Below are 72,089 nucleotides of genomic sequence, written 5' to 3' on the forward strand. Positions count from 1 at the left end.
GATCAGTGTCACTTCAAGTCATGATAATCTTACAGCCTCAGAAATTAATAAGACACTTTACACTTTTATAAGAATAACTACGACATAACTTTTACGAGCTCTGTTGAGCACAAACAATACCTTTCATTATTTAATGTCATAAAAACTATATTATGCTACGTCCATAGAGCAAAAATTAAATTCTCACAGCAAGCCACAGGCTTTAAGTCTTACATCCTGTGCAACGGCAATTGCTACTGCGCTCCGCCCGCCACTGCCTACAATCGTTTCTGCTGCTCAGTCAGTATCTTTGGTTCAGTAGTGTCAAACATGCAATCTCTGGCACAAAAGACAATCGTTTCAGATAATTTTTCGTTAACTGTTTTACAAAATCGGGCTGCTCGTACAAGTGGACCGCTCACAAACTCTTACTGAAGATTCATTCAAAAACAACTGGAGTTGTTTGAGGATTCAACGTTCTTTCCTTCTCTGTTTCACTAAATTGTCTGATTTTAAGTATAGCTATGTTTGTCCTTTTGGCTAATTAGTAGTTTCTCTCGTAACCCTCTCACAAGCGCAGACCGAGCCAAATTTCACATGAGTGTTCCAAATGGCTCGATACTGTACCGAATGCTGTGGCGTATCGGGAAATATCGAGTCAGCTCTATTTATAATGGTGCATACAAGCAGATTCACAGATGACTGTCTTCTTTTTCGCTTATGGGTGTAAGAAAACGAACGAACGGGTGTGACTCAAATGAGAGAATAACGATGTCACGACGGCGTATAAACTTAGGAATTTAGAAGCAAAGTAGTTTCCAATTGGGCCTGTGACAGGTGCACCAAGCCATCGATCACCCAGTAAATGTAACAACGATAATGAAGTCACTAAAGGCTTACAAGCACCACTGAGTCGCTCAACAACACTGACAAGGAAGCGGCCAGTGGACGTGAACATTACCTGAACCTCTATGCGTCGTAGGGTAAAGACAAAAGATTATAGGTAATTTCGTCCCGGCAGCACTTTTTAGACTAACATCGGCGTCCAATGAGTAGTTCAGGCAGGCAGATGCTAAAGAGGTCCCAAACTCACAAGATTCTCACAACAATAAAGTAAATAATAATATAACCACTTTTCACCAAAACATTCAGGGGTTGAAGAATTAAGTAGATGAGCTCCTTGTGTGTTTAGATGACAATGAGTCTGATAATGTAATAGATATGAACGTATCTGTGCATCACATTGTGTCTGATAAGGAAAAGGTAAATATCAGTTGTTATAAACTTGCTGCACATATGAGTAGAGAGAATAAGGTGAGAGGAGGTGTTGCCATATATGTCAAAATTTATCACTGAGTAAAAAGCTTAGATACAAAAAAGTTTTGTTTAGAGCAACATATCCACTTCTGGAAATTGAAATAAGAACACCGTGAATTCATTGTCCCAGGAAGGGGAAACTTTATTGACACATTCCTGGGGTCAGATACATCACATGATCACACTGACAGAACCACAGGCACATAGACACAGGCAACAGAGCATGCACAATGTCGGCACTAGTACAGTGTATATCCACCTTTCGCAGCAATGCAGGCTGCTATTCTCCCATGGAGACGATTGTAGAGATGCTGGATATAGTCCTGTGGAACGGCTTGCCATGCCATTTCCACCTGGCGCCTCAGTTGGACCAGCGTTCGTGCTGGACGTGCAGACCGCGTGAGACAACGCTTCATCCAGTCCCAAGCATGCTCAATGGGGGACAGATCCGGAGATCTTGCTGGCCAGGGTAGTTGACTTACACCTTCTAGAGCACGTTGGGTGGCACGGAATACATGCGGACGTGCATTGTCCTGTTGGAACAGCAAGTTCCCTGGCCGGTCTAGGAATGGTAGAACGATGGGTTCGATGACGGTTTGGATGTACCGTGCACTATTCAGTGTCCCCTCGACGATCACCAGAGGTGTACGGCCAGTGTAGGAGATCGCTCCCCATACCATGATGCCGGGTGTTGGCCCTGTGTACCTTGGTCGTATGCAGTCCTGATTGTGGCGCTCACCTGCACGGCGCCAAACACGCATACGACCATCATTGGCACGTAGGCAGAAGCGACTCTCATCGCTGAAGACGACACGTCTCTATTCGTCCCTCCATTCACGCCTGTCGCGTCACCACTGGAGGCGGGCTGCACGATGTTGGGGCGTGAGCGGAAGACGGCCTAACGGTGTGTGGGACCGTAGCCCAGCTTCATGGAGACGGTTGCGAATGGTCCTCGCCGATACCCCAGGAGCAACAGTGTCCCTAATTTGCTGGGAAGTGGCGGTGCGGTCCCCTACGGCACTGCGTAGGATCCTACGGTCTTGGCGTGCATCAGTGCTTCGCTGCGGTCCGGTCTCAGGTCGACGTGCACGTGCACCTTCCGCCGACCACTGGCGACAACATCGATGTACTGTGGAGACCTCACGCCCCACGTGTTGAGCATTTCGGCGGTACGTCCACCCGGCCTCCCGCATGCCCACTATATGCCCTCGCTCAAAGTCCGTCAACTGCACATACGGTTCACGTCCACGCTGTCGCGGCATGCTACAGTGTTAAAGACTGCGATGGAGCTCCGTATGCCACGGCAAACTGGCTGACACTGACGGCGGCGGTGCACAAATGCTGCGCAGCTAGCATCATTCGACGGCCAACACCGCGGTTCCTGGAGTGTCCGCTGTGCCGTGCATGCGATCACTTCTTGTACAGCCCTCTCGCAGTGTCTGGAGCAAGTATGGTGGGTCTGACACACCGGTGTCAATGTGTTCCTTTTTCCATTTCCAGGAGTGTATCTCTGCCTGTCAATTTAAACTGAAGGAGGGCTCTTTTATAATTGTAAGAATATATAGGTCCCCTGCAGGAAACTTTCATTTATTCTTGGATAACTTGAATGCCTTGTTGTGCTAGCTGTCAGTTAGGGGAAAGCAAATTATTATTTGTGGGGACTTCAATGCTGATTCACTGAATGTGTGTAATAGGACGAATGACCTGGAAGTCTTTCTTGGTTCTTTCAGTTTCTCATCTGTCATTGATTTTTCTACTCGGGTAGTAAAAGACAGCAGCACATTGATAGATAACACTTTTGTAGACCAAGATTAGTTTAAAAACATAAATTCTTGTCTTGTTGAGAATGGCCTTTTTGATCATGATGCTCAGCTAGGTACAGTATATGACATAGCTCGTTTCAGTATTTCAAAACTACCCTCCGAAGTTGTGCATTCAATTAATAACTCAACAATTAAAAATTTCAGGGAAAATCTTCAGCAGTTACACTGGGATGAGGTGTACAAGGAACCCGATGCTAATTTGAAATATAACTTCTTTCATGATAGACATGTAAGAGAATTTTAGAACTGTTTTCTCAAGAAAGTGGTTAAATCTGTTTATTATAAACCATGCAAAAAACCTTGGCTTCCTTAAGGAATAAAAATATCTTGTAACCACAAAAGGGAACTGTATCTAACAAAAAGAAAGAGTAATGTCCCATAAACAGCCAAATATTAAAAAAATTTCTGTGCTATATTAAGGAAGGTTATTAAAAAGTCCAGACGCACGTGCATCAAGTCTGAGATAAATAGTTCTGATGAGAAAATCAAAACAATTTCGAATATTATTACAAGGGAGACAGGGCAACCAAGAGTACAGGATGAAGTCATTACCATCAAAGCGAATGGAAACTTGACAAACAAAATGCCAGAAATCAAAAACATTTTGAATAATCATTTTTCAATGTTGTAGAGAAAATAGGATCTAAATGTTCATTAGCAGAAGCAAGGCAGTTAATGGAATTCTCCTTACCCACACAATTTGATACAACAGAAATTCCACCCACCTCTCCTTCTGAAATTAGGAAGATAATAAACTCTCTCAAGAATAAAAGCTCACATGGAATTGCTGGCATTTCCAGCAGGATCATAAAAGCTTGTTCTCAAGAGATAAGAGGGATTCTTAGCCACATGTTTAATGGCTCTCTGAAGCACGGTATTTTCCCAGATAGACTGAAGTATGCCATTGTTAAACCACTGCATAAAAAGGTGATACGTCTGATATCAACAACTACCGCCCCCAATCTCTCTTCTGACTGCCTTATCCCAAATTCTTGAAAAAGTAATGTATTGTACTGGGTCTTCACACCTTTGTAAAAATAAAGTTTTAACAAAATGTCAGTTTGGTTTCCAGACAGGTTTTTCAACGGAAAATGCTATATATACATTCACTAATGAAATATTAAATGCTCTGAGTAACAGGAAGTCATCCATTGGGATTTTATGTGATCTCTCAAAGTCTTTTGATTGTGTAAATCATGGAATACTTCTAGATAAGCTCAAGTACTGTGGATCATTTTGATCCTGTCTTCTTCTCCCTCTAGCCTTGAAATCCTTCCATTTTTAACACTTTCCTCTTGAAACTCTCTCTTTCTGTTGCATCTTTTTCACTTATGTTGTTTCTTTCCAAATCTTTCCTAACTTCTTGTATCGCGGGTATTGTTGACTTCTTGTCCCAAAGATATTTAAAAATCTGTGTGGTTAACCACTCAAATGGTTTAAATCATACCTAACTGGAAGAGTGCAGAAAGATGAAATAAGTGGTTCACATAATATGCAAGAAACTGGTGACTTCTCAAACTGGGGAACAATCAAGAATGGTGCGATGCAAAGTTCGGTCTTGCGTCCTCTGCTGTTCTTAATATGTATTAATCACTTGCCATTCTATAGTCACGGAGGTCCATAGCTGGTACTTTATGCCGATGATACAACTATAAATATCACACCCAACAGACAAGAATTAACTGATGAAATTGTAAATGATGTTTCTCAGAAAATCATTAAGTGGTTCTCTGCAAATGGGCTTTCATTAAACTTTGACAAAACAGAGTACATACCGTTCCACACAGTAAATGGTATGACACCATTGAGAAATATAGACTTCATCAGGAATCGGTAGCTAAGGTAGAATATTCAAAATTTCTAGGTGTATGCTTATTTAAAGGGCTAGGGATCTTCACTGTAGCCTCACAATATATATATTCACTTATGAAATTTGTTATTAACAATCCGCACAAATTCAAAACTAATGGCAGTGTATATGGCTACACACTAGGAGAAAGGATGATTTTCACTACGCAAGGTTAAATCTAATTTTGCATCAGAAAGGGGTAATTATAGTGCCACAAAAATCTTTGGTCACTTACCTAATAGCATCGAAAGTGTGACAGATAGACATGTAGCATTGAAAAGGAAATTAAAAGAATTTCTGAATGGCAACTCCTTCTACTCATTCAATGAATTTTTGAATATAGTATGTGGGTAACTTACCCACCCCCCACCCAAAAAAATTATAAATATTAAGTGTCATGTAATATTTTGTGTAAAGTAATATCTTGTATAGTCACCTTTTATTAACCTGACACGTTTCACATCGCTACGAACTGTCGTATTCATGATCTATGAACAAGTACTAATCTAATATAATCTCCGATCGGTGTGTGACTACTGCATCGTATGTACAGATGTTATCTCACTGGCTGTTTGCTGAATTCGACTGAATCACGCTGCCGAACGACGTTCTCGAGCATCAGGACGGTTCCTCTATACATTACAGGACAACTGCTCGGGACTCGATGAAAAACCTGATTCCATTCTGGGATACACTTTGAGCCTGTCTACGTAGCCGCCGCGAATCCAGATCTTAGCGTGCAATAACTGGCTGCGATTCGTCTCAAAGGGAAAGATTTCCGCAACTCGTGTGGCTTCCGCTGAAGAGCTGAAGGAAGAGATCACCTCCCTCACAAGAACTTTAACGACTTCCTTTTCTCAAAACAAGCTTCACCTAACATTTCAAATAAAAATGAAGTGAATCAGTCTTTGAAACTAAATTTACTTTACTCTTCATAACGTAAGCAAATGAATTTAATGAAATACTCCATCAATGTGACACCTCAAATTTGAGTGGCTGCACGTTCTTAAGTAAATGTACCACACAGACATGACATTAAATGCTTCACTTAATATTTACAGAATTTACGATAGGACTTCAGCAAAGTACATGAAAAGTACTTGCAATAAACAAGAGCCTGAGAACAGACTTGCTATATTAATCCGAAAAACACTTTTGACATACATAATTTTGAGATTACTTTAGCTTTCCTTTACAAAGTTAGTTACGGAATAAAATTTCAGTTGCCTTGTCTGAAACAGTGCAGTTGAGAATTTGATGCAGAATTATTGGCACAGTTTCTCCTCGTCACTCAATAATTAGAAAGACCAAACATGTAATTACGTCTATCTTAGGAAACTGTTTTTGATGTGCCAGGATGTAGACCTGAAACACCATGTTTGTGCACTGAAATACCTTGAGTACGCAGCTACTTTGTAACAGAAACGTCTTCTCAAGTAACTATTAGGGCATTTCATCGTAAATTGCACTATAGTCAGCACAAAACTTTTAAAGCTTACATTCAACCACCTGGTCTCCCTCTACTACTCTCATTCAGACTCTCTGGCATCGTCCTCCTTCCATAGCAAACGTGTTGCAGCATCGAAATTTGACAAGCCCACCTATCAACCAGACATGGCGGTTATCGCTGAAACAACTGACTTCCTGTTACATATCTTTCTTCTCGCTCTAATTTAAACATTACTGCTTAAAACCCCTCTGAAGTTTTTAATTTTCGGTTTTTATTCCTGTTATTTTCTGTAATAGACATAGAAATCCAACAAAGAACCAGAAGTTTTGACTGTCAGTTTCAAGTTAAAATAAGAAAACTTAATTTGTCGACAATTCGCTGCTTTTCTCGAAAAGTGATAAGTGGTTGAATACAAAAAGAAATTAAGTATTCTCTTTTTTGTTTGGCAGAAGAGCCGACACCGTGTTACTAGAGGAGGCCGAAAGGCACGCGATTTAGCTCACGCAGGCTGGCGTGAGGTCTGGAACAGGACAAGGAAATTAGAATTTATAAACAATGGACGTAGCTGGTGGAATACTCAACTTTAATCCATTAATCATGAACGTCGCTCTTGACGGTACATAGTTCACAATATCAATAGTAACTGATAATGGAGCCTTGCTAGGTCGTAGCAACTGACGTAGCTGAAGGCTATGCTAAACTATCTTCTCGGCAATTGAGAACGTAAGTAGGCAGTGAACCATCGCTAGCAAAGTCGGCTGTAAAACTGGGGCGAGTGCTAGGAAGTCTCTCTAGACCTGCCGTGTGGCGGCGCTCTGTCTACAATCACTGATAGTGGCGACACGCGGGTCCGACGTATACTACCGGACCGCGGCCGATTTAAAGGCTACCACCTAACAGGTTTGATGTCTGGCGGTGACACCACATTCTCCAACTGATTCAAGTTTTTTTGAAACTATCTTAAAAGTCATGTTGTAATCAGGAATCATACCACTATCTGGGCATTATGAATAGTCAGTGCTGAAGGATAAAAACTGTAATTGTTTTTAGTTTTCAAGGGCTACAATCTGATAAAGGTATGTATAGACAAGACAACAGATCAGGTACTCGTTACATTGAATTCCTGAAACAACTGCGGTTAAATCAATGTGTCACATAACAGTTACATAAAAATGTACAAATTGTGTTGACATGCAGATCGAATAAACGTGCCGATTTTTAATGAATATAAACCACTAACACTCACACTAGTAATTGCAAGCAAGTAATTTCCCAGACGTGAGCTGTGAGATGCAGTTGTGAGGAGAGGAGAATTTTACCATGACAATACCTGTCCCACGTTTGGCTGAAACTTGCACAACTGGACATCCGGCAGACACAATGAGACGCCAGAGCCACTGCTCAGGCTATCATCAAAAGCAGCCTTTGTCACTTCACAAAGCCTTTTGACAGGAACACGGCTGGAGATAGCTGATAAATGTCCAGAGAAACCCAACTCAAAACAATGGTCACGCACTGTAGCTACCTCTGTTAAAATCTGTATGCAAGGAAAACCTTTATCTCAGTATTACATAGCAGAAGTCAAACTCTTCCTTTCGAAAGAAATGACACCTGTGATAGGCGACAGAAACTCTAGTAGGTGGAGTTATATCTAGTACAAACGCACCGATTGGCCAGAAAGAGAAAGCATGACCACCAGCTTTGGTATAGGCAAATTTCAGACTGAGAAATGCGCTCTTCTTTTGCAGCAAATCGTCCGTGTTTGAGCAAGGCGACTCGCGCCACACTGAGACAATTGCGAAGGTCATTATGTGAACAATTTCTCACAGACTCGTCTTATTTCTTAAGGAGTTAAAATGCAAAGTCTCTTAGTATGGAGAATTCCGCTAAGCACTGACACTGACGGTTAACGCTGCGAGCGATCTGAGGGCAACTACATACGTGCTGTTGCAGCCAGATAGCATGTACCATGTCAATTAGCTAGGTAACAACTAGAAGTCTCAGCTTCACCGCAGACGTAGGAAACGTATCAGACATGTTTAACATTCGAGAGGGGTTTGGAATGGATTCTCAGATTCCCAGCTCGCTCTGACAGCAGCCAGATAGCATGTACCATGTCAATTAACTTAGCTAGGTACCAACTAGGAGTCTCAGCTTCACCGAAGACGTAGCAAATGTACCAGACAGGTATTTAACAGTCGAGAGAGATTTGGAATAGATTCTTAGGTTCCCAGCTCGCGCTGACAGCAGCCACTGCCGCCCCCGCCGAAAGGTAAACATACGCCCTCTCTCATCTCTAACAAGTGATATACAACTGACACTCAAAACTGCGGTCATCGCTGTCTCCGCTATTTTTTTCGTAAACTCAACTATGATCTGTAGAGAAACATATTCATAACTGTCTGGCTTAACTGAAGCAGAAATGCGAGACATCCAACTGAACGACAAGGATTGATCAGCCACTGTAGAGTGCTTTATACTGTGAAATTACTTAATTGTTTTAATTGTGTCCTTTCCGATTGCTCTTTACCGACCCCCATCCATTATTTGGTTATTTTAATTGCGCAGTGTGAACACCCAATATTAATATTTTACCATCCTGTACATATTACAATTATGATTGACATGTCATAAAGAAATACTTAAGAGTAACAAAATGACCTTTAATTACGAAAATCTAAGATTTCCAATTTTTTCTAACATATAATTACGCCTAAACCCGTACACTACTTTCTGTTAGCGATATAATTTCGTTTACAGGGAGTGCAGTGGAACCGACATTGATATCATTGTCTGATTGCATCACTGTCCATACTAACGCATTCTTCAGAACTCTGCATGGTAAGCTAGTGTCTTCCTGCTTTGCAGACCATAAGTTCAAAACACTTTCCTAAAACGAGTGCCCTTTCACAACTGTGGCAGGAAGATAGATCAGAACGAGCCACAAATCTGTTAGAACTTCCTACTTTCATTGTATAGTATGAATAAATAGCTTTTAATTCATTCATGTGGTTATAATTTCCTTTCTCTTTTATCATTTAGTAGGAAAGGAATACAAATATTTTATATTCTAAAACAAATGAAGCAGTGTACTGCGCTGTATTTCACTGTAACGTCATTTCATAAAAATGTTTCCTGACTAGCATTGTTGGCATTCTGCAATACAATGGATATACGGCGTCAATAGTGAGAAACTGCCGTTTAGACCAGTTAGGGCGAGTCTTGCACAATGCACACGTACCTTAAACCACAACACACTGGAAAAGGGACTTTATTGTGTCAGCAGTGTTGTACCAAGTCTTAAGCCACATGTTTGTTATTCGTTTCTGTCGGCATTGGTATTAAGCAAGCACTGATCACTTTTCTCATTTTTTATAATACAGCACTATTTAAAACGAGTGCAAATTTTATGAATAAAACTTTAGGTTAGTAAAACATGAGAAACCATTGTTGTAACCACGACCAAACAAATACCGATAAATAGCGGTCATTAAGAAGTAATTACATTTTAAATGGTGAGTTTTTCCCATCCCTACTGTGAACCCTTACATCATGATTCACTCATGATTATCTCTGACTTTAAAGAAATGTTTTATTTAAATACTTAAGTAAATAACACATAATTAATTGTTTGACTGCTAATTAAAATGTATTTTTGTTGTGCCATTCTGCAACATTTTTCTCCCCTTCTTCATAATCAAATCGTCATTAATAAAAATATAATAGATAGTTGCAACACACTACATATACGTAAATATCACATGATTTAATTACAAATTACGCAATTACTATATATATATGCCAACTAGATATACATCCTAATCTCTCATGCCTCCCCCTGTCCATCACCGAGCGAGGTGGCGCAGTGGCTAGCACACTGGTCTCCCATTATGGAGGAAAACGGTTCAATCCCGCGTCCGGTCATCCTCATTCAAGATTTCCGAGATTTCCCTAAAGCGCTCCAGGCAAATGCTGGGATGGTTCCCTTGCAAGGGCACGGCCGACTTCCTTCCCCATCCTTCCCTAATCCGATGAGACCGATGACCTCGCTGTTTGGTCTCTTCCCCCAAACAATCCAATCCAATCCCATCTTCTGTCCATCTACCCCACGACTCTCTTTCACGATCTTCTTCTCCTGCTCCTCTCACTGTCCATTTCCTCTTTCCTCTCTCTGCATCTACTCGTCATCCCTTCCTCTGTCCATCTCTTCCTTCTGCCCATTTCCTCTCTGTCCTCCACCCGTCTCCTCTTAACCTGCTCTGTGACCTCCAGCCTTGTTTTTTCTTATTGCAAATTCAGATGTCATAGGAGCATATTAAGCCAATAAGTATCACTACTTTATGTGAAAACCGACTGCAAGGAAGAGAAAAAAAGGAACATTGTTGTGTATACAATCATAGTTTAAATATTAATGTAACGATATTTAACGAAATATAAAAGGAAAAAATAGAAAAATCACGAACGTGTCATACGACAAAAACTTAAGTCGGCAGGTACGTTTGTACATCTGAAACACGATGTCCATATAAGTTTCCCTCCAGTTGCGTAAGAGTGGCTTGATTTAACTACACGCCGTAACGGTCGTGAGTGCTAGTTACCTTTGAGATTGGGCATTGTGAGCTGATGACAGCCGAGAATGCTTCTGAGATGACAAAACCGCCATTGTCAGCACCTTACTGAGTTTGAACGACGTCGTGTAATAGGGCTATGAGAAGCTGAGTATTTCTTATGCGGTATTTCGATATTTCAGAAGGATTTGACAGGAATATAGGCACTGTCATGACTGCTGGCAGCGATGGTCTCAAGAATATACGGTCGCTAGAAGACCGGTCTGCTTTTGACCATGTGGCCCTACAGAGAAGGAAGACAATGGTGTTTGGTGTACTGCTCTGGTGAATGGTACCGCACCTGCAGCAGAAATCTGAGCAGGAGTTGGCATCGCAATGACAAGGAAGAGTACAAATCGATTACGTCAAGTGCAGCTCCGTGCCAAGGTGCCAAGGTGCTCCAGAGTGCAGCCCACTGACCGCAAACCACCACCATTTGTGACTTCAGTAACGTCAATCGGCAGTCATTGGAGAGTAAGCTGACGATCAGCTGTTTTCTGATAAAAGATTGTTTTACCTCGTTGTCAGTGATGCCCCTGTGTTAGAAGAGGGCCAGTTGAAAACCTACACCCAACCTGTCTGCTCCACAGGCACACAGACCAACATCTGAAGTTATGGCTGGGGTGCAGTTTCGTATGACAGCAGGAGCTGTCGTTATCCCGCGCACACTGATTGCAAATTAGACGTCAATTTTCTGAGTCGACCTGTTGTACTACGATTCACGAACGGCATTCCAGGGTTCGCTTTCCAGCAGAGTAACACTCGACCACATACCGCTGTTGCAGCCCAACATGCTCTGCGTGTCGACATGATGCATTGGCATGCTGGATCACCAGATCTGTCTCCAATCGAGCTCACGTGGAAGAACACCAGACGATTGTTCCAGCGTCGTCCACAAACACCGTTAACCGTTCCTATATTGAGCGACCAAGTGTAGCATGCGTGGAACTCCATCCCGCAAACTGACATCAGGCACCTGTACAACACGATGCACGCAGGTTTGCCAACTTGTATTCAATATTATGGTGGTTATACCGGCATTTACCAATTGCAATGGCTTATCTCGCGCTTCCTTTAATCTGTGAACGTGCAGTGTTAATCACTTAAATATATTGCTTCGAAAACTGTATTCACGCAATTTCGTTAATCTGAATTAATTATTTTAGAGGTTGTAGTTTTTTTCGTCATTTTATATGAAATAAATTATTTTGAGGGTTTAAAAGCACTACTGTCGTAGCACACAGCACAGCATTTTCTTTGATGCAGTCGGTTTCAAGAATAAACCTGCATATTGATCTTTAAAAACGGATATATAGTCCATGTGTCAGTGTTTATTACAGTATCGTGTAAAATATCTATGTAGATCAATCAAAAGTCTTTCGAGATATTTCCTAACAATGTTTCTCTATTACATATTATACTGTACTTATTAAAAGAAATATATAGGGTACGTCAGTCCGAACGTTTATTATATCAACGTGCAAAAAATAGAAGTAAATCGGTCAAATAATTTTCGAGAGTTTTTATAACATTTTCTCTTTCTGCATTAAATAAGGATTTTTATATGTTACGTACAATGAAAACTATACAGACTATGACCGAATGTTCATTATAAACTACTTGCCATTGAAATTGCTACACCACGAAGATGACGTGCTACAGGCGCGAAATTTATCCCACAGGAAGAAGATGCTGTGATATGCAAATGATTAGCTTTTTAGAGCATTCACACAAGGTTGGCGCCGGTGGCGACACCTACAACGTGCTGACGCGAGGAAGGTTTCACACAGATTTCTCATACACAAACAGCAGTTGACCGGCAATACCTGGTGAAACGTTGTTGTGATGCCTCGTGTAAGGAGGAGAAATGTGTACCATCACATTTTCGTCCTTGATGAAGGCCGGATTGTAGCCTATCGCTATTGCGGTTTATCGTATCGCGACATTGCTGCTCGCGTTGGTCGAGATCCAATGACTGTGAGCAGAATATGGAATCGGTGTGTTCAGGAGGGTAATACGGAACGCCGTGCTGGATCCCAACGGTCTCGTATCACTAGCAGTCAGGATGACAGTTCGACGACGTTTGCAGCAGCATGGACTATCATCTCGGCGACTATGGCTCCGGTTACCCTTGACGCTGCGTCACAGACAGGAGAGCCTGCGATGATGTACTCAACGACGAAGCTGGGTGCACGAATGGGAAAACGTCATTTTTTCGGACGAATCCTGGTTCTGTTTACAGCTTCATGATGGTCGCATCCGTGGTTGGCGACATCGCGGTGAACACACATTGGAAGCATGTATTCGTCATCGCCATACTGGCGTATCACCCGGCGTCATGGTAATGGGGTGTCATTGGTTACACGTGTCGGTGACATCTTGTTCACACTGACGGCACTTTGAACAGTGGGGCCAGAGGTGGTTGGTAATGATTTCCCAGGATCCTTGCACCCAAACGTCGTCATAATATAATCACATGTCAGTTCTAGTATAATACATTTGTCCAATGAATACCCGTTTATCATCTGCATTTCAACTTGGTGTAGCAATTTTTATGGAGAATGTTGTAGTATTATGGAAGTATCTGAAGCAAATCGATCAAAAAAGATTCGAATTTCTAGGTCTTCCCTTTGTACATTATATACAAGCTCTTATATTTATTATACGTAAGAAACGTATACTACGTCCATCAGAATGTTAGAGTATCACGTAAGAAATTTTCATTAAGTCGATCACGAAATTTTCGAGATGTTTTATGAAAAACTTTCTTATTGCTCTGTTTCATATAAATTGGTATATTATTTATATTAAAAGCGCACAGCCTATGTCTGTGTACAGCTAATAATTAGCTGGGATATTTCCAGCCACCTTCGAACACTTTTCCAAATACTGTCGTATTAATACCGTGTGATTCTGGTGTTTAGCTGAGGTGCTATGCAATGCCTGATTGCCACTGCATTAATTTGTCTGTTGTCATCAGGTATATACAATATACTGACCGTCACGTTCAAGAGAGCAAATCTTGGTCACCGAGAATGCTGAAGAGAACATTCTTGCTCATGTTCGTGTTACTCAGTACGAATGGACCAAATTAATGCTAAAAAAAGTATTTTTACAAAGTTATAAAATCATCTCCACAAACTGCAGATTAAATGCTCACTGTGCAGCCCTGCCGTCTCCAAATTTTAACTCAATTTAATTCTTTTAGAAGCGTTCGGAAGGAAAAAGATTGAGACGCATTCACTGAAAGTCGGTTTTCCAGTCGGGTTTCAATCCGATTCTCAGTGACAAGCATATGGATTCACCTCCAGTTTTTAGCAGGTAAGGAACCTTCTACGACGAGTTTTCCTACACATGTGGTCTGATATCAATTGTACTATCCAAAAACACCTGGCGGACCAATAAAAGCCCACAGCAGGGTACTACTTCGTCTCCAGATCTTCCAAGTCTGCAAGACACTCTTGCGGGAACTACTGCTCTCAAAGAATTTCAATAATATATGTTTTCAATAAGTAACAGCTTTATTGATATTATGCAGATACGCTATTGTTCCTTTGTGAAGTGTATGCCGCCATGAACTTTTATGCTAATGTTAATTACATGTCTTATTTTCCACGACCTTCAATATTCATACCAAACTTCACAAAAATTTAGGGAAAACTGTACGGAAAATTTGTCAAAAATGTTGGCATTGGTTCTATCACTAGCTTTGTAGCATGTCAGAAATACTGTCTTCAATTTTCAGACTTTAATTCGTGCTGCAATTGAAATAAAGCCATCTTGTTTCCCCTAATTCGTAGTATAACGCCTTCTTGTCTACTCTGCCCCTTGTGTGCGATATTTTATTTTCTCGTGCCGTCAGAGAAGACGTATGTAGGCTATAGAGGGCTATGAGCTTATTTACGATGCGATTACTTAAAACTTATTAAAGAAATTCATACATAGTGGAACACAAAACCCCAACAAAAGCCTTAACAATTTCACTTCGACATCGAAAGCAACCATTTTGCTCATATACTACTGTTCAAATTTCTTCATAAGAAGCTCATCTGGAGTTCAATGACGCTAACACTGGAAGAGACAGGACCTTTAAGAATCTAGGATTTTATGCAGATTTTTCCACTCGAAACGTACTGAAGAGTATTGATGGTTTGCGCATTGCTAGTTTTGAGATGTCAGAAGAATATTGCCAAAAGGGCACGCCAGATGTATGGTCATGAACAACATTAAAGTACTTGTTTTTGAGATATATGATAATAAAATCTTTTAGCCCTCACATTCTCACTTTTCATAGTGTAAGGAACATTTTGTACATGACCATTGCCGACAAAAAGGTGAAATTTGCTACAGATTTAGTGCATATTATTATGCCACTTCCTGTGGCACAGGATTTTTCAAAGTGCTTTACAGGCAGATTTACTTCAACTTTGTGAAATAAAATTTTGCTATGTATCATGCACATAAAATAAAAAAAAATTGCGTGAGTTCTAAGGCCAATATTAAAGAACTGGTTAACGGATCTGTTGATTTTATTAATGAGAATCACTTACGGGACATTTTGGAAGTGACACGTAAAGTAACCTTTAAGATTAATGTTCCTCATATGCTATAACGTGTCCTAAAAGAATCCAGCAATGTTCTGAACGTGTTATTTGACAAAAAACTGCAAAGAAATCCATATTGTAGACAGCAACATAAAGACACCATATGTAAAATATGGTTCAGTTATCTCTCCAACATTATAGGTACCTATATATTTTCTGGTGTGTGCCCCGTTACAACATAACCTCTAACATTAAATAATTTCTGTTTGGCTGTGGAACACGGCATACTTTGTTACTTCATTTATCTTATCTGTGTTTTCCTAGGTATTCCACTTATAATACTGTTGTGTTTGCGAAGTCGATGAAGAGCTTTACTTGATGTTCCACTACGTCATCCAGTTTTAAACTTTATTATACAAAGACAATCGTGCTATTTTACAGAGCTATTAAGATCAGTTTTGGTACGATGATGACGTTGTAAAATGTGAGTGATTCAGAAGATGCTTAAATATAGCTGAATATTCATAGCCAGTGTTTTTCTTTGTGAACTAATATACCTAATTCCCTAGCAAGGACAAAACCGATTTTCCAATTACATTTTTCTAGTTGGAGATTGCGATCCCTTTCCACAGACCTCCACACTGAAGGCACAAACTTTGGTCGTAGTTTTTCAGCTACTGTAATTAAGACTTTTGGAACTTCATGAGTGCTGATAGTAATTTCTTGCCTGCTGCAATTCTCTTTCATATTTTAAGTCAGACACCAGTTATTTAAGATCAGATTACTAAGCTCCTGCTGCTTTAACATTTCCCACAGCAGGTAATTTTTATTATCTGTTCGTCATCTGTGGTCGCTGCTAGTGTTGGTAGTCGTGACGATCTTGTCTAGTCTTGTTATTGCCTTCCTTCCTCAGTATAGACCTGTCCTATGTTCATTGAAATTTGTTCAGCGAAATTATCGTTGTCACATTCACTGGAATAACGCTTTACCTCTTTTGTAATTATAGCTATGTTTCTACTCATTTTTATTACGGTGTAGCTTAGCGAACGCTGCTTCGCTCGCGTAAACCATGTGACGTGCAGAGATTTTTGTTTTGTTTTTATTTAATAGAATTTTTATATTTTTCGCAAACTTCAACACCTAATATTTTCACGCTAATTAATGCCATAAAGTATGGTCTTTTCCGAATGTGCCTCTGGCTGCAGCCCAAACTTCTTGTTAATCATTCCTTTCGTGTTCCTGTGGAGATATTTCCATAGCAACTTTAATCACCAACAAATATTTCTTTGAATCTAACCGAAAAGTTAAATACCAATTTTCATAAATTTATCTTTAAACTTTTCTAATGTAAGTAAATATTTTCTGAAACCATTATTACACTTCCTTAGGGGTTAAATGTCCAGAAACACTGAGACACGTATTTTTTATTCCGAAATAAGTCCAGTTCCCACTGTCACAGATGTAAATTTAAGAATCCTTTGCTATTTCAGTGATAATTATTTATTTTGAAAAAAAAAATTCACCTGCTATTTCACCCCCTCAGTGGTTGAATTCCCAAAAATATTGAAACACGTATTTTTTGTTTTCTGACAGAAACTAAATATCAGTTTATGTAGTTCTAGCTTCAGAATTCCATTAATGAAAACATTTTCAAAAAGCCTTTCATCTCCTATTTCACCTCGTTGGGACTATAATTTCTAACAATCCCTTCTTAAATGGTGCCTACAGTATGAAATCCACACCCTGTCCCTGCTTCAAGGTTCTATCCTTAGCAGTTTGGGTTGGGAATCTGTCACACCCTATTTCACGCCCATAGGGTATGAATTTCGAAAAACAGTGAAATATGTAACTTTCATTTCAAATCGAGAATCCAAACACCCACGTACAAAGATTCGCAATGAGATGTTTTCACAAAACCTTTCACCTTTTCACCCCCTTAGAGATTGAATTTGCAGAAACAGTGACATGCGTAATTTTATTTCTAGCAGAAAACCCAAATACAAAGGTTCGTACATGTAGCATCAAAAATGCCTGCACAAGGAAATATTTCCATTAAAACTGTTGTCCACCGTCTCACCCCCCACAGGAGTTGAATTTCCAAAAGCAGTGAATCACGCACTTTTGTTTGTAACTGAGAATGAAAATTTTTATTTTTCATAACGTTATCATTGAAAACTTTTTAATAATAAAATATTTTCATTAAAAATGTCATCCCCCACTTTACCCTCTTAGGGATTCCATTTATAAAAACAGTGAAAAACGTATTTTTGTAATTTGTAACCGAGAGGTGAAATACCAGCACGCTTACAGTACAAGATCCTCCAGCACTTATGCTTTACACTCGAATCAAGAAAGTAATCCCACTTTAGTTTGTTTCCCATTCAACGATTGCATCAATTATCTACTCCATCGAAACGAAGTTTGCTCGTCTTATAGATGCTGATGGGTCTAAAGTTAAATTATTTATATATTAATGTGAATACGTGGTGTCTGTTCTTTCGGACATATCCGAAAGAACAAACACCGACCGAAATTCTCATTTGTAATAGATTATACGCAAAATGAAGGTGGACTGGGGAGAATGGAAAAGAAAGGGAACGGATTACTGATGGCAGCTGTATCGGGACACCAGTTTAGATATTGGTTATATATTTCATTATAGATAATCAACCGTTTGAGGTTGACCCCCTTAATCACATACGAAACCAGATTATGTGCGGGAACCAGCTATGTAAGTAACCTCAAATCAATAAATTTCGTTATAGATCTACCGCTAACATAGAAGTCTGCTCGAGAGATAATTCTATATGACACACTTAAACCCAATATTCAGAATTTAGCACATATGCTCCATAGAAAGGAGGATAAACATTGGTACAGCGTCATCATATTTATTACCATAGAACTGCTCATTCTGGTACCAAGCCGAATCATGAAGTTATAACAAGAACATCTCACTAATCATGGAAATTTGTAATATACGCTAACAGACGAAAGTGATCAACCAATTGGGTCAATGCTAATCTTATGGCCCCTTTTGTGTCATAACAGGCTGATTCGTAATTTAAATATTATTTGCTAGACTGACAAAAAAATTACTCTTGTGCAAAGGTCCAATTCCCCAGAGATGTGATCACTAGCACAAAGAAGCGCTAAGCATTTGTGCTTCTAATGCCCTAAAATTCCATATACTTGTGAAATACAAGAATAAATAATTAACTTTTCTTTACAGTCTTGACAGAATACTTTCAACAAGAAGAAACGTAAGCAGCCGAAAAACACTCTATCGAAGAAACACGTAATGATTTTTATACACAGCTAAATATGATTCTGGTTGTCAGTTTTTTATAAATCACAAACAGCCACACATATGCAAATGCACTCATATTTTCTCATAATCAAATTGGATGTCCCATAAACGCTCCCCTCTAATCAAATACTTTCAGTAGTCATGAATTTACTATTATCACAGTTACTACCAGCATGTTTGCTACCCTCTCATTATTAGACTCATCAAATTCCTCTTTTAACGGTAGAATCACATACCCAATTTTTATCATTTACCAGTGTTAACTTCAGATTAGAAATAGCCAAAAAGTCATACTCAAGAAACAAGCCAGAAAATTTAATTTTTAGGTACACTTGTTTACTCACTAGTTTATTTAACTTGCTGGCTGCCCCCAGGGCACCATGCACAAGAGGTGGCAAAATCACAGCAGAATGAGATTATTCATGCAGGAGACAATCAGACTTCGTAATTCATCCATAAATCCTCTCAGACTGATTAATCTCATATTGATAATCGTGTAATGTCCCCATCCATTCTTCGTTCGTTAAATCGATCCGTTATTGTCATTACGCAACTATCATAAATCGGCACCAAATTGTTCTATTATCTGAGGTACGTTTTCTTTAATATCGTCATCGGAACTGTCCTTTGAAATCTGGTTCACTACGACATGAACATTTCCGTTCTACCATTGACAATCTGTACATGTTAAGTAGCTATCCACTAGTTAAATTCAGCGCAAAACTGATAATTTTTACTGTCAACTGTTCATTCATTCATTTGTCTTGCTCAAGAGAGAAGTTCGTCACTCTATTTAACGACGATTTAGCGTTTCTAATAACGACGCTTCAACTTGTTTAATACCACTTACTTCTTTCTTTAATTTATGAACTGCTTCCCGAATATTCTCCTGAGCCTTTGTTAACACATAAATTTCATTCGAAATGCTCTTGCTTATACGAAATTTATTTGGCAAAGCTAGCTTGGCACGCAATATTTTGTTCCGCGAAGCTGGCTTACCAATCAGCAGTTTCTTTTGAGAAATCCTGTTTTACACCTGCCATCTCACCGAGTTTGTTCTCCAGTGCTAACAAGATTTCGACTTATAATGTCATTTCAAGGCTTCAATATGGGTTCAATATTGTCTGCTCCTGGCTGAACATTTCCCTCATCCGTAGGATCCATTTTTCCCTGATTTCTAGGTTTTATCATACCATCCAAAATCCCAATAAAAACGAAAATGTCTACTTTTGTATTAACATAATAAATAGCCACCCCGACGAATGATTGCAATGAGTAGGCTGCGAGATTACTCTTTCCAAAGTACAAACTAAGAGTGCTTCGCGTTTTTAGTATGGGAAAGACAAATTTCTGAAAAAATTAATTTTACAGATAATATTGTTAGAAGGCAATTGAATATAGCCTCTGTAAGGTGGTACAAGCATGTCTGAATGCATTAATAAATGGGTTCCATTTCTAACCCGCTTATAGCAGAGACAAGAAATTCTCATGTGATGCAACATTCGGCAGCGTTAGTCTCCAACCTCTCTTCCCCTCCATCCAGCAGAAAAATGTAATACAATATAACATCAAATCCTATAAATAAGGGCGCCATTAAAGTGTGGTTTACATAAATTTCGAAAACAATGAACAATACTTTTGCGCAGCTAATGATCGCTGTGAAGCATATGTTTGTCTTTAGTTTTTATTTTACATCAGAAATTGGTCATAAAAAGTTTGAAGAATTCACGTTCACTCTCGTTAGAGCAAGAGCCAGCGAACAACGAAGAACCACATAGGTTGTTCAGATAGTTCAAATGGCTCTAAGCACTATGAAACTTAACTTCTGAGGTCATCAGTCCCCTAGACTTAGAACTACTTAAACCTAACTAACCTAAGGACATCACACACATCTATGCCCGGGGCAGTATTCGAACCTGCGACCGTAGTAGCAGCTCAGTTCCGGACTGAAGCCCCTAGAACCGCTCGGCCACTGCGGACGGCACATAAGTGGTTCAAAATATCATAAATCGTTTGGTTCGTAGTTAAAATTTTGAAAAGCCCAAGAATAATGTGAGTATTCCTCGTCTGCTTTTTGTATCCAGTTTTCTACTGTCTGTAACAGAGAAAAGGACACATTCAGCTTTCAAATTATGACAGAAGTGCATGAGAGTGACTATACCTCTTTTCTTTTCATCGTTTAGACATGCTTAGCCATGAATAATGCCAGAATGAGATATATTAATTCACGTTCTGTATTCTTACGATATGCACTAGCTTTACATATAATTATCCTGGCCAACAAAAAGTGAGATATGACTTGAGATTATACTGTCAGCCTCCGTATTCCATTACGCTTGAAGATGATCACGCTGCTTGTCGTTTTAGTGACACCTGGTGTAACCCCTAATATTGGAAAGTAAGGCAAAAAGTGAAATGTGTTATAGCGAAATATTTTATTCTACGATACCCTCCATTTCTGTATGTTTATCATACTTATCTAATTCGTCTTTATTATCTTCTGTGTCACGCCAACCGCGCTCTGCGTCTAAAATCGTCTGTAGTAGACAAGTACGACGAACGTAGCCCAACTAAGTGCCTTTATCTCAAGGTCCGGTGAGCCAGCAGTCTGTGGATGGTTTTCAGGCGGTATTCCGTCTGCCTCGGCAAATGTGGGTTGGTTCCCCTTATTCCACCTCTGCTATACTTTATCGGCGATTGCTGCGCAAACAAGTTCTCCACGTATGCTACAGCATAAATAGCCAACCACGCAAACATAGGGGTTACACTCGTCTGGTGTGAGACGTTCCCATAACCCTGAAAGTGTAGAACTGTGTGGGGCGGCGGAGGGGTGAAGTGAACTGAAGTCGTCGTCGTGGGATTGTGAACCACTGCGGCTGCGGCGGGGACGGAGCCTCTCCGTCGTCTCTAGGCCCCCGGTTGACATACAATACAATACAATACAAAGTGAACTTAACGCGTTGTTAAACTCTCGTAGTTCTCTTTTCATTGTTTCAGTACAAAAGCGGTGCCTGTCCGGCTAGTGCCGCAATTGTTAGAAAGACTGTTCCGGGGTTCGAGTAAGCCCTGCGTCCTGGAGCCCGTATAGAATCCGCCCATATCCTAACGAGGAGGTCCGATCTGGTTGTATGTAGTTCTTACGCGGTTCCCCACTGTCGATTTGCTCAATACCGGGCAGCTAGCAGAGTCATACCTCAGTTACACAATTTGCAAACACCCCGAAAGCGTTAGGATACAGACTACACTACTATGGAGCCACCACTATCTTGTATAGTAGCTTGCTGACCACTTGAGTCCCTGACTTTGTGGGGCCAGCTCTGACCAACTGAGATACCGACTCATCTCACCAGGCTATGGTTTTCCAGTCGTCTAGGCTCCAACCGCTATGGTCATGCGCCCAGAATTAGCGCTGCTGGCTACGTCGTACTGTTAGCAAAGGCACTTGTGTTCGTCATCTGCTGCCACAAACCATTAAGACAAAATTTTGCCCGTAGGATATGTTCCTCATACGTTCCACGTGTATTTTTTCGGTTATTTCACGCAGTGTCCGTTAGCACTGACAGTGCTACGAAAAAGCCACTGCTCTCGGGAATTAAATGGTGGACTCAGCATTGTCCTTTGTGGTAGGTAAGTCCTGAAATTTGGTATTCTCGGCAGACTCTTGAGACTGTGGGTCTTGGAATAGTGATTTTCGAAATGGAATGTCCTGTGCATATAAGTCCAACTACCACTCTGTGTTCAAAGTCTGTTACTTTCCTTCCTGCAGGAATCTTTCCATATGAATCACTTGAGTAGAAATGATGACTCCACTAATGCACTTCACTTTTTTGTCTTGTGTACAAGATACTACCACCGTCTCTAAATCCCATGGCCGGCCGGAGTGGCCGAGCGGTTCTAGGCACGTCAATCTTGAACCTTGCGACTGCTACGGCCGCAGGTTCGAATCCTGCCTCGGGCTTGGATGTGTGTGATGTCTTTAATAAGTCAGGTTTACGTAGTTCTAAGTTCTAGGGAACTGATGACCTCAGATGTTGAGTCCCATAGTGCTCAGAGGCATTTATTTCTACATCTCATGACGTTTTCCACCTCTGCGGATACAAGGTGGTCCAGAAATACTGCGACAAACTTTGAGGGATTGTAGAGTGTATCTTAAAGAAAAAGTCGAGGATAGGAACCTGTGTCCAGAAATTCCAATCAAAGACGCTATAGCGCGTCGAAATTATAGGCGTTGGCGTCTCCTACTCGGCCACCCTTTCTGCTGCAAACGTGACTTTGTATGGTGACGGACTGTAAGTGGAACGCCTCGCACTGTTGTTATTCAGTGATCGCGACTTACAGACACGATCGTCGGTGGAAAAGATGGAGGTATCTGCTGTACTGACAGGCATTCCGTTCTATGAACGCCATGCTCTGTTCCCTTGGCATTTTATTTTGTCCTGTATACTGAAAAACATTGGAGATGTTGGAGGATTCCCAGAGAAAAAGAAACTGGTGTTGGAAGCCCCTGTGCAGGACTGTCACCCACCAAGGCAATAAAGCACCACATTGAAACTTCCTGGCAAATTAAAACTGTTTGCCGGACGGGGCGTGAGTCGTGGTTGGGTATTTCAGTTGGTAGAGCACTTGCCCGCGAAATACAAAGTTCCCGAGTTCGAGTCTCGGTCCGACACACAGTTTTAATCTGCCAGGAGGTTTCATATCAGTGCACACTCTGCTGCAGAGTGAAAATCCCATTCATTCAAGCACCGCATTCTTTGGAGACGAAGACTCTACACAGCAGGTAGCTCAATCTTCTCCACTGGAGATCGTGGCAATCAGTCGCAATGACTGAATAACGAAAAACATTCCAAGACGTTCCGGCTATGGTCCGTCAGCGTACAAACTCACATTTGCTGTGGAAGGGTGGTATAATGTTAAGTGCCAAATACCTTTAACTTCGACACTCTGTAGCCTCGTTTTATGATGTTTCCCGACACAGGTTCATATCCTCTGTTTGCTCCTCAAACCATCGATGTCAGCGGCAATATTTCTGGAACATCCTGTGTAATGTTTTTTACCAACATAGGTTCTGCTGTTTTGCAACCAGCCTTTATAGCCATGTAAAAACAGTGCTCATAATTTACATTATGGTCTCAGGGACCCTACGCGACTTCAGGTCGCAAGCTAGGACACAGATAAGTTTTCCGTGATCACTTTCCAAATTCCCACTGTGAGGTAATAATACTCCTTTTTTGCGCTGACACGTGGCCCTCCCTACTTACACGACCTTACCTGTTTCCGGGACGAACGGTGCTCCAATGGACTTAGTTTCCATAGCAGCATCATAACTCGAAAATGTGCCAGCATCGCTTCATGCAAACACTTGGCCGGATCTGCAACTCGTGCAGCCGCGCCTACCGGGCAGAGTGTGACCTGACAGTCCCCAGCGCTAGGGCCGCCATTTGTCAGCGCCAGCGCCACGACTCGCCGTGTTGATAAGAGCAGGTGTCGTCAGCGCTGCTAGGCGGCGGCGGAGGCAGTCCCCATCCATCACTGTTCCGCCCTCTAGCGCGCAAGCGATCCGCCGGCGTGATACGTCTTCTCGGAAACGGGAATCCACGAATCCTACTTTTGGAGCTGACGTATCCTACATTGTGCTTCTATCGGTTGTTTGTGGTTGAAGGAGAGGGGAATTTGGTCCCGTTCAATAGAAACTCTACCCTTAAACGCCACGTTTCTCACTGTCAACAGGAACGTGGGCACATCCACACACACAGAAAAGTTTCTGGTCTCTGCAGAGCAAAACAGGATGGACGACGAAACGTTCAATGTTTACAAATACAAATGTCCTCTTATATCTGCTGATAATTCCTATTAAGAAAGATCCTAATAATATACACAGTAGCAATAGTGTAGCGCCATTTATGTGATAATTCTTAATATATGTACCACTTATTGTTTCCACTGTAAGGCTCTACACGATACCACACCTGTACTAAAATATATTTGGGTAAAGAGCAAAAAGGTAAATGTGTTTTGTTAAGATGGTAGGCCAGGTTAAATTCGCAGCAAATTTATTGCAGTAATCCATCACAAAATAAGAGTAATAATGATAATAAAAGTATAAATTTTAAACTAGTTCAGATAATTTCTCACCCAATAATATTAACAATAAGGCAGAGTTTCAGAATGCTAAATTACAATTAATATATCATACAATAGTAGGTAGACAGAATTTCAGGCACTTACTTCCAACCAAAAGAAGCCCAGATATAAATTTATGACATAGGTTTGCAAGCTAGCATACAACATAAATGATTTTGGGAATTTACTCTTTTTACAACAGAAAAGTTTTAACTGTAGAATAGATAGTGATATCCACTGTTTATGAATAATATGCAGGATAACGATCTGCAAGGCACCCAGGTAACATTACCTGCCAAATCTACCAAATGAGAAAATATTACAATTGTTAATATAAAAGTTTTGTGTTAATTAATTAAATTAATCAATTAAACCACCCATACCCCCTTCAGCTGATTTGTTTATCATCCTCTGGGGTTGATGTTTGACCCCCTGGGATAATCCATCCTTCTGAGTCTGCTCCCACACTTCGCCCTCCCCTCTTCCTCCCCACCTATCTGGGACCAGGCACACTTGTTCATTTCTGAACCGCTTGGCTACATCCTCCAAAATTCCCCAGCCCTCCTCTCCCATGCACCATTTAACCCCACCCCTCTACTTGTCCTCCCCAGCTGGAAATTGGTGGCAAAGAGACTAAGTCTGTGCTGACCTGCTGTAGAGGAGCAATGTAAGATAATGTATCTATTTACTTTATTTATTTTTGACATTGTTGGATTGTTCTCCACTGTCAACCACCCCTAAAATCTTTGTACAGGCCCATACTCCCACTTTTGAAATGGTGGGAATAATGTTGGAGTGGAAGGTACAGTCTTTATTTTGGGTGGGAAATGTGTTCAGCTGACAAAATGTTGGTGCTGGAAAGAGAGGCGTTTAATAAAGGTATTACTTGTAAAAATACAGCTGATGATCTCAACCATAGGCTCCTGTACTAGGAATGGGAGGGGGTGAAAATGAATGAATGAAGGGGAAATACTTTTCAGCAAATAACAACGATCCTTTTCACAACTCATAGAGACTATTGCCTGTACTGCAACTGTCCTTGTTTTATGAAATGGCTGGTCAACACCCAGTGCAGGAGATGACTTCATCCAACTCCACTACCCCAGACAGAATGCACCAGAGGTGTTCACCTCGGTGTGTGTACCCCAACTCAGCTAGTTCACAAAACTGCCACAGCTTAGCTTGTTCACATGACTGTCGAAGAGGGCACCTTAAACAGGCTTTTCCCCCACCATTTCTTTCAGGAACCAATAAGAATGCAGCATTTCCGTCAACCTGCTTGAAAATTAGCAGGAGCCAAAAGTAGTACAAAATGGCTCTGAGCAATAATGCGACTTAACTTCTGAGGACACCACACACATCCATGGCCGATGCAGGATTCGAACCTGCGACCGTAGCAGTCGCTCGGCTCCAGACTGTAGCGCCTAGAACCGCACGGCCACTACGGCTGGCAAAGGAGTACAGGAATGCTACATCTCGTCACATGATCATGACATAAGGGGGATATAAGATAGATGCACTCAATCACAATCGGTCAGTGGAAGAACCGTGAAGTATCAAGAGTTCCTCATCTGCCTCTGTCTCGCAGAAGAAGCGCAAAAGTAACTACATAAGGTCCAGCTCCATGTCCTTGTTAAACTCTGTATGTGTGTGTGTGTGTGTGTGTGTGTGTGTGTGTGTATTCTTATTGTTTCTTAATTTTTGTTCAGTGGCTCCGGCATGTCCAAATCAACAAAACTTCCAGTTTGTCTGGACAGCCCCCAGCATGTCATAACCTGCAGCGACTTCCAGCCTGCCAGGATCCGCAATAGCAGCAGCACCATGAGTTGCTGTAGCACACTGACCAGCATGTTGAAGCAGGACAACGAGCTGCTGTTTCCATCGCAGTCATCGATTTGTGTAATGAAGGCGCACACCGGTAGTGGTCTTCAACATATGCAGCATCCCAGAACATTCTTGTTTTACTGCAAGGACAGAGTGCTGATGTGGTGAGAAGCTACCAGTTCTTTCAGTTATTCTACTGCTTTTCACTTCAACTAATAATTTACCAACGATCCTTTCAAAGCTTTTAAATATTGGAATTGAAGTGTCAGTGGACAGTGACTGACATGTCGTGTTACAGATTGAAAATGCATCGAAAAGTAATAAAGTGTGGTTTATGTGTTTAGAATGGGATGAACTATGTTGTGCAGAATCCTACATCAATCATTGGATGACCTTCAACCCCTGGAACCCTGGACATTTATTATGCTGGCCTGACACTGTCTATAACATCACTGTATGACAGTGAGGCACTCTTGCTGAAATGTGGAGGTCTATACATTTATCTGCAACCCTCCACCCTTGCAAACATCTTCGACCTACGGATGGTTCTATCCCCAGTGTTGGAAACATGTAAAACAGGGTGTGGAAAGAAGAAGCTAATGGAACACCATCGTGAGAGAAATGCATGCTGAATGCTTTGCATACAAGAAAGCTTTGTTTGCTAAGTATTGATCGGTTATGAAGATAAAGAAAGAACCAGTTGATTTTTTTGATGTAGTTCACCCTATGTGTGACTGTTGAATAAAAATATTACCTCAAGATATGTTTTTATTTTGTTCATACCTCGCGTAATAATCTTTCTGCTACCATTATTTTCACTGCAATGTCTAGAATACTTCAGCATTCAGCAGCACCAAGCTGTCTGAATCAGATCTTCGTCACAATCAGTCATTCTTAAAATGAATAACAAGTGGAACTTTTCATGCTTATACATAACCGGTATCTTCATTGTTGACATATAATTTCTATAAAAACCCATTTCACACCTAAACCTGATGTATTCAGTATCACGACAGGGTGGGTGAAACGTCAGGACTTTGATGTACGTGATTGGTCCTGTGGTTGTACGTAAAAACACCAGAAGAAGGAAAAGGGGGACAGTCCTGCAGATCATATACGAATGATTATTGCAGCAAGATAAATGTTCTACTGCCACTGCTAACACTGTCGTGTGAAGTCCTCTTTGAGCGTGTATGTGCAGAAACTCTGTTTCAGTCCAAGTACCAGTTACTGAAGAAGACACTGCACGGCGAGGATGGTGTAACGCACATGGCATTCAACCAAAGGTGTCAAATCCCTCTGCCAGAAAAAGTGAAGCCAAACACTATGTTCATGCTTGACTACGTTACTGTGGGAAACCAAGAAAAAATTCTACTATGTTTCTGTTTTGGTCATCATATAGGTGCTGATGTACTTTGACTCAAACATATTCCAGGTGCCGGATAATGTGATTCTCATTAGAGCTTTCAAACAAGACAATTTGAATTCAAAACACATTTACTGGCCACATGTAGGAACTGACTTGTTATTAAATGATTCTATGAAGATATGCACTGATTTTTTGAGTCACACTCAGTGAGAAATTATCGTTATTGGCTAATTTAGAAAACTGAATGACGGTAAGTATATACAGAATTTCCATCAGTTTCTGTGCATACATATATAATGACTGTTCGATCCGTCAGTCTGCTTTCGGCTGCGGTGGGGCGAGGACGTCCGCGGCGCCCCGCCGTGCGCGACCGTGAGCGCTTGCTTGTGTTTACCTTCTCGCGGTGCGAGTTGTATTAGTTCAAAGTTCAATGCGACAATGGCACACACATGGTGCCACGATACGATCAGAATTATCTTCCAACCAGATCACGTAGACATAGAGCAGTTCATACGCGACGATCTACCCTTAGATCCGGTGACGGTCGTCAGAATACATTTTTCTATAACGGCGAGCGTGGTTTATGTTAAAATGACAAGTGAAGAGGTCTGCGCGACTATTGTGTCTAAATAAGCGAATTTACTCAGATTTAAACATTCTGACGGGCTTATCGGTGCAGTGACGGTGGATCATGCAGGCATGGGCCTGAGGAAGTTTTTGAACTCCCATTCGAAGTCCCAGAGGCAGTTGTCAAGAACGCCTTCCGACCATATGGTAATGTCATCAGCCACGTTGGAGAAAAGTGGCAAACGTTTTCGACGTATAAGGTCTACAATGGTGTGCGCCAAATTAAACTTGAGCTCAAGAAACATGTGCCGTCCTGTTTGAACATCGGTGGCTTTGGTGCAATCATAAGGTATGACTATCAGCCGCACCTGTTCCGGATGTGGGCAGGAAGTCCATGTTCGATCGGCTGCTTACAACGTAGAATTACGCAGACACCAGTGGGAGACTCCGTTTCGCCGACGGGGGCGACAATCCTGCCCCTCACGTATGCTCAGACGACGATGCGCACCATAGATGAGGATGAAACGGGCGGTCGGGTACATCCATCGACGTTAGAAGGAAGGAAGAGGAAGGAGCCCCGATGCCAACTCAGATGTCCCCCCTCCATAGGAATAACGGCAGCAACAGTCCCACGGAATCCCGACGCAACATAACATTCAGGACGAGATGGACGTGGACGCGAACATTGTCCCGACCGGGCTTTCCTAGCGGAAGGCGATACAACGCTGGATTGCCTCCCACATTCGCATACGGATGTCCAAGTTCGAAAACAACGTTCGCCTCGACGACGCAAGCCACGTCTCCGGAACCCTTCTGACGATTGCCTCCTACACACGTCCGGTCAAGAAGGTGACATCTCATGGATGCTGCGCCTGCTGGGTATCTAAGCACGTCGCGTCGATAGATGGCGCTCCGTCCACCTCTTGGGGATTCCACTCTTAGCTGAAGGACTCATAACCTGTAACGGGTTCCGTGGTTCCAGCAGTTAGCTTCGATTGCCATGACGTCTACGCTAGGTGAAGAGGCTAGGCAGCTCACCTTTCGCCTTGCCAAAAGGGTAATGCAATAAGGCCACCACACAAACTGACAATGCAACAACGCATGCTCGATGCGGCGGACATAGACGAGGCCCTCTTACAGATAGTATGTGTCGCTAGTTTCCCCGACTTCTACGGATATACCGCCCACATCTCACACGCCTCTTCTACCAATTGTGGTGTAACTGTCCTGCTACGGGAAGGCTTCGCGGTTACGGACGTACTGTACCTACCCAGTGCAATAACCATGGCCGTAACTGTCAACGGTGTATGACTCATCAATTTTTTTGCCCCTTCGGGATCAGGGAGACGGAGAGATCAGGTCCGCTTTTTTTCGGAAGATATTACGCGTCTATTTACGGGCCGCATAGACGATATGGTGATGGGAGGAGATTTTAACTGTACTTTACCTCCGTCTTATCAGCAGCCACATCACGTCCCGTGTGCGGAATTGGAAATGCTAGCGCGTGACTTCCAACTGCTCGACACGTGGCGCCACATCTACGGCCCAGCTCCTGGTTACACCCATTATACAAGTCATTCATCAAGTCGGTTAGATAGGATTTACGTCACAAGCACCCTATCGACGGCGACGAGAGCAGCGGAGCTCTGGCCCACTGCATTCACCGACCACACAGCCTATATTTGCACCATTGCCCTCCAACCTGCACGTGTGTGGTGCAGTAGGACCCGCTGGAAACAGAACGTCGCTCATCTGGGCGAGCCGGCATGTAGAGGTGCCATCGAAGAGTCGTGGAACGCGTCCCTACAGCGTCGTGATCGTTACCGATAGACTCTAAGTTGGTTGATATGAATGTGGGAAGCTTGTTCTTGGGTGCACATTCACGGGAAGCGGCGGCATGGAAGAGGAGCACGGAAAACTTTTATTACACCGTCCTGCGGCAATGTCTTGCTATGGAGCCCTCACCTGACACGCAGATCATTGTCAATCGCGCGAAAGCGAAGCTCGTCTCCTTAGCACGCCATCATTTACAGGGCGCTGTTATGCGGTCGCGTGCTCCAGACATGATACAATCAGAAAGGTCATCTGTGCACCACATGTTATTAGCGCGCAGGAGGCGCCGTTGGGCACTGGTAACCGACATGATAACGGACGACGGTCGACACGTCAATACTTGGTAGAACAAGCAGATATAGCAGAAGCCTTATATGCGAATTACGCTCACCTTTATTCAGCAGTGCTCCCTGATATGGAGACGATAGACACCGTTTCTCCATATGTCCACGCTACAGTTCCACCAGACATGCTACCGACTTTACTGGGAGAAGTGCTCGACGCCATTGGTAAAGGTGTACCCCATACGTCGCCAGGAATCGAGAGACTGCCATTAGAGTTCTTTCGAGCCTTTAAACAACTGCTGGTATCGAGTTAGGTTGAAATGTGTCACGAATTGATGTCTCCAGGTATACCGTTGCCTGCACCGTTCTTGGAAGTACTGGTTGTACCCATCCACAAGCCGAAGGGACGGAATTATTTCAGTGATTATCACCCCTTAACGTTATTGAACAGCGACTTCAAGATATTTTCGAGGCTGCTGCCAGAACGTATTCGCGGCACACTATTGCACGTCCTGTCCAGCGATCAGACGTCCTTGGAGCGAGCCTTCAGAACTATTTTATGTCGTCACAGAGATCTAATCTCCCTTGCAAGGGTGAGACGTTTGCCGGCAGCCCTGACGTCTTTCGGCTTTAGCCAGGCTTTTGACCTTGTGGGCCACACTTTCCTCACGGCCATTGTACGGCGCATGGAATACCCCGACCCCTTCATCACAGTGTTGACACGCCTTCTGCACGGTGCTACTTCTTAAGTTCTTGTTAATGGAAGAATGACGGGACCCATGCCGATCCGCCGATCAGTAGGATAGGGATGTCCGCTATCTACATTGTTATTTGCATTGGACTTAGAACCATTGTTGTGTCGTCTCCGAGACAGGCTAACGGGCGGCTCCATCTATCCCTGAACGCATATGCGGATGATTTGATAATCGTCACACGTGGAGCTGCCGATATGGCGTCGGCTTTGGACTAGATTGCAAACTACGGTACAGTTTCTGGTAGCCAAATCAACGTTGACAAGTCAGTCGTGTTGAACATCGCGATGGTACTACCGCAGGATCGCATTGCCACTTTACGCTTCATAGTTTCCGTTGCTTAGGCTTACCTTTCCTGAACGACATGCGACGAGCGATGACGCTCAATTACCGACTCCTTCTTAACCAAATTCGGGCCGCAACTGCAAATCAGCGCTTGCGGTCCCTCAACATCGTTCAGCTGGCGCACTATGTCAATGTATACCTTGTGTCCCTTATGCCGCATGTCGCCCAAACGCTACCCATTCCGAACCCCTTGGCGCGTAGCATTATGGCAGCACTGGGATACTTCTTCAGCGCTGGTATGTTACTGAAGATCAGATAGGTATTTCTTACCCTTCCCGAGGAAAAAGGTAGTCTCGGCCTAGTTAACATCAATGACAGGACCGTTGCCCTCTATGTTACCTCCCATTTACGTCTGTTGCGCCGTTGTGCTACAAGCCTCACGAGTCGGCTTCTGAGGGCGTCACGAACTGCTTCACTGAGAGCGCCGGTGCCGCTACCGGACATCGCAGCGCCCCTCTTTTGTATAGGACGTTTCTATTTAGAAAAAAGTTATTCCAGTGCAGCACTCACGACACCACGAATGGCTACAGCTCGACGCCTACATCAGATGCAGCAACGTCGCCCTCTAAATGTGGTCGAACTAAAATATCTTAATGGCGCATGGTGTGGAAGACTGTACACGATGCCGTGCTTGATTCCGATGTTGTTTCCCAGCGGTATGTAGTCGTTAATCGGAAGCTGGTGACGCAAGAACGTCTCTACAATATCCACAAGGCAGAATGTCCCAATTGTGCGGGTTTTAATACAGTAGATTCAGACGAGCATCGCCTCAGCTATGAAGAGGCGGAGCCGGTTTGGTGCCTAGTGCGGCAGATGCTGGCTTATCTCGTGCGAGTTACGCCGGAGCATATACCTGCAAGCACGTTATTGTTTCCGGATATTTTACCCCAAAAAGACTCGGACCATATCCGTCACTTGGACATGCGATCCATTACCTCTATCGTGACGTACAGAAGAATGTACTTGACTTCTGACTCTAGTTTCAAGAAAGACATCATGCTATTGCCGGGCATACCAGATCTCGACGATGCTTCGCAAACTACCTATGGAGTGCCTTTCACAGCCCGCCGTGTATTTAAAATGTTTCAGGCAGTGGTGGATGAGGTCAGAACGAAGTGCAAACGATCATACATTGAACTGTCTTTACCAGTGGGCGCAGTCACTGGGAAGCCTGACTACGAAGTGGTAGCTTTATTTTCATGTTATTTATGTTTACTATCTTCGATGGCGTCTTCATTCTGTTTTAGTTTTCCAGGCTTCACTATAGCTGTTCGCACATTGATATCCATATAACGAAAAAAACCTTCCGCACCCTACTATAAATACACTCACCCACCCTTCCATACATTGTGTTTATGTGGGTTGGCATACACACGTTAGTCCCGTATTGTATAGTTTCTTCACATTTAGATGGGCGGTGGTTACGTATAATTAGGAGGGCAACGCGTGAAGAGCTTCACTTTTGTTTGGCAGGAACACTACTGGCGGTGCCCCGTAGGGATGGCTATGAGTTTGTTTCATTTCTTTTTGTTAGGTATCCCACAAAAAACCTTTTCTTAAAAAAATTGTAGTTCCAATCTCGGTGAAAGCCACTGAACATAACCTTTTATTTTTAAAAAACGAACTGCTGATGGAAAGGGCGTAGGTTCATATATCCCTGATTGCGAATATTTTCCTCCTAAAGAGATAAAAAATAAAAAGTAAAATAATAAAAAAGTGGTTAAAAATAAAAACAAATAAAAAGAAAACAAAAAAACAATATCCGTGGTCTACGGGTACCGTCTTAGATTTATAACCTAACCGCTTCGGTCTCGGGTTCGAATCCCACCGCTGTTTAAATTTTGATTAATAATTAACTTTGGCGGCCGAGGACCTTCGGCATAAGAAGTCATCCTTCACGCTTCCAGCGGCCTTGTCAAAAAGGGCGGAGAAGCGAAGAGAGATTCAGAGCACTCTCTGAAGCTGCCCCTAAAGGCGAAAAAACAGCAATGACCACCGGCAGGAGGATGCAGAAGGCAATGGAAACCACAGTACATGTGGCCTGTAGTTGAAGAAGTGTCATGATGATCTCTCCATTGGCAAAATATTACGGAATAGTCCCCCATTCGGATCTCTGGGAAGGGACTGTCAAGGGGGAGGTTACTATGAGAAAAAGACTGAATAATCAACAGAAAGATAAGGTTCTACGAGTCGGGGCGTAGAATGTCAGGAGTTTGAACGTGTTAGGGAAGCTAGAAAATTAGAAAATGGAAATGCAAAGGCTCAGTCTAGATATATCAGGGGTCAGTGAAGTGAAATGTAAAGAAGACAAGGATATCTGGTGAGATGGGTACAGGCCAATATCAGCAGCAGCAGAAAATAGTATAACGAGAGTAGGATTCGTTATGAATAGGAAGGTAGGGTAGAGGGTGTGTTACTGTGAACAGTTCAGTGACCGGGTTGTTCTAATCAGAATCGACAGCAGACCAACACCGACAATGATAGTTCAGGTATACATGCCGACGTCGCAAGCTGAAAATGAAGAGATAAAGTGTATGAGGATACTGAAAGGGTAATACATTATGTAAAGGGATATGAAAGTCTAATAGTCATTTGTTGTTGTTGTCTTCAGTCCTGAGACTGGTTTGATGCAGCTCTCCATGCTACTCTATCCTGTGCAAGCTGCTTCATCTCCCAGTACCTACTGCAACCTACATCCTTCTGAATCTGCTTAGTGTACTGATCTCTCGGTCTCCCTCTACGATTTTTACCCTCCACGCTGCCCTCCAATGCTAAATTTGTGATCCCTTGATGCCTCAAAACATGTCCTACCAACCGATCCCTTCTTCTAGTCAAGTTGTGCCATAAACTTCTCTTCTCCCCAATCCTATTCAATACCTCCTCATTAGTTACGTGATCTATCCACCTTATCTTCAGTATTCTTCTGTAGCACCACATTTCGAAAGCTTCTATTCTCTTCTTGTCCAAACTAGTTATCGTCCATGTTTCACTTCCATACATGCTAATAGTCATAGGGGGCTGGAATGCAGTTGTGAGGAAGGAGTAGAAGAAAAGGCTACTGGAGGATATGGGCTTGGGACAAGGAATGAGGGAGGAGAAAAACGAATTCAGTTCTGAAATAAATTTCAGCTAGAATTGAGTTCGGTAACAAGTTTCTGCTAGTAATAGCGAATACTCTGTTCTCGAATCACAAGAGGAGGAGGTATACTTGGAAAAGACCGGCGATACGATAAGATTTCAGTTAGATTACATCATAGTCAGGCAGAGATTCAGAAATCAGATACTGGATTGTAGCGCGTACTCAGGAGCATACATAGACTCTGATCCAATACAGTAATGATGAAGAGTAGGCTGAAGTTTGACATTAGTTACAAATAATTAATACGCAAAGAAGGTAACTTCGAAGAAACCATAGGCAACAGAAGAAATACGTCAGTTGATCGATGGAAGGAGGAAGTACAAAAATGTTCCGGGAAACTCACGAATACAAAAATAGAAGTCGCTGAGGAACGAAATAAATAGGAAGTGCTGGGAAGCTAAGATGAAATGGCTACAGGAAAAATGTGAAGACATCGAAAAAGAAATGAATGTCGGAAGGACAGACTCAGCATACAGGAAAGTCAAAAGACCCTACGGTGACATTAAAAGCAAAGGCGATTACATAGAGAGTGCAACTGGAATTCCAATGTTAAACACAACGGAGAGAGCGAATGGGTGGAAAGAATACATTGAAACCATCGATGAGGGGGAAGATTTTTCTGATGTGATAGAACAAGAAACAGGAGTCGATTTAGGCCGGCCGCGGTGGTCTCGCGGTTCTAGGCGCGCAGTCAAGAACCGCGCGACTGCTACGGTCGCAGGTTCGAATCCTGCCTCGGGCATGGATGTGTGTGATGTCCTTAGGTTAGTTAGGTTTAAGTAGGTCTAAGTTCTAGGGGACTGATGACCACAGCAGTTGAGTCCCATAGTGCTCAGAGCCATTTTTTTTTAGTCGATTTAGAATGAGCATCATCCACACAATTCCGAAGACGGCGTGAATAGACAGGCCCGAGAATTACCGCATAATCAGCTTAATAGCTCATGCATCCAAGTTGCTTACAAGAATAATATACAGAAGAATTCGCTTGATGACGATCAGTTTGACTTTAAGAAAGGTAAAGGCACGACAGAGGCAATTATGACGTTGTGGTTAAAACTGTAAGCAAGACTAAAGAAAAATCGAGACACGATCATAGGATTTGTTGGCCTGGAAAAAGCCTTTGACATTGTAACATTGTGCCAGATGTTCGAAATTCTGGGAAACGTAGGGGTAAGCTGTAGGGAGGGACGGTTCATAGACAATATGTGCAGCAGCCAAGAGGTAATAATAAGAGTGGACGGCTAAGATCGAAGTGCTCGAATTAAAAAGGGTGTAATGCAAGGATGCTGCCTTTCTCCCCTACTGTTCAATCGGTAAATCGCGGAATCAGTGATGGAAATCAAAGAAAGATTTAGGAGTTTGTATTAAAATTTTAAGAATTTTGCTGCCTAGACAGTAAAATAACCAATGACGGACGGAGGAAGGAGGACATCAAAAATATACTAGCACTGGGAAGAAGGGTGTTCCTGGACAAGACCAATTTACTAATATCTAATATAAACCTTAATTTGAGGAAGAAATTTCTGAGAATGCACTTCTGGAGTACAGCATTTTATAGCAGTGAAATATGGACTGAAGGAGAACCGAAGCAAAAGAGAATAGAAGCATTTGAGATGTTGTGCTAGACGAATGTTGAAAATAGGAGGACTGATGAGATACGGAATGAGGAGGTTCTGCGCAGAGTCGGAGAGGAAAGGAATATGTGGGAAACACTTATAGGAAAAGGGACAGGATGACAGGACATCTGTTCAGACATGAGGGAATGATTTCCATGGTACTAGAGGGAGATATAGAGGGCAAAAACTGTAGAGGAAGACATAGACTGGAATACATCCAGGAAATAAGGACGAAGGTTGCAAGTGCTACTCTGAGATGAACAGGTTAGCACAGGAGAGGAATTCATGGCAGGCCGCACGCATCAGAAGACTGACGACAAGGAGAGATATGAAGAAAGTGATGAGTGCATTAGTTTACGTCGCACTAGTGACAAATTTACTATTTCAGGCAATCAGCTGAAAGAATAGGTGTACGTAGACAGAGAATTCTTGTATACGTAGACAGAGAGTTTTAGCCTCACGAAGGTAAAGTTAAGGATCTAGAGACATATGCGCAGTCCCTTCTGAGACTGATCAACGACATAGATGCTAGGGTTACGTAACTAGAGACAAACACGCATATCATTCTGTGAAAGAATGCCGATGACTTAGGTGTTAAGGTTGGTGGAACTGAAACAAATGCACAGAACGCAACTGTAAAGGATGGTAGATTTGGACGAAATGTATATAAAGTCCAACTTGCGAAGGAGTCTCCTTACTATACAACAAGACGTCCACCAAATATAAGGCCATCACTACATGGAATACTTTTCTATAGACGTTATGACTGCTGAGGTTACCACATTTTGATCAAGAGCAGACACTGAGAGAAATCTTGAGGCCAGTTACTGAATCTATCGATGAACTCATTGAAATTACACAACCACGACGGCATTGATAATTTCATTAACCGTCACAGCAATGCTAAGATAGGCATAACATTCGGGTCAGTGGTGAAAAACCTTACAAGTTGGTCACCCAGCCTATATATACAAAAGCAAAAGCTTCACAGATAGGTGATAGGGAATAACAAAACACAACTGGCCTGACGAATCTCATTTCCCTATATCCCACAGAAACTGTAAATTATTCAGCATAAGAGCTGGTGATGTATGATGAAATGCTGCAATTTACTGGTGTACATAGGAAAGCAGGACACTGACACACTGTTACAGAAGCTTATAAAACCTATATTAGATGCTCGATGTAGCACCAGTATTTAAAAAAAGGCAATCAAACTACACAAAATATCTACTACGACGATCACAATGAGCTAATAGATCGACAGCGACTGCTAATGGGATCTACTGCTACAGATAATTCAGCCCATTCGTTGTGTCAATAATTTCAGAACTTACAGTGAAAAGCATTATCGAATAAGAATGCAGACAGTACTTCGAGCGCACTGTACAAACTGGCATGCAGACATACGTTCAAAAACGTGTCACTGTTTAAGGTCTGGATGCCTTATGGTAAGCTGTTTGTGGTGTCACCGTGAGACACTACACTATCTAGGTGGTAGCCTTTGAATCGGCCGCGGTCCGTTAGTATACGTCGGACCCGCGTGTAGCCACTATCAGTGATTGCAGACCATACGACAGGTCTAGTCTAGAGAGACTCCCTAGCACTCGTCCCAGTTCTACAGCGGACTTTGCTAGCGATGGTTCACTGGCTACATACGCTCTAGACGACAGTTTAGTATAGCCTTCAGCTACGTCATTTGCTACGACCTAGTAAGGATCCATATTGAATCACTATATTCAAGAATGTATTCTGAAGAGATAAAGTTGTGACTCATGCACCGTCAAGAGCGACATTCATCATTAATGGATTAAAGTTAAGTATCAAACTAATTACGTCCGCTTCCTGAATTCTAATTCCTTGTCATGTTCCAGACCTCACGTCAGTATAGTTCTTCCCTCCTTACGACAGCCTGCGTGTATTTCGGCCTCCATTAGTAACACTGTGTTGGCTCTACTGCCAACACAACACTGTTCTTGTATACATGAGGGCTTATTCATATGTGAATAACGCATTAAAAAATGTTTTGCATCACCTCGGTTCCAAGAGATCTGGAACCTGTGCAGAAAATTGGAATAGAGATCAACATAAACATCATTGCCGTCCTTTTTATTGCTCGTGAAAACCTCACATTGCATGTTGCACCTGAGCCGTGTGTGGCTCATGTTCCTGCCATCATGTATTTTACACCCTGTTTTTAACGTACTTCCATCTCACTACGTTAATTTAAGTTACTACTGTCACTCAGTTGCTGCTTTGCTTGACCGTGAGCGGCGCTAGCAGCGCATACCTATATATCCCCTCTCGTAGTATCTTTGCTCGACTGCTATTACGTCCCGGTCGGTGTCTGCCGTAAGCAAGTTCGCGTCGCGAGTTCGGACTGCCAGTCAGATGGATGGAGCAGTGAGGTCTGCGTCGACACGGCTCGCTCGACCATTGCCGCCACGCATTACTTGAGCCGGGCCACGGTCTTTGTGGATCGTCGGTCGGTCGTCCTATTGGACGACGCGTTTTGGCTCACTGACCGTTCATGACTCGGCAGTATGTGGGTGCATCGACTCCCGAATTTGTGTTCGTACGTGCATAGTTACTGTTGGGTATCGCTCAGGTCTTGGTGCAAGTGTTTGTCAGGTTGTGTGTGTAGTTGGCGTTATTTCCAATGGTGACTATTTTAGATGTTGTCGGCATTCTGAGGAGAGTCGGTGGGTTGGTGCGGACCAGGGAGGTTACCTCCACGCGGTGCAGTCCGCTGGGTCCGCTTCCAGTCCCTGCGCAGTGTCGGAGCTGGCAGGGAGCTGACCGATCGCTACGAGATTCGTGGCTCACCGACCTAGGACGTCAGAGTTGAGTGGTGTGTTAAGTACCCGAGCCACGTCCGTACATGTCGTGTTTCGGTGGTTCGGTGTTTGGGAGCTTGTCCTGTGAGCAGCACAGAATGTTTGTAGTGCTGAAAACGAGCCGCCGTGTGGTGGAATCAACTATATAGTTTCACTACAATTCAAGTGCACCGGTGGAATTTTCTGCCTTGTGGCCGATAGTGTTCCGGTTCCCTGCCCTGGCCACTAACGAAATTTCAGGCAGCGTCCTTTCCTCGCCTGTTGTCGCTGTCCAACATGGTGTGTATTTTTGACAGATTAATGCATATTTCATTGTCGATAAGCATGTCCAAAATTGTTTGGTCCTTCAGTTTTTATGTACCGGTTGGTGGCTAGCAAGTCGTTTCGTCGGTCGGTCCATGACTATCTCTTGGCTGAGTTACCGACGGATCAAGTGTAGTTGGGCAGGCCTACACCTCCCCCCCCCCCCCCAACCCCGCGGTGGTCTGAGTGCCGTTCTCTATACTGTCTTTTTCATGGGTGTTTAATGGCCTCTTGGTAATCTATTATAACCAATGCTTTTAAAAAAAAAGATTTTTTATTGTGTTTCATATAAATCGATTTAAGTAAATCAATTGTGGGCCTTCAGCAGCGTAAAACCTTATTCTTAAATTTAGTTGTTGCCGTCGCATTTCTACTCCATTTAGTGTGTGCTCGGCCATTGAACCTTAAAGGTTAAGGTATTTTTGAATATTTGGAAAATCAGCAGGAAGCCTTCAGCCCCTTAAAGCCTTTTTCTCAAAATTTCCCCTTAAATGAAAACATTGCGGCCTTCTGCCGTAAAAGGCTTTGGCAACACATTTTAAAAAAATTTAAATTTACATGTAGCCTTCAGCCGTTTGTATTTCACCCTGTATATGCTTGTTCTATCCACTTTTGCTTTGCGGCTTTCCGCCTAGCTGTGAATACATGTATATATATTTTTATTATTTTATTTGCTGGTTTAACTGCATGTCTTCAGTTAATTGAAATTTATCTAGTTCTAAACATTCATTGTGGTGTCTGTTTGTTCTATATCGTGTCTCCCTACCACTTTCGCGCAACGACGCTCTGAGCGTGTTTTTTAGGGAATTGACTAGTTTGAACCTGGGACCTGTTGCTGGTAAGGAGACGCCAGACCACACATGACATGTAGAATTCAGAAGAGTTCAGTGAGACTAGCGATGATATAACTAAATACTAATTGATCTCAGCGTCAGCGCCACTGCACTCCCTGTAAAAGAATCTTAATACTAACTAAATATAGTTGAAAGGGTTCAAGGCTTTCCTAATTCTAGTTAGCTGGTAAAATAACGTCGAAAAAGCAGTTAAGTTTACCATTGGAAATTTTATTCTACTCACAAAACATCATTTATAAATTGCACTATTGATAAAAGGAAATGTTTTAATGCAGGATGGTAAAAACCAACTGCATTCAACAAAAATGTGAACGAATATTCCCTGAATGGGGTTCCAAGTTCTACAATCGATCGAAGGATGACCTATGCCATATCAAATCTATAATCTAGGTTTAATTTAAGTTTCACAAAAGAGAAAACTATCAAAATGGTCTACAGTGACCCTCAATTATCTTTAATTACTTATTTAACTTGTCGTAAATTACAGTGGCTGATGTGGCTTCTCAATAACTACATAAAAGAAAAATCATCGCGTTTCAGATCTTTTCTTCAAGTGGCAAATGTGAACACCATGAGTTTTAATTAACAATCGACACTAGTATTACGCAAAAAGGGGTGTAATAGACAAGTCTTCTGCAGTTCTGAGTGAAGCCTTATGCACTCAAAAATGCGGCACCGCGTGCGTTCATTACCTTGTCGGTGTTTAGGCAGCGTCAGGGCGTCAGCGGCCGGCGCACCAGCCATCTAGCTCGCCGTCTCGGAACTAACTCTTTTCTAACTTCTCCTTACTACAATTTACCGAAGTTAGTTAAAAAAACTATCTGGCAGTATTTCATCTGACCAATCAGGGTCTCAATGTTAACCTTAAGCTCCGCCTACAAAAATTCTGTCTATCGAATGAGAAACGTTATACTTTTTCGTGGTGGGGCAATGTTTTTAAAGTTTGCAACGTAACAGAGACGCTAACAAGTCTCACGCTAAAACCTGCAGCTGGTGTGGTCCTTTTAGCGTTATCGTAAGATCTGTACTGTTCTTCTCTAGGGCTCTATCTTTTAACATGGGCCGGGGGGTGGTCCTTGACGTACCTGAAACGCGAAAAAGTCTCACGCTAAAACTTGCGGGTAGTAGTGGCCCTTTTTGTGTTATCTTAAGTTACTGTTTTTCTGGAGGGCTGTAGCTTTTAACATGGGCTGGGGGGTGGTCCTTGACGTACCTGAGACGCTTTACCTCACGCTAAAACGTGCGGGTAATAGACTTAGCGGTAGGCTAGCGACGTGGGTGTCCACTCCGTCCGTTATCGTAGGGCCTTCTAGCTTAACACGGTTCTGCTCTCGGATTCTGTTCTCGTTTCTCCCCTCGGAACTGCGTCTGCCTCACGGTGGGAAGGTACGACATGCTTTTAGGCATTCTTGTGTTAGTCTGTGGTATTCCATTTGCTCACTCGTTACTCGTATTACTTTGGTTAATTTAATGTCACGATTTATTCGGAGCTATGTGGCATACTACTAGATTTGCTTATTATGTCAGGGTTTTCATGGAAGGTGTTGGATTTGCCTGATACCTTACATAGTTACTTTTAAGATTTGTTGTTTGGAGGCCTTCAGCCGTGAAAGTATTGGATTTTGAAACTAGTAGTTGTAAAGGTTCGGCTATATGCCATTTTGGTTTAAAGGTGTTATTAAATTACAGTAAATTGCAATTTTAAGGTGAAACTGACAGACACATTATTTGACCCTTTCCACACTCCTAATCACATGTTTTACCCAGCAAGTTTGGCGGGCGTCTCAGTACCACCACACAGCGAGACATTCAGAGGTGCTGATTCAGATAGCTGCACACACCGGTACCTCTAATACCCAGTAGCACGTCCACTTGCATTGTATTGATGCATGCCTGTATTCGTCGTGGCATACTATCCACAAGTTCATCAAGCCACTGTAGGTCCAGATAGTTCCACTCCACAAAGGCGATTCGGTGTAGATCCCTCAGAGTGGTTGGTGAGTAACGTTTTCCATAAACAGCTCTTTTCAATCTATCCCAGGCATGTTCGATAGGGTTCATGTCTGGAGAACATGTTGGCCATTCTAGTCGTGTAATGTCGTTATCCTGAAGAGAGTTATTCACAATAAGTGCATGATGTCATTCACCTAAAGGACAGCCTTTGTGGTGCCGTCCACGACTACTAGCAACGTACATCGGCCCCCTGTTGCTCGTGCATGGTTGTTTACATCTTTGGGCGGGTTACGTGACATAATACCACCTCAAAACAGCAGGGAACCTCCACCTTGCAGCACTCGCTGGATAGTGTGTCTAATGCGATCAGCCTTACTGGGTTGCCTCCAAACATGTCTCCGACGATTGTGTGATGAAGACATTAGCGACTCATCGGTGAAGAGAACGTGATGCCAACCCTGAGCGGTCCATTCGGCATGTTGTTGCGCCCATCTGTACCGCACTTCATAGTGTCGTGGTTGCAAAGATCGATCCCGCTATGAACGTCGTGAGTGACGTTGGGCATCATGCAGCCCATACCGCAGAGAGTAGGTCGTAATACGTCGTCCTGTGGCTGCGCGAAAAGCATTATTGAACATGGTGGCGTTGCTTTCAGGGTTCCTCCGAAACATCTGCGATCATCCGCTGCAGTAGTAGCCCTTGGTCGGCCTGAGCGATGCATGTCATCTCCACCATGTCAGAACAACATCGCTGAGGTTCACGCCTGCACACGCCTGCACACTTCCCTTGTCGAGAGCCCTTCCTGGCACAAAAACAATGCGCACGTGTTCGAACCGCGGTTTTGATATTCTAGGCATGGTTGAACTACAGACAACACGAGCTGTGTACTTCCTTCCTGGTGGAATCACCGGAACTGGTCAGCTGTCGGACCCCCTGCTGCTCGTGCATGGTTGTTTACATTTTGGGGCGTGCATGGTTTTTTACATCTTTGGGCGGGTTACGTGACATTTCAGAATTGGGAAAGAGACTGCGTCTGTGATACGATATCCACAGTCAGCGTCTGTCTTCAGGAGTTCTGGAAATGGGGGAGATACAAAACTTTTTGTGTGAGCATATTTCAATGGTTAGTCATACCTACTCCAATTTTGTCTGGGCACTACCTGTTTAGCAAAAACTAGAAGATATGTCTCATTGCCCCCACCCCCATGAATCATGGACCTTGCCATTGGTGGGGATGCTTGCATGCCTCAGCGATACAGATAGCTGTACCATAGGTGCAACCACAACGGAGAGGCATCTGTTGAGAAGCCACATAAACGTGTGATTCCTGATGAGGGGCATCAGCCTTTTCAATAGCGGCAGGGGCAACAGTCTGGATGATTGACTGATCTGGCCTTGTAACACTAACCAATATGGCCTCGCTGTGCTGGTACCGCGAACGGCTTATACCAAGGGGAAACTACAGCCGTAATTTTACCCGATGACATGCAGCTTTACTTTATGGTTAAATGATGATGGCGTCCTCTTGTGTAAAATATTCCGCAGGTAAAATAGTCTCCGTGCGGGGACTACTCAGGTGGACGTTGTTATCAGGAGAAAGAAAACTGAGGCGCTACGTGGAGTGTCAGATCTCTTAATCGGGCAGGTAGGTTAGAAAATTATAAAAGGGAAATGGATATGTTAAAATCAGATATAGTGGGAATTAGTGAAGTTCGGCGCCAGGAGGAACAAGACTTCTGGTCAGGTGAATATAGGGTTATAAATACAAAATCAAATAGTGGTAATGCAGGAGTCGGTCTAATAATAAATGAAAAATAGAAATGCGGGTAAGCTACTACAAACAGCATAGTGAACGCATTATTGTGGCCATGTTAGATACGAAACCCACGCCTATCAGAGTAGTACAAAAAATGCTTCAAAGGGCTCTGAGCACTATGGGACATCTCAGGTCATCAGTGTCCTAGAACTTAGAACTATTTAAACCTAACTAACCTAAGGACATCACACACATCCACGCCTGAGGTAGGATTCGAACCTGCGACCGTAGCGGTCCCGCGGTTCCAGACTGAAGCGCCATAGAACCACTCGGCCACAGAGTAGTACAAGTTTATATGCCAACTACCTCAGCAGACGACGAAGAAACTGATGAAATGTGTGATAAGATTAAAGAAATTATTCAGATAGTGCAGGGGGATGAAAATTTAATTGTCATGGCTGACTGGAATTCGATAGTAGGAAAAGGAAGAGAAGGAATTGTAGTAGGTCAATATGGAATGGGGATAAGGAACGAAAGAGGAAGCCGCTGGTAGAATTTTGGACACAGCATGACTTAATCACATCTAACAGTTGGATCATCAATCATGAGAGAAGGTTGTATACATGGAAGAAGTCTGGAGATACTCGAAGGCTTCAGACGGATTATATAATGGTAAGACAAAGATTTAGGAACCAGGTTTTAAATTGTTAGACATTTCCAGGTTAGATGTGGACTCTGACCTCGATCTATTGGTTATGAATTGTAGATTAAAACTGAAAAAACTGCAAAAAGGTGGGAAATTAAGGAGATGGGACCTGGATAAATTGAGAGAATCAGAGGTTGTGGAGAGTTTCAGGGAGAGCATAAGGGAACAAATGACAAGAATGGGGGAAAGAAAGACAGTAGAAGAAAAATAGGTAGCTTTGAGAGATGAAATAGTGAAGGCAGCAGTGGATCAAGTAGGTAAAAAGACGAAGACTTGTAGAAATCCTTGGGTAACAGAAGAGATATTGAATTGAATTGATGAAAGGAGAAAATATAAAAATGCAGTAAATGAAGCAGGCCAAAATGAATACATACGTCTCAAATATGAGACCGATAGGAAGTGCAAAATGGCTAATCTGCGATGGCTAGAGCACAAACGTAAGGATGAAGAGGCGTGTATACTACGGGTAAGATAGATGCTGCCTACAGGGAAATTAATGAGACCTTAAGAGAAAAGAGAACCACTTGCATGAACATCAAGCACCGAGAAGGAAACCCAGTTGTAAGCAATGAAGGGAAAGCGGAAAGTTGGAAGGAGTATATAGAGGGTCTATACAAAGGCGATATTCTTGAGGAAAATATTATGGAAATGGAAGAGGATGTAGATGAAAATGAAATGGGAGACAGGATATTGCGTGAAGAGGATGACAAAGTACTGTAAGGCTTAAGTCGAAACAAGGCCACGGGTGTAGACAACATTCCATTAGAACTACTGATAACCTTGGGAGAGTCAGCCCCGAAGAACTCTACCATCTGGCGAGCAAGATGTATGAGACAGGCGAAATACCCTCAGACTTAAAGAACAGTATAACAATTCGATCCCTAAGAAAGCAGGTGTTGACAATTATGATTATTACCGAACTATCAGTTTAATAAGTCGCGGCAGCAAAATACTAACACGAATTCTTTACAGACGAATGGAAAAACTGGAAGAAGCCCACATCGGTGAAGATCAGTTTGGATTCCGTAGAAATATTGGAAGACGTGAGGCAATAGTGACACTACGACTTATCTTAGAAAATAGAATAAGGAAAGGCAAATCTACGATTCTAGAACTTGTAGACTTTGAGAAAGTTTTTTTCAATTTTGACTGCAAAATCTCTTTCAAATTCTGAAGGTGGCAGAGTTAAAATACAGGGAGCGAAAGGATATTTACAATTTGTACACAAACCAGATGGCAGTTACAAGAGTCGAGGGACATGAGAGGGAATCAGTGGTTGGGAATGGAGTGCGGCAGGGTTGTAGCATATTCCCTACGTTACTCAATCTGTATATGAGGCAAGGAGTGAAGGAAACAAAAGAAAAATTCTGAGTAGGAATTAAAATCCATGGAGAAGAAATAAAAACTTTGAGATTCGCCGATGACATTGTAATTCTGTCAGAGACAGCAAAGGACTTGGAAGTGCAGTTGGATGGAATGGACAGTATCTTGAAAGGAGGATAAAAGATGAACATCAACAAAAGCAAAACGAGGATAATGGAATGTAGTCAAATTACATAGGGTGATGGTGAGGGAATTAGGTTATTAAATGAGACGATTAAAGTAGTGAAGAAGTTTTGCTATTTGGAGAGCAAAGTAGCTGATGAAGGTCGAAGTAGAGAGGATATAAAATGTAGACTGGCAACTGCAAGTAAATCGTTTCTGAAGAAGAGAAATTTGTTAAGATCGAGTATAGATTTAAGTTTCAGGAATATTTTCTCCAATTATTTGTATGGAGTGTATGGAACGTTGACGAGATATAGTTTGGATAAGAAGAGAATAGAAGCTTTGGAAATGTGGTGCTACAGAAGAATGCTGAAGATAAGTTGGGTAGATCACATAACTAATGAGGCATTGAATAGAATTGTGGAGAAGAGAAATTTGGGGCACAACTTGACTAGGAGAAGGGATCGGTTGGTATGACATATTCTGAGGCATCAAGGGATCACAAACTTAGTATTGGAGGATAGCGTGGAGGGTAAAAATCATAGAGGGAGAACAAGAGATGAATACACCAAACAGATTCAGAAGGATCTAATTTGCAGCAGGTAGTCGGAGCTGCAGAAGCTTGCATAGGATAGAGTAGCATGGAGAGCTGCATAATACCAGTCTCTGGACTGAAGACAGCGTGTGTTGCAGGCGGCGATGGATTAATGTCAGGTCGAATGCATACCGATCATCGTGGAGAGTTTTACAATAGGTATTTCGAGACAGTGATGCAGCAGTATAGAATACATCACTACACCACATTCACTCACCTGAAGGAAACAATTGTGGAACGTCTGAGTAGAGAATGAAACGGTCAAATGTTGATTCATTTCAGTCTTCGCATATTATACAAATAGACAGAAATAATTGCTCAATTGAATGAAACCAAACACAGCACAAAAAAATGAGACCAATGATTTTCTTGATGAAGAACTCCTGGATCAATGTAAACAGAAATTTAGATTGGGTGACTGGGTACATTTAGTATAAAAATATAAGACAGTATTTGAAACGCCACACCTCCCAAGTTGGACGAATGAGAGTTTCACAGTTTCTAAAGTGCAGAGTACAAATTAGAGAACTTACATCTTAAAGGATAGCAGTGGCACCTAGATTTCAGAATGCCTTTACGCAAAGGGAATGCAGAAAGTGTCAGAACCACAAATTTTTCTCATAAAGCTAGTCATAAGATGTCAAGGCAATAGAGCATTAGTCAAATGGCTTGGTTTTTCTGCAACACAGAACTGCTGGACGCAAGCTCATAGTGTGCTATATATGGGGCGCACAGAGCACAGCCAACTCAGTAGCATAACATGCATGGTAGGACAAACATTATATGAGGTGTAACAATACATTCCCAGGTGTAACCACTGCAAGCCTGGTACAAAATGTTTATTGATGGTGATAGAGGGATCAATCTGTGTTGTGTACATAGTTCCGCGTAGTCAGCGCATACACAACTTTCCCACTAGAGCGCGCCCCGCTAAGCACAAAGCGCAGCCGCAACGCTCGTCCGTCTCCACACAACAAGATTGCGCTGCCATAGAGATGGACCAAATTCTGCTTCCACCGATCCACGTATTAATATGTACCCCAGCCAATTACATGCTAATGTAGAACCTTTTCTCCTCACGGATCACACTCGTGCAGTGATACCTGAACATGTGAGGTATTATAACGAGTGCACAGACCTCCTATTTTTCAGTCTGCATTTGTCTGCACCAGTCTGTACCAGTCTACATTTGTCTGCACCATTCTGCATTAGTCTGTACCAGTTAGTACGAGTTCTACATTTGTCTGTACCAGTCTACAGTAAAGTTTCAGCCTGTGCCTAATAAGATTACCATATTCCTGTACATAGCCATGAAGAAGGATGTATAGACACTTTTGTCAAGTATCAGAGATATATGTGAGAATACGATTAACGTACCAATACCAAAGGAACATTAGATTGTCAGTTGTAAAAAGCATCCAGAACCAAGTTAAGCAATTTTTATGCTAGTTGTTATTTTAATAAAAGTGTGTGAAAATTTATCAAGTTCTGTTTAAAGTTGGTCACCGCCACTCTGATACTCTGAGCGTGCAAGTGGCATTTCTATCGTCTGACCTAACGGCAGAAGATAAACACGCCATGATAAGACCACGAGACATATTGCTGACACTCGCCTACTTCGTTAGAGCGACAAGTCAAATAATCTGATAGTGTGTGTACCGAAGGTCTTACAGTACAATCTGCTAGACAAGGTGTGTTTGGAACATGACATTGCATGTGCAGAACATAATGCTCTCCCAGGATGGCATGCTGCAGATCGAATTTTAGCTTAGAGTGCATTTCAGCATTTATAATTGATAAAATCATGTCTGGCCAAATTACGTTGTGCATATGTGCGAATGTCAAGCAAGTTGTGAACGCTGCACGTCGTGCACTGAAGAAAAGGAAGAAGAAGCAGCCACAGCAGGGATGTTTCAAAAACACCGTGAGAGCGATTTATGCAGCTAAAAGTGCACTGAAGCATCAAGGACCGGTTTAAACACCTCGGTTCACCCGATAGCCATCACATCTGGCGGAATTATCCCCTTCCTCATTCATAGCCTTGCAGATGCCTCAGCTGTGGCTTCCTTGGCTGGTGGTGCTGCGGCTAATTCCAAAACAGCCAAGAACGCACAGAACGTCCAGGAAGAGCTAGAGGAAGCAGCAGCCATCGGGAAAGGACTATACCTGAAACCATACAAGAAAGTACTAAGTCTGCTCATAAATAAGAAAAAGCCTGTTAGCTGTACTACTGAATAGGCAACTTACAAATACAGATCTGCTCAAGTTTGTTAGGAAAAAGTAAATCATTCTAAGATTCCTTGGTGTGTTTACGTGGAATACAATATCGAAAACTATGTGGAACTCTGGAGAATGTGGAATTGTGAAGTTAGATGTTGCTGGGAGACCAGGAAACCAATGAGTGGCTTAAGTTAAGAAAATTCAAATAGCATTTGCGGTCACCGGAAGAGTTACAACGAAACTTCACCAACTGAAGACATTTGTTCTGCATTTATTATCGCTACCAGGACTTTAATACTACCTTGTGTGGCCATCTGTAAATCATGATCCTTCTAATGTTTACGAAGAAGGATGTATAAGAAGTTGCATTAAACATCTACTGAGCAGTCGAGTTTCACATGCAATGTCTTATACCTCTCACTTTAAAAGAAATATCGTAAGTAAAAGGCGAGGATTACTTAACACCGATTGATTTAGGTAACAAAGAGTGGAGTGTTGTGCTCATTGGATTGATTGGACAGCAGCATTCCGAATATCACAAAAGCTAACAATGAAATTCATTTGCAAATTAATGGAGGAAAATAAATTGTGGAAACAAAACGCGGTGTATACGATATTGACGATTTAAACAACATTTTAAAACGGTCTGGAACAGAGAATGTGCTATTTCCAAGCATGATACACTTGAATCTAAAATAAAGACACCGAAAGCAGCGATTGCCTTCAGAGAAAAAAAGGTTCAGAAGGACGGCTACTGGGTTTCACAAAATGACAAGTATTGTAGACGGACCCCAATAAATCTTACCAAGCCGACCATTCAGTGAATACATCTCCTGTTAAAACAATTCATGTCGTGTGTGACATTACAACAGACACCTACTTAAGCAATAGATTGATTCATACAATTTACAGGTTGGAACAGGATATAAGATTCTTCACACACTTATCAACGCTATTAACCTCCCAGAAACAGTTCAGACTGTGGACTATGTGGAGCTGCCTATTGCGGATTAGGATAACCAACTGACCGAATTTCGTGGCGAGGAAATCATTGTACCCCCAGGTCTAAAGCAGAACCAGCAATGACGGCGAACATGCAAAAACGTATCAGTATTGGGAGCGGTGGAGGCGATCTTTAACTTGCTACACAGGGAACAGTAGAAGCGACCTTCAACCATTTAGGGCTCGCAGCAGCCCACAGCATCCTATTATTGTCAACGATGACAGGATGGTTGTAAGGAATAAAACAAATGTGCAGGACGCAAAATGTGGCTCCTCACATCAGATCAGAAAGGTGATAACACATGTGAACTACGAGTTTCTTGAATCAGTAAGTCTGAAACCTCGCAGTGATGTCATTTGATACGAGTAGTCCTCTGGAATATGACGAGTGTATTATATGCCAAGAATATTTCTCGTGCAGACCTCATGCAAGATCCACATTTAAAAAAGAACAGTGAAATTAAGATAGTCAGCCAACATCAAAACACTGTAACTCTCCCATGTAAGAGTTTCTTGTATCATGGATAATTTACGAAACGGGATGGCAGTGCTACGCTGGCATCGAACCTTACATGAAATGCTTTAGTGTTCCTCTTTCATGAGATAAGATATGAACCCAATGTGGCAAAGACTGACTGTACACACAACGTATGCATCACACGAATTCTTAAAACGTATGTCTATGCTTCTCCCTCGAATTTGAACGACTTAGAAAATTATGGATGGTTCATATACGAGCTATACGGAAGAACAGTGGAAAAGTACAAGAGATTTATTGTATGTACACCTCTGAAACTGCTTATTGGGATACTTTGAAGACGTGCGCCAATTTGTTCTGAATACTAAACAGGAACTTATTCTGATACTGGATGCTTTGGATAACAACTCATACATTCGAACGGCTCAAGGGATGAATGAGATCACCATCAATAAAACAATATGGAAAATATCACTCATCACTGTATCGGATATTCAGAGTTTGATGCTTTTAAAAGTTGTGAATGATTGTGTAATTCTACCGTTATCTTTCCGTTCATGGGAGATTTTCTAGTACCCACCGACTGGAGGCAGATAAACATGGACTATTAAAAGCTGCACTGAATTAAAGGCACCCAGTTCTATCATGTCTGTGTTTCAGACCAATAGAAGAGGAAACACAGCAATTGATTGTACCAAATTTGAGTTAATTAATGCCAGTGTGTACCATAGCTCCGAATTCTATCCATATTATATTTTATATGCGCATTGGAATGAAAATGTATACAGTACTGCTAATGACGTGTATGCAAGGTTCCATGTTTCGTGGTGTGAAGAAGAGAAAGGATGTTTACTCAGCCCATGGAAATTCGAGGAAATGGCGCCAATCATTGTAACAGACTGCTCAAAACAGAACGAGATAATTACATCTAGACCTATGGCAGGGACGGCAGCAGCTTCTGTGGCTCCCCACGCTGCAACGATTGGCGTCTTATACGGCGGAGTGTACCGTACAGCACTACCCCTGTACCCACGCCATGGTGGACTGTGGTGAGGCACCTGATGAAAGAAGAAGAGTAACGAAAAAATTATCATCCTAGACATTGCTAGCTGCTGCTGCAAGTACATTATAAACAGTGATTACACGCAAGCAGAGTGTGTGTGTTTATAAATAACCTGTATCGCTCTGGCTCCGTGACATATCCCGCAGGTGACTGGGAATCATGTCCGGCGTCTCCTCATGGCGATGCAAGTCCCTCTCCATCGCTTCCATCTATTGCAGCAAATCATTCTCGCCTGAACCATACTGAAGCTATCGATCCAGCTCGCCGAAATCACCTACAACACTCTGGTTCAATGAAATAAAAATGTATATACATACAAACAAACAAAAAATCTTTGAGAGTACAGACTTACACAATAACTGAGACGAGGCAGGTAACACAACCTCTAACCCTCTCTTCTACTCTTCCTTGAAGTCATATAACAACAAAATGATACATATATGCTCAACACTATGATGAAATTTTAGAACAACTTTTTTATAAAACTGTGTCTGAGCAACATATTACATATACATCCAGTGCTACAAAGAAGAGAAACATATACCCTTACGACGCTGGTGTAGACGCTGATGGTGCTACTGCTGCCTCTCAGCTTCCAGCTGATCCACTGTTTCATGGATATATGCTGAAACAATAATGAGATGACACGTATTCATACAAAAGGATTCCTTGTGAAAGAACTCTAAGGAAAATAAAAGCTACCGTTATTAATTTGAACATATACTTATCAGATCATTCTCACTGCCTAGGGCATTTGCCAGTGGCATAGCTGCTGTTTACTGTTGCAGACCTCTTCAGCTAGCAATAGCTAACAATTTTTTTTTTTGTCATCAGTCTACTGACTGGTTTGATGCGGCCCGCCACGAATTCCTTTCCTATGCTAACCTTGCTAACCTCTTCATCTCAAAGTAGCACTTGCAACCTACGTCCTCAATTATTAGCTTGACGTATTCCAATCTCTGTCTTCCTCTACAGTTTTTGCCCTCTACAGCTCCCTCTAGTGCCATGAAAGTCATTCCCTCATGTCTTAGCAGATATCCTATCATCCTGTCCGTTCTCCTTATCAGTGTTTTCCACATATTCCTTTCCTCTCCGATTCTGCGTAGAAACTCCTCATTCCTTACCTTATCAGTCCACCTAATTTTCAACATCTATAGCACCATATCTCAAATGCTTCGATTTCTTCTCTTCCGGTTTTCCCACAGTCCATGTTTCACTACCATACAACGCGTACATCCTCAGAAATTTCTTCCTCAAATTAAGGCCGGCATTTCATATTAGTGGACTTCTCTTGGCCAGAAATGCCTTTTTTGCCATAGCGAGTCTGCTTTTGATCCCCTCCTTGCTCCGTCCGTCATTGGTTATTTTACTGCCTAGGTAGCAGAATTCCTTAACTTCATTGACTTCGTGAACATCAATCCTGATGTTCAGTTTCTCGCTGTTCTCATTTCTACTACTTCTCACTACCTTCGCCTTTCTCCGATTTGCTCTCAAACCATACTGTGTACTCATTAGACTGTTCATTCCGTTCAGCAGATCATTTAATTCTTCTTCACTTTCACTCAGGATAGCAATGTCATCAGCGAATCGAATTGTTGATATCCTTTCACCTTGTATTTTAATTCCACTCCTGAACCTTTCTTTTATTTCCATCACTGCTTCCTCGATGTATGGATTGAAGAGTAGGGGCGAAAGGAAACAACCTTGTCTTACACCCTTCTTAATACGAGCACTTCGTTCTTGATCGTCCACTCTTATTATTCCCTCTTGGTTGTTGTACATATTGTATATGACCCGTCTCTCCCTATAGCTTACCCCTACTTTTTTCAGAATGTCGAACAGCTTGCACCATTTTATATTGTCGAACGCTTTTTCCAGGTCGACAAATCCTATGAACGTGTCTTGATTTTTCTTTAGCGTTGGTTCCATTACTAGCCGAAATGTCAGAATTGCGTCTCTAGTCCCTTTACTTTTCCTAAAGCCAAACTGATCGTCACCTAGCGCATTCTCAATTTTCTTTTCCATTGCTCTGTATATTATTCTTGTAAGCAGCTTCGATGCATCAGCTGTTAAGCTGATTGTGCAATTATTCTCGCACTTGTCAGCTCTTTGCCGTCTTCGGAATTGTGTGGATGATGCTTTTCCGAAAGTCAGATGGTATGTCGCCAGACTGATATATTCTACACACCAACGTGAATAGTCGTTTTGTTTCGACTAAGAGCGACAGACAAATAGTGTACAAGCGAAGAGACAAACGACCTGAAACAACTACAGATGATAGCAGAATGAGGAGGACTGGGGGTGCGAGTAGGGGTTATATAACTTTATCTGCCACATATTTTATAGAGAACGAGTAGGAATGCAGGAACGGTGACCAACAAGTTAGCACAGGTCAGCAGATAATGGTTGAGGACACAGGTTGCTAGTCTTTGTCCTACAAGCAGATAGCTACTGAATCCACAAATGTGCAGTTGTTACCATCATCTCTGACAAGCAGAGATCTGTCGACCTCTTCTGAGACCGCTAGCGATATACGTTGGTGTGTTTCAGACAAAACTAATTTCCAACACATAGAAGGAGATAACTACATACGTTCCCTGGGTGGCTCATTTCTGAGGGGAGCAATAGCATAGTCTTTCTGAGAAGGAGTCTGTAGATCTCTATCACCTCTGGCAGTTATATATTTTGCTTCCTTCACAGTTGCATTTCAGTTGAGAAATAAATAATTTCTCCAATCAACGGCGAATTAGATGTCCATTAAGAATATTCCTTATGACTGAGAACCTAGGTCATGAGAAATTAACCAGAAAACATACTCTCTGCACTCAAAGACGTACTGTCAAAGTACAACGAATGTTGAAAGATACAAGATATATACATTCTCGAGTGTTCGTCTTGTGCCAGCTGTAGTCGTCATAGGTTGCCGTGACGTGAATTCCCGCGGCCGCCTGCCCTGCAATCTGGAAGGGTCAGCTTCCCCTCGCTCTCTGCGCAGCACGTCGTTGGCTGTACCGAAACAAGTTACCGATATGGTCACTGACACATTTGTCGTTGGTTTACTAGTTGGTGTCCACAGTTGGGGAAGTTAGTTGCCGATGTTGAAGCTGCTAGAAGACGTCCTGATGTGTCTGTGCTGATTATGTCACATAAAGAGGGGCCAGTATTACCATGAAGCAAGTAATGTTAGTAATGGCAGAAAGGGGATACTGGGTCTCTTTTGATATTAAATAGATATTCTAATTAATTAAATCGATCAATGAAGCCAGCTCTCCCTCTTACCCCCCTTAATGTATTGTGCTGCTACGTGGTTTATGAGTCCCTGGGTGTTGATTAATGACCTCTGGATAATGTATCCTTCGAGACTCTCCCCTCCCCATCCCCCCATCCGACTCCACCTCCTACAAACTCCTGGGAAAAGGAAGTCCTGTTCAATTCTGAGCCATTTGGCCCCTCCTGAGAAATACGCCAGCTCTCCTCTCCCCTCTCCTCCCCACTCCTTCCCTCCCCTTCCCCCCCCCCCCCCACATCCATCTGCCCCACTCACTTCCTCTCCCCTCCCCAACTTGCAAATTGGCGCCAATAAGACTCAGTCCATTCTGAGCTGCTGGTGAGGAAGAACATTATGTAATGTCTTTATTTATTTAGAGACTAGGGGATTATTCTCCACACTATGCCACCTTTACCCCAACTTTCTATCGCCCCACTTCTTTCAATATTGTGTGCGTATGTTCACCTTACTATGTGTTCTAGTCGACAAAACAACTCGAAATGAGCAGGACATTGCTGGAATCATAACTGAAACAATCCTACAGTCTGGTCTATGCATTGAAAAACTTTTTAGAAATGGAAAAGTGCTAAAAGAAATCAGACTGCACATGCAAAATCTCATATGGCTCCCCACTCCTAATTTGTCATATCCTAAAAGAATGCTGCCTATAATAAAACTGTGCTAAAAATAGATGTCCTAATTCAATACACTGTGCTAAAAAAGACTGCATGTTGGATACAGTGGATATAAACACTCCGTCTGTAAATTATGTCTGTATACACATAAAAGGCTGTTTCAGACAAAGTTAAGGGGTACTTTCCGGGGACAGATTGCTGCTGGCATACAAAGAGGTGACTAAATAGTTTTTTCTGGCTCCTTCATGGAAGGAATCAGTATCGTCTTTGACAGCTTAAGATCTTGTTATGTTTCAGACAAATTTACAGGTCCCAGTTTCCTACAAACATATCTGGAATGCAGGACCAATAGGTGGTCATCTGCAGCCAACACATGCAGAGGTCAGAACAGTGCAGCCCACAGACATGTATCAGGATACCACCTGGCCACTGCAGCAGACAATGCTGTGGCAGCCAGCCTACAGGCAGGGCTCACATACCAGGGGCGCACAAATTTTACAGGAGCACTATAGAATGATTCCAGAGTACTAGTTCATGAAGGGATCACAGATGATACCACAGGCGGAGACTTTGATAACAAAGGCTGCCGCTTGTAGTCTGTGAAGCCAGCTACATGTCTTCATGTAGCATGTGGCAGCAGGCAGACGGCGACTCTGTGGAGTCTGACGTTATCTTTTACAGTATCTGATCACATTTATGGGCTGTTGTGCGTATTCGTTAGAGGAAGCAATTTCAGCCTCTGGTGCGATAGCGCGTAGTAATTAATAAAGTTGTTATGTGTGTACAGCCATAATTTACAGACGAAGTGTTTATATCCACTGTACGCGACATGCAGTCATTTTTAGCACAGAGTATTGAATTAGAATACCTATTTTTAGCACAATTTGATTATTAGCAGCATTCTTTTATGGTATGACAACTTAGGAGTGGAAACCCATATGAGATTTTGAAAGTTAAGTCTGATTTTTTTTAGTAATTTTCATTTTCAAATGGTTTCTCGATGCATAGACCAGACTGTAGGACTGTTTCATTTATGATTCCAGCAATGTCCTGCTCATTTCGAGTTGTTTTGTCGACTAGAACACATAAAAAGGTGAACATACAGACACGATATCGAAAGAAGCCGGATGGCAGAAAGTTGGGGCAAGGGCAATGGGAAGTATGAGTGGAGATGGCATAGTGTGGAGAACAATCCAATAATATCAAAAACTAAACAAATAAAGACACTACATCATTTCCTTCCTTCGCAGCAGTTCAGGTTGGGCTGAAAACTTATTGGCGCCAATTTAGAAGTGGGGGAGGGGAGGGGAAGTTAGAGGGGCAAATGGATGTGTGGTGGGAAGGGGTGGGGCGGGAGGGAGGGGAGAGCTGGGGTATTTCCCAGGAGGGGCCAAATGGCTAAGAATTGAACAGGACTCCCTTTTCCCAGAAGTTTGTTGGAGGTGGAGGGGGTCGGGGTGGTGAGGTGAGTCTCGAAAGGTAGATTATCCAGGGGTCATTAATCAACACCCAGGGACTCATAGACGACGTAGCAGCACAATACATCAAGGGGGGTAAGAGGGAGCGCTGGCTTCAATGATCGATTTAATTAATAAGCATAACTATTTAATATCAAAAGAGCCCTAGTATCCCCATTCTGCCATTACTACAATTACTAGCTTCTTGATAGTGCGGGACCCTCTTTACGCGGCATAATCAGCAAACACACATTAGTCACGTCCTCTAGCAGATTTAACATCGGCAACTAACTTTGCTAACTGTGGACGCCAAGAACAAGTGTGACGGGGATCGTCACTGTCACCAGTACCGACCATAACGGTAAATTCTTTTGGTACAGCCAAAGGCCTGCTGTGGCGAAGCTGACTCTTCCAGATTGCAGGATAGGCGGCCGCGGTTACTCAATTCGCCGAAAACTGTGATGACTGCAGCTGGCAAAAGACGTACACTCGAGAATGGATAATTCTTGTATCTTTCAACTTTAGTGGTACTTTGACATTACGTCTTTGAGTGACGACTGTTTTCTGGTTAATTTCTCATGACCAAGGTTCTCAGTCATAAAGAATTTTATTAAAGGACATCGTATTCGCCGTTGACTGTAGAAATTATTTACTTCTGAGCTGAAATTTTGGCAATACGACTTTAAAATGGCCTAAAGGATGAAAGTGCAACCGTGAAGTAAGGAATTTCTACAGATAGTGGTGAATGTGACTTTCTGTGTTGGCTTTCATTTTAGATCATTGTGAATGAACAACTAAGCAAAGCAGTCAATATAAAGATGACTATACTTCGTATATTCTTTTATGTCAGTGTAACTGTTTTTCCAAACACGTTCATGTATTCTGTTCTAATCTTAACAAGTAAACCCTGTGACCTGTGTAATTCTCCAAATCATTCTATGATCTGAGAATAAATCTTTTGTCTGCAGTAGAGAGTACACTGGTTTGAAATATCTTGGCAGACTAAAATGGCGCATCATCAGAATCTTACCAGGGCCTCCCATTCTTTGATTAACTGTCTCTTTCCTTATATTTGTAAATTAGATACAAATAACATATAAAAAATGTTTCAGACGAAAAAAGATTAATTTGGAAATATATTATCATTCATACTATGTAATACAATCAGATTATTTGAAATAACCTGCACAAATAATGTGAGATTTTTCTTAGACTTTGCCGACGACTCGGTGTCATCTCATAGAATCGGTTGTACTGCCGGTGTCTGCGTCTTCCCAACACAAAGAGGGTATACCGCTTTACCCAATCGTTAGGTATACTGATGCAGCCACATACGCTACAGCCACCCACCTTAAGAAGACGCTATTACGATATGCGAGAAAGTGCGTCCATCACATCCGAAAGTCCTCAACTTTGTGGAACGTCTTAAAAATCTCTGACATCGCTGCCGCCGAAGAAAGAACCTGCAACAACGGAACCAACGGCGACTGAAGAGACTCAACAACGTGACAGAAGTGCAACCCTTCCGCAAATTGCTGCAGATTTCAATGCTGGGCCACCAAAAAAGTGTCAACCTACCAACCATTCCACGAAACATTGTCGATATGGGTCTTCGGAGCCAAAGGCCCACTCGTGTAACCTTGATGACTGCACGACACAAAGCTTTACGCCTCGCCTTGGCCCTTCAACACCGACATTGAACAATTGATGATTGGAAACACCTTGCCTGGTTCCTCGAGTTTCGTTTAAAATCGTATCGAACAGATGGACGAGTACGGGTATATAGACAGCATCATGAATCCATCCATCCTGCATGTCAGCTGGAGACTGTTCAAGTTGGTGGAAGCTTTGTAATGATGTGGGGCGAGTCCAGTTGGAGTGATATGGGACCCCTGATACATCTACATATGACTGACCGGTGACACATACATAAGTATCCTGTCTGATCACCTGCATCCATTCGTACCCATTCTGCATTCCGACATTCGAGAAGGACACTGCGACATCCAAGACGTCCATAATTGCTACAGAGTAGCTCCGGAACACTCTTCTGAGTTTAAACACTTCCGCTGGCCACCAGACTCCCCAGAGATGACCATAACTGAGCATGTCTGGGATGCCTTCCAACGTACCGCTCAGGAGAGATCCCCATCCCCTTGTACTCTTACGGATTTATGGACAGTCCTGCAGGATCCATGGAGTCATTTCTCCCCAGCACTTCAGGCATTAGTCGAATCCATATCACGTCGTGTTGCGCCATTTCTGCGTGTTGGTGGGGTCCCTCAACGATATTAATTAGGTGTGCCAGCCTCTTTCCCTTTTCATTGTATATCTACAGGCTTCATCGGGCGCAGGAGAACGGGGTACTGAGAACACTTATTCATCGAGCCAAGACACTGTCCGACTCAGACAGCTTGGCATAATGGCAGGAGAACAATGAAAGTAGACCAGGAGCCTAGCCCATCTACCGCATTCAGGACATATATCTGCTAAGGTCGACAGGATCTGGAAATAACACAAAATCAGAAGTGCGTTCTGCCCACAAAGCAATATCAGCGTCCTTGGAACGAGCAAAGATAGTATGGGTTTAAGGAAACCTTGTGTCTACCATATACCATGTGAATCTGATATGTCTTACATTAGTCGAACCACCATAACTGATGAATGAGATGTAAGGAACACCAAAGACATTCCAGGTTATGACAGGCCAGCGTTAGTAGAACATTGCTTCGAACTTGAACACGGCATCCATTATGATAAAAACAAGAGCCTGGCTCAGACCACCAGATTCTAGGGTAGTGTCATTATTGAATCTATCGAAATCAAGATGAGAACCTGACCAACCGGGAAGCAGGAACCCATCTCTGTATGGCGTGGAATCCAGAATTACTGGAGAAACAACGAAAAAAGTTGCCTTCTCCAGTAATGAACCTCATACAACCAGGGGAGTAATTAACGGGATCGTATCTCTTATGGATCACCAGGCTACGTCTACACCCTCGGCAGATGCGCGGGGTAGAGGCACGGTCAAGGGCTGCTGCCCATGGTTCGAGCGGCTCCCCCCATCGGGGATTCCTACCTCGGGCATGGTTGTGTGTGTTGTTCTTAGCGTAAGTTAGTTTAAGTTAGGCTAAGTAGTGTGCAAGTCTAGGGACAGATGACCCAAAGGAACTTACCACCACCTCCTCAGGAGACAAACATAGTGCTCACCGGAAAGAGGGAACATCAACCACGGGAAGCGTCAGGTACCATACAACCTGGAGCAGACACGGGAGATTGATCCGGTGTGCACAGATGGAATACGCAATACCTCATTCGTCAGGAAGCGCACCTTTTGGGGAAGTACCGAACCCGCAAGGCCAGGAGAATGACACCGGCACAGAAAGTCGGGGGACCGCCAACAGCATAAGAAACGTCTGCAGCGTGCCGATAATGCTGAGTACGCAGCTTGTGGGCGGTCGCCACCGGGGAAAACAGCGGAAAAGGGTCTGGACGAAAGGTGGGACGATCAGAGACGAGTAGTATCGAAATTACAATGAAATGAATACCCTTAGCCGCATACAGCCGTTGATACAAGTCAACGGGTACAGTTGAAAATGTGTGCCCTTATCGGGACTCGAACCCGGATCACCTGCTAACATGGCAGACGCTCAATCCAATTGAGGCACTGAGGACATAGAGGATAGTGTGTGTGGAGGCACTTTTCTTGGCACTCCTCCCGTGAGACCCAAATTCGCAGTTTATTGTCCCGCACTGTACTTTTTGTGGTTGGCAGGAGAGCCAACACCGTGTTACTAGAGGAGGCCGAAAGGCACGCGATTTAGCTCACGCAGGCTGGCGTGAGCTCTGGAATAGGACAAGGAAACTATAATTTAGAAACAACGGACTTAGCTGGTGGAATACTTAACTTTAATCCATTAATCATGAACGTCGGTTTTGACGGTACATAGATCACAATGTCAATTGATAATGGCGCCTTGCTAGGTCGTAGCAAATAACGTAGCTGAAGGCCAAGCTAAACTATCTTCTTGGCAAAAGAGAAGGTAAGTAGGCAGTGAACCATCGCTAGCAAAGTCGGCTGCACAACTGGGGCGAGTGTTAGTAAGTCTCTCTAGACCTGCCGTGTGGCGGCGCTCGGTGTGCAATCACTGATAGTGGCGACACGCGAGTCCGACGTATACTACCGGACCGCGGCCGATTTAAAGGCTACCACCTAGCAAGTGTGGTGTCTGGCGGTGACGCCACAGTATTCATAGTGCCCCTGACCATTATACACACTACTGGCTTTACTGCCGATTCCCGTAAGAGTTCGAACACTGTTTGTGCATCTGCACAGGAGAAGAAGGTGGCCAAATGGCCGGTGAGCCTTAAGTATATATATACGAATAGTATCGCCAGAAACGTCCGCAGCGGGCGCTGACGGCTTAGGGATCACCGGACACTTCCCAGGCATAAATATTTGACACTGTCAGCTTGTCGACCAGTCGCAGGTAACACCTGATGAAGACACCGAGTTATGACGTAGGAAAATAGTGTTGAGAAAGCGCATACCACCAGTAGTATACCAGATTCAGCACGATGGCAGTGTGAGATCTGCCGATCACTTCAAGCCAAGAATGTTGTCCTAAAAACATTCCATGCACGAAAGGTAGAACACATAGCTCCCAAGATGTGAAACAATATTACATTTAAGGTCGGGTATTTTATTTTGTGTACATGAGCACAATTTACATCCACACAATTACTCCACAAGCCCACTATATGACGGGCCTTACCCTCGGTGCTACTACCTTTTCCATTCTGTAACGGAGCTCATGGAGAACGAATGTAGGGAATCCCCACCTGATCACTAATTCATCTTTTCCTCACTGCTGTTATTTCGTGAGACATGCGTGGGGGGAAGTAAATGTAGCCCGAATGTTCTTGGAAAGTATGTTCTAGGAATTTGAACACTGAACTTCAATATGCACTATGACGTTTGCCTTGCAGCGTCTGGCAACGGAGTTTGTTGAAGATCATGTGACAACATGTGCCGTGTGTGCGTGACAACATTGGCACACACTAATTGGTTATATAGATCTCTGCTCAAATGCTGGGATCCAAGACGACGCCTGCTCCCAAGACGGCTCGTGAGAAGCTTTGATATTCGGATGTATTCGGCAGTTGATAGAAAAATGACTTGGTGGCAGTTGTGTGTAGAGTTGAAGAACACGCTTGGCCTATTACCTGAGAGCACTCTGTTGGAGAAAACAGAATTGGAAAGCGGCAGCATGGCTTGTCAATACTTATTGGCACTCTGATTGGTTGGAGTGCAACTGTTGGAGTAAGTGAGACTGCTCTGGGGACCAATGTGTGCCCATACTGTGAAACTACATTTCAGTGAGGCCTTTCGTAAAAGGCAGTAATTTGGTCTTAACTGATGTGCAACCCACTACATCTTGGTTCCTTTCGGGTCTAGCTAGTATTTGTGGCCATCCTTTTAATTTTCTATGAAGAGCAAAGGTGCTCCGTTTTATTTTTTACCACGTTGGTTTTAACTGATTTTCTCGACACGTATTTGGGATTTTTGTATTATAATTTGATTGTTGTCTGTGTACTCTCCATGATACAAGGTAGCGCTGCGTGGTTGTTTGTGTACGTAAATCCGTGATTCCTGTCAATTTTTTCTGAAAAGCCGACTGTAATCCACTTATCTGGCCAAACATCTATGCAGTGCCCTCCCGACATCTTTAATTCATTTCTGTTTGGTATTTTATTAGCACAGTGTTTAACGCATATACTATTAAAGTTAAGTGTAAAACCAATTGTCTAGCGTAATACTTATTCAATGCTCGCCAAACTTGCTTTATTCATCAGTGTTCTGTATTTTATTAGAATAATATGCAACATATTCAATACTTGCCAAACGTATTTTAATCCTTCATGTTGTGTATTACATGAGTGTTTAATTCTGCTTATGGTGTGTTACACGGCGGATTAGCCATTAATTAATCCCTTATTTATTGAATTTAGAAACGAACGAAGGGAGGGGCTTCACTGTATGCTTTGTTCCGTCTTCTAGCATTCACTGAATCATTTTGTAATACAATTTCCTCATACACCTGTTATGAAGGTATCAGTGTTGGTGAGACAGCTGGCTAGCGGATTGCAGTACATTCACATTACTAGTTATTAGCTGTCTAGGCAAATTAAATCTTGCGAAATGTTTCTTTGCCGTTTTTACCTACTGAGCTTAGCTCATTCTTTCTGCATATTTGTTCCACTATCATCACAGTTTGCTTCCTTTGTCCCCGGAGATTAAGCGTTTGCCTTTCTTTGGTGTTCTACATATCGATTGCGTATGGTGCAGATAAGGGAACATATACCTTTATAATTAATTTCTCTTATGATATAATGCAAATCCTACTTCATTTAATGCAAGCAACACCTTTTACAGGCGGCCAATACAGTAAGTTGGTTTGGCCATTTGTGCTGCCCTGTATTTTCTAGGCGGTTTGTCGTGAAGGTCTTGCGTACTTAGCTTTTTGATCGGCCATTCCGCCATGAAGGTCACTGTGTTTATAAGCCTCATACCGATCCTGCCCATGGTGTAGTTTTCAGATGTAAGCTTAAGAGGCCTCAAAAACAACCTGACGGATTTCTTGCATTTTAACCCAGTTTAATGTGAATCCTAAAGCACCTTCACCAAATGTAATGCTTGTTCTCATGGCAGCCAGCCGTTGATTCACTTATTGCATATATGTCTTAAATGCTATTATCGTTCTCTGTGCCGAAAGTTCATTCACTTTAATAAAGGTCAGCCTTGCCATAAACTTGTCTTTAAGGCCAAGGCATCGTGTTGCTTAATAAAAGTTGTCTGTAAAATTTAAGTACTTTAAATTATTTTAGCTCCATCGTGACAGTCATTTGTGATTAGTCCTTGAGTGGCTAACCGTAGTTGTTTGTTTCTTGATATTCTTGACATGTAATTTCTGTTAGTAACTCTTGTTGCAACTGCTTAATACTTTAAATTATTTTGCACCGTAATGGTGGGCATTTGTCTTTGGGACTTTAGCCGTTTGAGCTGCTACTAATTATAGATGTTTGTCTGATCAACTCATGTGTTTCACATATAATTGCCTGTTAACAACTAATGCTAAACATTAATTAATATTTCTTGCTGATAACACGTAGTACTTTTCATTATTTTAATAATTTTTTTTTTTTTGGGCCCACCAACATAAGGTTATCTTTGTTAAATTATCGTCGTACCTTCATGCATTTCGAGGACTGCATTTAATGATATCTTGAGCCTTGGCTTTACATGCAACAATCACTACTCACCAGTTATCACTGTATAAAACTGCTTATTTCCCCATTCTGAAGAGTTTCTTTGTTTCGGTAGTAAAATGGACGAAAGCAGAGCATGGATAGGGTGTGGTAATGTAATTACAAAATTATGTACCCTTTGTATGGCATCCCTTCAGTTCAAATCCTCATTTCCCACTTTTACAGCTTTTCATCCTGTTTGCAGACATCATGCAGGGTTCAGTGAGTACTACAGAACGTACACAGTCCGGAGTACACATTTCAGTTCCCACATTGGTTAAAACAATGGGTGTGCTGTACGGCGTCGCCAGTGGATGGTGGTGTGAGACGCTGTGGCTAGAAGTGAAAACGCAAGCGAGATATCAGGGTAAACAAGGGTACTCTGCTAATAATAATTGATTTTCCCTAGACAAATATTACGAAAAGGCTACAGATCATAAATACTTTCAAACACAAGCATTACAATGCCAGAGATTAATCGTCGTAATGGATAATGTTTGTTGTTGTTTGTGTGGTCTTCAGTCCAGAGACTGGTTTAATGCAGCTCTCCAAGCTCCTTTCTCCTGAGCAAGCTTCTTCATGTCCATGGACCTACTGCAACCCACATCCTTAAGAATCTCCTTATTGTATTCATCTCTTAGTCTCCCTATACGACTTTTAACCTCCCCACTGCTCTCCAGTATTAAATTGGTGATCCCTTGATGCCTCAGAACGTGTGCTATCAACCGATCCTTTCTTATAGTCAAGTTCTGCAACAAATTACTTTTTTTCCAATCCTACTCAGGACGTTCTCATTAGCTACGTGATCTACCCATCTAATCTTCAGCATTCTTCTGTAGCGCAACATTTCGAAACTTATATTCTCTTCTTGTCCGAACTATTTATCGTCCATGTTTCACTTCCATACATGGCTACACTCCATGCAAATACTTGAAGAAAAGACTTCCTGACAAATCTATACTCGATATTAACGAACTACTCATCTTCAGCAATACTTTCCTTGCCGTAGCCAATCTACATTTTATATCCTCTCTACTTCGACAATCATCAGTTATTTTGCTCCCCAAATAGCAAAACTCATCTACTACTACAAGTGAGTCATTTCCTAACCAAATTTCCTCAGCATCACCTGTTTAAATTCTAGTACGTTCCAAAATGCTCGTTTTGTTTTGTTCATGTTCATCTTACATTGTCATTTCAAGACACTATCCATTACGTTCAACTACTCTGCCAAGACTTTTACTGTCTCTGACAGAATTGCATGTCACCGGTAAACCTCAAAGTTTTTATTTCTTCTTCATCGATTTCAATTCCTATTTCAACTTCATCTTTTGTTTCCTTCACTGGTTGCTCAAAATATAGATTGAATAACGTGGGGGACGGGCTACAACCCCGTCTCACTCCCTTCGCAACGACTGATTCCCTTTCATGCATCTCTTATAACTGCCACCTGGCTTCTGTACAAATTGTAAGTAGAATTTCGCTCCCTGCATTTGACCCTTCCACCTTCAGAATTTGTAAGAGAATATTCCAGTCATCATTGCCAAAAGCTTTCTCAGAGTTTACAAATGCTCGAAACGTAGGTTTGGCTTTCCTTAAGCTGTCGTAGCGTCAGTATCGTAGGGTCAGTATTGCCTTATGTGTTCCAACATTTCTACGGAATCCAAACTGATATTCCTCGACGTCGGCTTGTACCATTATTTTCATTCGTCTGCAATTGTGACTTATTAAACTGATAGATCGGTAGTTGTCACATGTGTCAACACCTACTTTCATTGGGATTGGAATTGACGTCTGAGGGTGTTTCGCCTGTCTCATACATCTTTTTCACCGTATGGTAGAGTTCTGTCACGGCTCTCTCTCCCAAAGCTGTCAATAATACTAATGGAATGTTGTCTAGTCCCGAACCCTTATTTCGACTTCAGTGCTCTGTCAAATTCTTCACGTAGTATCATATTTACCTGCTTCTTTTACTACATTTTTATACACACATCAAAAAAAAAGTTTTGAATCACACAGTTCCTAGAATTACCGAAGATAAATGTTGACTGTGGATATTGTAACACTGACACAGTCCCTTTCACTGTTCAGAGATGTCACCAAAACCCGCGTTAAGATGTAAACACCCATGAATGAGCAGCGTCTATTAGACGGAGGGGGTCCGGCAGCCGATCAGTTCCAGTCGTTCCACCAGGAAGGAGGTACTCGACTCGTGTATTCTGTAGTTCAACCATGCTTAGACGGTCAATACCGCGGTTCGATCGCGTCTGCGTCCGCATTGGGGCTCTCAACAAGGAAAGTGTTTAGGCGTCTCGGAGTGAACCAAAGCGATTTTGTTCAGACATGCAGGAGATACAGAGTGACAGGAACTGCCGATGACATGCCTCGCTCAGATAGCCCTAATACTACTACTGCAGCGGATGACCTCTACTTACCGATTATGGCTCGGAGGAACCAAAACAGCAAAGCCACCATGTTGAATAATGATTTTCGTACAGCTACAGGACGTCATGTTACGAATCAAACTGTGCACAATAGGCTACATGATGCTCAGCTTCACTCCCGACGTCCATGGCGAGGTCGTTCTTTGCAACCACGACACAATGCTGGGCCGTACAGATGGGCCCAACAACGTTCCGAATTGACCGATCTGGATTGTCATCATGCTCTCTTCACCGATGAGTGTCGCATATGCCTTCAACCAGACAATTGTCGGAGACGTGTTTCGAAGCAAGCCCGTCAGGCTGAATGCCTTAGGCACACTGTCCAGCGAGTGTAGGAAGGTGTAGTTTCCCTGCTGTTTTCGGATGGCATTATGTGGGGCCGACGTCGGCGCTGGAGATCATGGAATGCTCCATAACAGCTGTACGATACGTGAATACCATCCTCCGACCGATAGTGCAATATCGCCAGCATATTGGCGAGGAATTCGTCTTCATGGACGACAATTCGTGCCCCCATCGTGCACATCTCGTGAACGGCTTCCTTCAGGATGACGACATCGCTCGACTAGAGTGGCCAGCATGTTCTCCAGACATGAACCCCATCGCACATGCCTGGTATAGACTGAAAATGGCTGTTTGTGAACGACGTGACCCACGAACCGCTCTGAGGCATCTACGTCGAATCGCCATTGAGGAGTGGGACAATCTGCACCAACAGTGCCATGATGAACTTTGGGAAATCTGAATCATAATCTCTGAAGGTCTCGTTGTATGATGGTATAACGTGCAAAGTGTGGTTTTAATGAGCAATAAAATGGGCGGCAACGATATTTATGTGGATCTCTATTCCAATTTTCTGTACAGGTTCCGGACCTCTCGGAACCGAAGTAATGGAAAACTTTTTTTGATGTGTGTATTTTCTTCTCGCATCAGTAAACTTCAATATTTCTTCTGTTAACCATGGATTTCTACTAGCCTTCATCTTTTTACCTACTTGATCCTCTGCTGCCTTCACTATTACATCTCTCAAAGCTACCCACTATTCATCTATTGCATTTTTTTCCATTATTCTTGTCAATGGTTCCCCAATGCTCTCTCTAAAACTCTCTACACCCTTTGGTTCTTTCAGTTTATCCAGGTCCCATCTCCTTAAATTCCTGCCTTCTTTCAGTCTTACTCTACAGGCCATAACCTATAGATTGTGTAGTCCACATCTGCTCCTGGAACTGTCTTAAAATTTAAAACATGGTTCCTAAATCTCTTTCTTACCACCATGTACTCTATCTGAAATCTTGCACTGTCTCCAGGCCTCTTTCAAGTATACAACCTTCTTTCATGACTCTTAAACCAATCGTTAATACTACGTACAAGCTGCGCTCTATAGTCGCTAGTCGCCAATAGTATGCCTGCCATCCCAGTTCTGTCGTAAGACCAAGCTCTCAGGAAAATGTTACATTTCAGTTAATCATTATTAATTTGTCGATATTATCAATTTATGGTGTTCAGGCGGTGCATGCGCCTGGAATTTCGACGCTAGTACGCGCAACTGGCGCCACAGACTCTTATAGTTTCCATCGCTTTCAATTTGCGTTTTGGTATGTATTATGGAGGTAAGTTTTAGTAAATGAAGTAGTATCATTTCCAATCACTTTAATGTACCTATTTAGACGAAAGTTTTATAATATGATCAAAGGCATTTACGGAAAATGGAGGTACTAAACAATGACCTGCTGTCAAAATAGTGCGGATACTCAGCGGGACATTTTGTCAACACAGTGGCACCAAAGTAACAGAATATTCAAAGCAAATGATTTTCTTGCAGTTTTTACACTTACTTTTCGGGTTTTACCTTTGCTGTCTATACACCGTCCCCGTGAGCTCCCACTTCATTCTACTTCAGAGCTTTTTACATCACGAAGCTCTCCAATTCTGTCAGTTAGATTTTTGGGGAGTTTTTGACACTGTCCTTTGCTCAAGATTGTCTCCCAGTAGCGCAAAATGAAGCTGCCCCCAAAATTATTTTCTTCCCAGTCGTTTTTTTTCTGAATTCAGTTGAAAATAGTACCGACATTTATCGCAGCGGTGTTCATAATGTAATAAAATACGAACATTGGCCATCTTCCTGTATTTCAACGTACTTTACATTTTGCACTCATTCCATCTATGACGTCAGATCCGCACTTAATAAGGTTACAGAATGCGACTACTTCTTTTTTATCATTCCTTGTATTCTCGGCAGTATTTCCACAGTAGAGCATTCTAGAGACAAGTGACAACTTTGTTTGGTTTCGGCACATAAGGTGCAATTTTCATGAAAATATGTTGACTTTCTTTGTCGGTTTTTACTACTAGTAAATTCAAAGAGAAGTTACCTCTTATTCTTCGTCAGGATACTAACGATGATCATCTTCTGTGTCACAAATTTTCCTGCCAGCTCGTCACTTGTGAAACAACTGTCCCAAGTTATGTTGCGCTGTGTTCAAGATAGGTCGGCGATGTCTCTGAACAAGTTCGGTTGACTTGTTGTCCTGTTTGCATAGGCCTTCAGGCTGTTGCCCAAAATACACCTCCATCATGAATAAGTAACGCTTTCTAGCATTCATTGCTGCAAACATCTTTATCCCATCCTTGTTCAACTTATTTGACATGTTCTGGAGGAATCAGCATCTTCGACGGAATGCTTCTAGCGCTTCATCAACTGTCATGTATGAAACGCCCACTAAACCCGCTGGGCAGAACAGGTGATTAGGACTATGGAAAGGGGCAAATAAGGTTGAGGAAACCTTCACCTTAAAATTGTAATTTATTGTACTTTAATAACACATTTGCCACCAAAGCAGCACAACTACGTGTTTCAAACTCCAAATCCATCACGGTTGAAGGCCTCCAAACAATAAATCTTAAAAATCAACAAGGTAAATTTCAAGTGACTGAAAACACGTAGTTACAATTACAAGTAAATACAGCTATCGTGAAAGCCTCAAGGCAGGGGTGGATGGACAAACATAAACGAGATGCAATACAAACGGCTGAAGGCCCACAGCAGAATTTCCAAGATTTTAAAGTAAATTAACGTAACCTTTCAAAGGCAGAAGGCCGCAATGACTAAGCTTGACAGGTTATTTTAAGGATAGGGTTCCAAGCTGCAATGTTGAAGTTTGAAGGAAATTTTAAGACTAACGGTCCAAGGTTGAAGGCCCACAATTAATTTTCCAAAATTTTAAAAAAAGTATAACAATAAACCTTAAGTTTTAAGAAGCTGAAACCAGACTAAAAGAAAAGACAACACAACAGCAATAACCATTTAGCAAATATCCACTTGCCAGAATTCAAACTTATTTACACAAAACACAGTGAGATGAAGAATTATTTTATCATTGGCTATGATAGATTTTATTTATTTATTCGTGTCAGAAGCATTTACAATATATAAAATAATGTACAATATTTACATGTTGTTTGTAGATACATTTACAAGATAATTATTTACACCTTTGCCGCCCAGAAGTTAGCGACCTCTATTGCGTTTGGCGTTGGATGTAGCAGGTCTTCTGTTGTGCATGTTGCTGGACATTGGGTACACTGGAGCAGGTGGAAGGTCGTCTGCGTTGCTCCACACTCGCCCCATTTGGTCAGATTGCTCTTACATTCGATGACACCCGAGCGTAGTCTGTTGAGGGATCTCCATGTACGCCAACTCGCTGTGTAGCCGGGTGGTAGTCTTTCGCTTGGTGTAATCCATCCCACAGTACTGGTAAGCCTTGCACTCCATAGTTCGATTCGGCATTGCTGTGGTGCCCCAACTAGAGCCTCCGTAGATCTGGCTCTTTCTGGATTTTAGTCGTGGGTTTGCTGGCTGATAGCCATATAGGGGGTGAGCTGCAGAAGTTTCTGATTTTTCCTTCTCGCTTTTTGCTGCTACCTCCCGGCGGATGTCACGGGGGTTCAATTCCCGCGAGGCTGTACAGTTTATCCAGAGGAGTAGGCTTCAGGCACCCGGTGATGATACGACAAGTATCATTAAGAGCAACATCTACTGTTTGGGCATGGCAAGAATTGAACCACACTGGGCTTGCGTATTCTCCGGCAGAGTAACACAACGCAAGGGAAGAGGTTCTCACAGTGTTGGCGTGTGCTCCCCACGTTGTGCCTGTTAGCTTTCTGATGATATTGTTCCTGGCTGCCACTTTTTGCTTGGTATTTAGGCAGTGCCTCTTGCATGTTAATACACGCCCAACGGTGACCCCTAGGTATTTGGGATACGTACAGTGTTCTAGTGATGTTTCTTCCCAGGTGATTTTGAGGGCTCTAGCTGCCTTTCGGTTTTTAAGATGGAAAGCGCAAGTCTGTGTTTTTCAAGGATTTGGTCTCAACTGGTTTTCCCTGTAGTAAACTGACAGTTCTCTCAATACTTTGGACAGATTCTCTTCAACAGTTTCAAAGCTGCGGGCCTGGGCGGTGATAGGACAATCATCTGCATAGATGAAGCTCTGTGTTCCTTCAGGTAGTGGTTGATCATTTGTGTACATGTTAAACAAAGCTGGAGCAAGCACACTTCCCTGGGGTAATCCGTTTTTCTGTGATCTCCATCTGCTTCTCTTGCCCTGGAATTCAACAAAAAATCTTCTATTTTCAAGGAGATTCCTTATGAAACAGGTTAGCTGGTAGTCTCTAGTGGCATTGTACAGATTCAGTAGAAGTCTTCTATTCTTAACTGTATCATAAGCTGCTGTTAGATCTATAAATACAGCTCCTGTGATCTCTTCCCTTTCAAAACCATCTTCGATGTGCTTTGTTAGTTTTAACACTTGAGATGTGCACCTCTTTCCCTGTCTAAATCCAGCCTGCTGTGGGATGTACATTGTCTCTAGCTTCTCCGTTAGTCGGAGTAGTATGAGTCTTTCAAGGAGTTTATACAGATGACATAGGAGAGATATAGGGCTGTAGCGTTTAGGATCATTTTGGTCCTGGCCTGGCTTGCGGATAGCTACAAC

Source organism: Schistocerca gregaria, chromosome 4 (assembly GCF_023897955.1).
Source record: "Schistocerca gregaria isolate iqSchGreg1 chromosome 4, iqSchGreg1.2, whole genome shotgun sequence".
NCBI lineage: Eukaryota > Metazoa > Arthropoda > Insecta > Orthoptera > Acrididae > Schistocerca > Schistocerca gregaria.